Below are 72,089 nucleotides of genomic sequence, written 5' to 3' on the forward strand. Positions count from 1 at the left end.
AAGGCAACATGTTAAACATTTCACCACAGGGCATACACAATACAATGAAAACAAAAAAACAGCCACAGAATATTATGCACAACGTTCAATGAAGCATGTAGCATAAACAATGAAATGAAAACAAAACAACCACAGAATGTTTTGAGTTGTGTTTTGTGCGACCAACCGTGCGCCGTACTGGAGCAGGAGGAGGAGAACTGTAATCCAACAGCAACAGCCGAGGAGGCGACGAGGGGAAACGGAGAACGGGCCGAATCCGAGGTACAGAAACTGTTCAATCCGTGGAAGAGACGCAGGGCAGAGGCTGGAGGCCTCGCAATTCGACAGGCTATGTAGCACAGTAGAGCAACGAGATTAGCGTGCCATCTGAACTAGCATGCCAACACGAGGACGCCGGCAACAACAACAGTGCTCGCCGTCGCAGAAGCCAGAGATAGATGAGAGACGAGACCGCCGCACAAGCCAACCTGGAGGCGCCGTTTATATCCACACGTCCACCGCAGTCCCTCCTCACAAAGCCCGAGAAGAGGCAGGCCGCAGAGCCACGGATCAGCAGGGCAGGCGAGCCCTCCGAGCAGCAGCAGCAGAGCAGACCCGGCGCAGAATCACCGTTGATAGCGAGATCACGGCCGCCGAGTAGCCGCGAGGAGAAACGCTATAATTGTACTAGCGTTTTTGCCACAGCCAGCGGTGGTATAAACACTATGTCTAGTGAGCAGCACAAGCTACGATGAGCTAGAGTTGCCACCCAGGGTGATCCCAGCACTCAAGGCCAACCAGACAGGAACGGAGCAGACAGTCCAGGGGACACCCTGGCCTCACAGACACAGCCCCTCAGTTGAGGTGTAGTAGCGTCGTACACCGGGTCAAAGCCGGCAGACACCAGGCGGATTGTGGAACAGGCTTCTCAGAGGTAGACAATCCACTATTTCCTAAACTTCAGCTAAAATAAATCCCAGGATATCACGATAACACCGAACTATGTTTAAAATGTCACTAAAAAGAAGCAACAATAAAATTCGCGAGGCATAGATGACTTAAAAACATAGAAACATAAAACCTAGTAGAGCATGTAACATTCGTGCCGCCATCTTGGATCCTCAAGATAAATATGGTGAAGGAACAACAAATGTTCCCCCCAGAATAGGCATGGTATTTACCACCATCACCCAAAATGACACCTACACTTCACACAAAATTCAGAACTAAATAATAGCTCTCATGAGTAACAATGTGGCCAGTGAAATAGTGGAAGAAATAGGGAATAGCTGGTACACGTCTATTGTTTTCTAAACGTGAATAATGAGGTGCATGAGAGGCTGTTGGTAATGGCCACCACAAAGCACCGTGATGCGTTAAGTGTGATAAACCTGGTCCTTTCGGAGCTGAATAAAGCAGGCCTGGGCACAGGTAAGATCCTCAGTCAATGCTATGATGGTGGAAGCGTAATGTCTGGGAAAAGAGAGGACGTGCAGTCCCCTCCCCTGTGAGGCAATGTGTGCCCTTGACCCAGCCAGTGACCAGACTGACCACTTTTTGGATGTTATATACAGAAGGTAAAACCACTGTTGGAGCTCACCAACACAGCTTTGGTGGGGTCTCAATTTAATGCAGCTTGAGTTTTTAAAATCTAAAATGGCCTCCTCTGCCTCTACCAAAGACAAATTGACCCCCAGCGGTGTCATCCTACAGCGCTATTCTGAGCCTCTCGCCGCCATGCCAAGCGTGCTTACTGCACTGAAACATGGGATGACGTTTGGAGCATCCTCAGCCACCTGTGAGAACACGCTCTCAATGTTAACCAACGTCTTCAGTCAGCACAGAAGAAGCATGCTTCACCCAGGAGATGCCAACTTGATCGAATTGGCGTTTGAAGGGGATCTTACAAAACGATTTCGGAACGTTGATTGGAAGGATCGCTTACTCAGGAAGTTCAACAATGATACGAAGAGGCTGCAGCTCTACTGACTGGGTCAGTCGGAATTTAGCTGGCTTGTTTTTGTCTCCGCCGGGCCGAAAGGCATGGCCTAGACTATGTTTTGTTTCTGCTGGTTTTGTTGGGAGAGAGAGACAGACCTGCGTGACCCACAAGAGACTGAAGTATTTACTGTGTGGACACACCGTGGACGTGGAAGAGCGCTAGCCCTCAGATTTAATTTAATTTAAATTTTTATCCCACTATTTTGTAACCCCGTTTTTTACACACAGTGCCAATTGTCTATGTAATCCTGGGCGTTACCTTCCCTCTGCCAACCTAGGGAGGCCAGGGCCGAGCTCATGCCTCCTTCAATGCATGAGAGCCAACTGACCTTCTTATCACCTGACAGGGGAGAGTTTCCCTGGTTGGACGTAGCGCGTGTAAGGAAAACGTTATTCCAACCAGTTCTTTTCCCATCCATCAGGCGCCCCGGCTGGCCAGGGAGAGGCGGTATAGTGACCAGGATTACTGCATGTTTTTGTGAGGGTATCTACCCTAGGAGACACGGGGAGAACATGCAAACTCCACACAGAGAGGCCGTTTCGCCAACCCCACCTAGGGTATGGGCACTGATGACACGGAGGAGAGAACACGCCCCCAGCGCCCACAGCGTCCCCTGCGGGAATCGAACCCAGGACCTTCTAGCTGTGAGGCGACAGCGCTACCGACTGCTCCACCGTGCTAGCTGAGGGCTAGCGCTCTCACTAAGCGCTAGCCCTTAGTGAGAGTGCAGAACATAGAGAGAGAATCCGAGGGTGATAAGGTTTCTCCTGAGTCTTTTATTTGTAGACCAGGAACATCAAAAATGGTAACTGCAAAGGGTCCAGGAAATAGCAGCACCCAGCATCTCACATAAGTACACACATGTACAGGGGAGACTCAAAAAGCACTCCAAGTTTCAAAGCTCATCCTACTCCTAATCCTACCACTCAAACAGAGAGCGTCTCCTTCCCAAACCCCAATGGTTCTAATCAGCCCCCCGCCCACAGGAGTGGCCCAATTCACTCACAACTTGCTACAAAAATCGCTCATGAAAAACTATATAATCTCCTACATTCCATTTTCCACCTTCACATCTGTCTCCTTCTCTAATAATCAAAAAGTGCTATATATTTCATCTCGCACTTTACTTCCGGATGGTTCGTTTTGCACCTTCTTTGCCACATCCGTCACGGGACAGAAACAAGCCCTGCCGTGCTCTATGGAAAACAGCCCAAAAGCGCGCCCAAATGAGCCCAAAATCGCTTACACACAAAGCAGACCTGGCACCCCATTTCAACGTCACAGCAACATGCAGCCAATCAGCGTCGACGGCAACGCAGCCTACACCAATCATGTGTGAGAGATCTACAAGCTATGGGGCAGAGACGGGTGCAATACGTTAGTCCGACAGCGCATTCCTCCGACAGCGCAGTGCTCCGACATTAAACAGTAAACCCGAACCAAACCCGCACCCTAACCCTAACCGCACGCGGATGCCACATAGTCGGAGAAAAGGTCTGTCGGATTAACGCATGCCTCCCGGCAGAGACGCCGTGTGCCATGCACCGTATCTTAGCAACAACGAAAGCGCTCACTCTCATTGGTCGTGTCACGCTAAGAGCAGTTCCCAGACAATGGCATCTCAGAGAGCTTGCTGTAGTGTTTATATATCTATGGCTGTAGCCATCAGAGTCAGTCGCAGCGACGACGGACAGGGCGCTGTGATAGTTGGCATGTAGCTAACGCTAACGTGGTTGTCATGCCTGCAGCGGCTGTGCAATCACTTTGTCAACAATGCACGTTCGTGCGGTAACTGTTATTATTGCTGCTCCGTTAGTCCATTGTAGATGGTGTATGTTGTGTGTGTCTTCTGGTGTAGCTCCACAGCAACTCCAGTAACTAACGTAATGGCAGGACCGCCCCGTGCAACGCACGTTTAGGCTGCATTATGGTCATGTAGTAATTTCAGATCATTTCGGTCCGATTAGGGCAGTGGCTACCCCCCCCCCCCCCCCTCAAAAAAAATCCTATTGAACTGGGGACCCCCCCAATTTTGTTTGACTCCGTTCCACAAGTCAATATTGTGAAAATAGCAGATCTACAAGCTCACAACGCCTCACGTTGAGAGGTGTTGTAAGCTTGTAGATCGGCTATTTTCAACATGTTTGCCTCTTTCTTAAATTATTTGGCAATGTGGCCAATGTTTTATAGTATAGTTTGTTGACTACTTTTGTTGCAGTAATGGTCTTTTCCTTTACTTTAGCTTTTTTATTGTCTCCGCCAGGCCGAAAGGGATGGCGCAAGAGTATGTTTTACCCCCTGTCCGTCCGACGGTCTGTGGATAGCTAATCTCCCGCATCGTTGGCTTGATCGCAGCGCAACTGTGCACACACACTCCCTGGATGCCAATTCAGAACCTCTGCCCCATTTCTTTCACATGGCCCTGTTATAGTGCCACCAGGAGGCCGCTTTTTGCAAAACACATTTTCTCATAGTACTGCTACATATTTTGTCCTAACATCACGCAAATCGATATACAGTATCTCTATAGTCATTAAAAAAAAACACGGTCTTTCAGATTTTTCATTTTCCATCCTGATTGACTAAAAATGGCTTCCAAAGTTTCCAGGACTGCTCCGTTTTGACCAAAATGCCTCAAATTATGAACACAGCATGCACTTTCCGTGCAACTTTGCACCCACATTCCCACTATGCCGAGCAAGAAATTCCACTTGAGATTTTTCTAATCAGCCTCATGGTGGCGCTATAACAGTCCGATTTGTGTTTTTACCTATACCTGCACCAATCTGTGTAAAACTTTGTATGTGCACTCTCTAGAGGTCAAGGAAAAACCTTTCCCCTGCATTTCTCACATCTACCTTTCATAGCTCCACCAGGAGGCCGCCTTATGTACAACATATTTCTTTACATTACTCCTTCCGATTTTATCTACATTTCACGCAAATCGGTACACATGATCTCTATAGTCATGTGATCAAGACGGATCTGTTTAATCTTTCATATTCCATCCCGATTGGCTAAGATTCACATCTAAAGTTTGCACAAAATGCCGCAAATCATGAATGCAGCGTCCGATTGTGGTCAACTTTGCACGCACATTCACACTATGTTGAGGAACAAGTGCTACCATTTTAACATTGGCCTGTGGGGGGTCCCCACCGACTCTACCTGGCCCTTAGGTGGGCCCCACCTAGGCAATTCTATGTGGGGCCGAGGTGGGTCTTAACTGCGATGCCCATGCGGGCTATAAGTCGCTTCTACCTGGCCCTTAGGTGGGCCCCAACTAGCCACGTTTATGTGGGACCAAGGCGGGTCCTAACTGGGTTTGCCCATGCAGGCTTTAACTGGGTTCTACCTGGGCCCTAGGTGTACCCTAACCAACCAGAGTGCAGTGCCCATCGCTCCAAATGTTGTGACGTCAGGGCTCTCAATACTGCACATTGGTGGAGGAGGAGGGCCCGCAGGGCGCCCGCACACATCGCTGAACCAATGGTAGCCCACGGATGTTTCCTCTGGAGATTTAAAATCTGCCCCTCTATGCCACATATCATCCGCGCTACAGGGTCTTCACTGACCGAGCCACGGCCCCACTGGCCCTCATGACGCTATGCCACTTATATGCGCTGCCAAGTGGCCGCGGGCGCTACGTGGGCGTGGCGGCGGGCTAGACGCGAGGCCCTGCGTAGCAGGGCCGAGCTTCTAGTTTCAACCAATCAAGAGCTGATCCGTCGTGGCCCGAGCGGACAGCGTGTCCTGTTCCATTTAGAACACACATTTGCGTGGGAATAACTCTGACAATAACATCTGCTTTCAGGACCAAACCATGTTTCACAATGAAGTTTCGATGTGAGATTATTACTTTGCACAGTATACACTGTTATCAATTATTGATTATATACATGATCTATAGGGATCAATATGTACCAATATGGACTAAAATATACATTAATGAGAATACAGGGTCAGTAAAGCTGACCCCTCACCCACTCTACCGCTCGCCCCAAGTCACAAGTAATAGCACACCTGGAGCTATTTAAAGACTCATTCCGTCATGCCATTGACCACTACAGTAATAAGAGAAAAAACTGACCACACGAGTTGAAGTGCATGACTTGTGACACAGCACAAAATAGAATTGGACATAGGACATCCCAGCAAAGCCTAGACAACAACTAAAGGCAACAAAACTACTTTTAGAAGAGAACTGGCAAGATGAGACAGGGTTTCCCTGCTTGACCATTGATTGTGACATAGACTTGGAGAGGTCAAAACTCTCAAATGGGTAACCCGTTCTGCTAATAACGTTAATGAATGTACTTGGATTACACTGTGACGACATTCATCTCATGTATAAAGACACCCTGAATCCTGTAAAATCCTTAGCAGACCTGCAGCGGTACTCGCTTGCGTTATTGGCTTATGCATGGCTGACTATTGGAATAAACTGACATAACACATCATTGTTCTGTCGTAACTTGATAAATAAGTTAACAACACTTTAGAATGATACTAAAAATCATTCATCTGTAAACAATAGTTAATCCAATGAGGCTTTCAATGACACCGAAATCAGTTCACAGTGAATACTTTTTCCTCACATGGCTTTTACTTTAGTTATCAAGACTTTGTTCATTTTAACTACAACATACGTTTTTACCAAAAGATAATACCATCTTTAAAAGTAACTTTGTGTTGTAACCCAATGATTTAAATAAGCTTGTATCTTGTGGGAAGTTTACACAACTACAGTCAAACCTGTTTTGCAGCTGTCTTAGAGAGGGGGTTGTGGAGTCAATGTCTGACACTCTGTTCCCCATCATGGGGCCAAGCTTCAAACAGACTGAATACAATAGGACAGGGGTCTTCAACGTTTTCAGGCCAAGGACCCCCTAGCTGAGAGAGAGATGAAGCAGGGACGCCCTCTATATTGTATAAAATTGTGTTTCAAATAAACTTTTGCTGCTCTTTTTTCCCTCTACACCTATAACTCTTTGCCAAAAATAGCCGATCTACAAGCTCACTCGCGAAATGGATACTAGGGTTCAATTGGTTAATGTAAAAACAAATAATCATATCACACAAAGATTTGGCGGACCCCCTGTAATAACTCTGAGGACCCCCTAGGGGTCCCGGACCCCTGTTGAAGACCCCTGCAATAGACTTCTTTGGTTAATCAAATCAAGGTGTTTTATCTGTGCTTTCCCATACCCCCACTATGTAGCTGTTGCCAACCTTCCAGGCCAAAAGGCCCCGCTCTTCCTGTGGGCTCACATAAGGAGAGATAGCAGAGATTAGCAGGCCTGTAATGTTTTATATCTTAGTTTTCATATATGACTGTCTGGGAGATACTTCAAGACAAAAAGAAAAATCTTTTTGTTTTGCCTGGCTTCAGCCAAATGAACCCAGATACAGGATGTTATAATGTTGAATGATTTATGTTGGTTTAGAACATATTGTGTCCTGCAGTTCAGACACTCAGGTTTTTTGATTGAATGTTTACTTTAAAGGAGGAGTTCACCCACAAATGACTTATTATCAATTGCACACCCTATGAAGCCTTGAATCCATGGATTATTTTTTGTTTTTGTCGCATTCCTAAGCTAATAATTTGATTCCCGTCTCCTACCGGCTAATGTATCCGGTAGGAGACACGAAGTAGATTATTTGTGTCTCCTACTGGAAATACACACGGTCATCAAATTATTGTCTTAGGAATGCCACAAAAACAAAAATAAATCCATGAAATCAAGGCTTCATGGGGTGTGTAATTGATAGAAAATAAGTGATTGTTTGGGTGAACTCCTCCTTTAAGTTTGCAGATTGTACACTTTAAGCTCCTATTTCATGGAATACCTTACAACTCAAGCTAAAAAGTATTAACACCCTAATTTCCTACGGACAATTTAATAACTCACTCTTAAATCTACCTACCTCAATGTGTGATTGTTTTTAAATTACACATTTACTATTAGATCTTCTCTTGTTGTTTCTGTGTTTTTTATATGTTGTATTGTTGAATGGTAGAATGTACTGTTGATTTCTCTTGTGTGTGTGATCTTAATCTTGTTCTGTAATCTCGACAGCATTGCATATGAGGGTGAACCTCAATGCTCATTTCGAGAATAAATAAAGGTTTCAATTCAATCAAAAATAAACGCTGCGCAGAGTGGGTGCAGTTCAGACACTCAGGTTTATGATTTATTGATTGAATTATTTATTAAGAGTTTGCATATTGCACACTTAAGTTAAATAAATGCTATTTAACGGCAGTAAGTGTTATTTTATATCAGCTATTGCCAATTGTTGTTAAATCAATTAACATAATATGGCATAACAGGATAATAACCTACTGTTCACTTTTACTATATACATTTTTTTGCACCCTCGTAATTTTCAACGACACCCTTAGTCATTTCATCCTGGAGTCAGTCAGTCAGACAGACAGACAGACAGACAGACAGACAGACAGACACACACAGCTCGTGTTGAATAGAATGTGTTTACCAACCTGCAGTGTAAGGATGGATGTCCATATCAAAGTCAACGTCCAGCAGTTTGTTTTGTGTCTCCAGCAGAGTTTCTAGTGTCTCTATCTCTCTCTGGAAGAGGTTGCACATGAACTCTGCAGCCGCACTGAGGCGCTCCAACACAAACACTCTGACATTAAGCTTCACACTACAAACATCAACACCACGCTGTTTTTCCAAAACACACGATATCTCCTCTCCCACCACTGACGTCATGTGTTCATGTATCTTCAGCCGTACAGACTCCATTTGACTCATTTTACCTCCTTTATCTTTATGAGACATGTCCACCAAGCTCTCTATAAGTCTATTCCTACGTTGAGGATCCCAAACAAATGAAACAATAACGATAGCCGCGCTCCTGAAAATAAACAACACGCATTTACTTCCGGGTCAACGTTTTACAAGCACGAACAGCAAAGGATCCAGACACTGTTGCCTTTCGCCACCTGGTGGAGGAGGTGTGTAACTGAGTAAAGGACAGATGGATGGACGGAGGGACTGCCTTCCACTTTCTTTTGAATAACATTAATGTTATACAAAAATTAAATGTACATATAGACGCAAAGTGTGGTTATTATAGGCTGTTCTTAATTAAAATGTTGATATTATCAAAAACAAGTACCAAACATATGTACGTGTCTACATATTTTGACAGCTTCAGTTACTAGTTATTATTGTGGAAATGTAACATTTCCTCTGTGAGAGAATGAATGAGTTTATACTAATATGCATTTTAGGGGATTGTTTCAATACAAAAGATGATATATCTGTCATTTCATCTATCATCTACCTATTTCAGGGGTCTTTAACATTTTCAGCCCAAGGACCCCCTAGCTATTTTTGGCGTGGTCTTTTTGTGGGGGTCGTATGTATATCTATCTATTGTATAAAATGTATAAAAACCCTTTGAAAATAGCCGATCTACAAGCTCACTTTGAAAGCTGACATAAAAGGGTAATTTTGTAGCTGCGCAGTGTAGAGAGTCAGGTATGACATTGGAGTTGTGTTAAGAGAGAGAGAGTCAGGTATGACATTGGAGTTGTGTTAAGAGAGAGAGAGTCAGGTATGACATTGGAGTTGTGTTAAGAGAGAGAGAGTCAGGTATGACATTGGAGTTGTGTTAAGAGAGAGAGAGTCAGGTATGACATTGGAGTTGTGTTAAGAGAGAGAGAGTCAGGTATGACATTGGAGTTGTGTTAAGAGAGAGAGAGTCAGGTATGACATTGGAGTTGTGGCAAGCAGTTAGGCAGATAGCTGCCTTATCCCCCCACCAAAAAAACAAAAAAAACAAAAAACAAATAGCAGATCTACAAGCTAGCTGATGAAGCAGGGACCCCCTCTATATTTTATAAAATTGTGTTTCAGATGCAACTTTTTTTGTTTACGTGGTCTGCTCTTTTTTCCCTCCTCACCGATAGCTCTTTTCCAAAAATAGCCGATCTACAAGCTCACAACGCCTTGTGCTGGCAGGAGTTGTGAGCTTGTAGATCGGCTATTTTTGGTGTGAGTGAGTGTGCTCCGACGGCCTGGGTCGATCGGTCGGTCGGTCTGTTATATATTTCTATATTATGTTATAATTATATTAAAATCCCAAAAATCCGTCCGTCCGCCCGTCCCCATTATATTAAAATCCCTAAATCAATCTACTGTATCTATCTATCTATCTATCTATCTATCTATCTATCTATCTATCCATCTATCTATCTATCCATCCATCTATCCATCTATCCATCTATCTATCTATCTATCTATACAGGTTAGTCAGCTGTTAATTCTTGCGCCATCTTCAAACGGACAAAATCCAGAGGTACAGGAAAGAAAAAAGGAAGCAGGCGGGGACTTTGGGAGCTGATCAACAAACACAACAGATCTTCAAGCTGCAATGCTCATGGGAGAGACGCGTTGTTAGCTTGTAGATCTGTTATGTTACGTCCATAAATTAAGCATTGGGACGTATGATTGGTCAAGAAACCTGGTAGGTGGGGCTGAAAATATCTGATCTATAAACTCACAACTCATTGCATCCACACGTGTTGTGAGCTTGTAGTTCTAGATAAATTCATGACTGATACATCGGAAAATATAAACTTGACAGATCATAGAAACATTAAAATTATAAGAATTCAAGTAAAATGGACAGAGATCTGGCCTAATGACATCTCAACTGCTCTGTCTCAATGCGCAAAATATGCCACAGGTCAGTGGCGGTCTGTGGCGGTCCGTGCCACGCCACGCCTAACTCTGAGAACCCCCTGTGGATCCCCAGGGCCCTCAAGAGTTAGTTGTAGTAACTCTTGAGGGCCCCCTAGGGGTCCCGAATCCCCTGTTTAAATGCCCTTGTACACTAACACTGTGTGCTCCCCATACAGCGATAAGACTTGGTTTTAATGTTTAATAATGTTTTTAATTAATAACGTTTTGTAAATAACTGGACCTGTATGTGTGCCTCACGTGTGTGTGTGGGTGATGGCTTACATAAGATGAATCTGAGGGCGGAACACACACACGTTGCATGATGAACTATGATAAAAACTGGAGAATGTAAGGAGTGCTGCATACATCCTTAGATATGTGCAGAAACCGGTTTATTAGTTTCACGGTACAGCAAAGTATAACATGGCACGAAGATGCGTGCAATGGCCACGTGATTAACGATGTGCCGTATAGCACATTAAGTTACATTTCTTTGATAAGGCTTTCAGAGGTCTCTCTCTCTCTCTCTCTCTCTCTCTCTCTCTCTCTCTCACACACACAATGGACTCCAGGGATTACAATATACTATATGCAGTGATGTTGCTAGATTTTAAATGTAAATGTAAGGGTTATACTTATAGCTACTGTACATGCATGTTCAAATTATCTGAACATTAAACAAAATGTGGCAATTTTTAAACTATTTGTCAAAGAAAGTGTGTGTGAGTACATTATATCCTAATACACTGGTTCTCAACTTTTTCAGGCTGCATAATCATATTTGAACTGGGGGGCCCCCAAAGTAATCATATTTGAACTGGGGAGCCACCAAAATAATCATATTTGAACCCCCCCCCCCCCCCCCCCCCCCCCCCCCCCACCTGACAAGCACTTAAGGGGGTTGTGGCATTACGTTTAGTTTGACTTGGTTCCGCAGATAAATATTGTGAGGCGTTGTGAGCTTGTAGATCTGCTATTTTCTTATATGATTTTAAATAAGAGCCTATTTAATGAATCATGCAGTGGCTATACACAAATGCGTGCTGCTTCGATACCAGAGTGTGTTGCGTGTAAACCACAGTACAGATTTGCATGGCATTGTAAACAGCTGTGCCTCTTACACACTTTGAGTTTCTAACTTGCGGTCACAGTCAGTGTGTGGTACTTTTAGATGGATCTTACTGTAACAGACAGATCCATCCACCATTCCAGCCAGGACATAGCAGATGGATCACAGACAATATATTATAACCATTATCACAGAAACATGACGGAGCCAGCTAGCCAGTAAACATTAGCCAAAGTCGGTGTTGCCAGATCTAGCAAAAGAAAGAAGCAGGAAGTCCATACAAAGAAGCCCAAAATAAGAAAATAGGGCAGGTCAGTCAAACTTTATTGTCTAATGTTGAGAGCAGTGATTTTAAAACAATGTCATGCCATGGACCCCCAATATGTACAAGCTACTTCACAGATAAAAAGAAGCCCAAAGTCGCTTATAATTAACAGATTTGGCAACACTGGACTGTGCTCAGAGCAGCCAGTGCAGCCACAAACACAATTAACACACTACTAATTCAGTATTGTAGAATCCAGAAGAATTCTGACTCTACTGAAATAGGCCATTAACCAAGAAAACTGAACATTATAAATGTTATTTTTAACATATTTTTTTTTTTTTACCACAAACATGTTTTAACGTGAAATGTTAGTAATAACTAGTGCGTCCCAAGGACCCCACGACGGCCACTTGAATGCGTCCTTTCTCAATAATGTGCGTCAGCGACGCAGGACGCAGGCCTATGAGCATCTCTGATACTTTTGAGCATCAATAATAAAAGACGACAGCAATAAAAACAGCAAAGGGATCAAAGCTTGTTTCCATTGTAGTCCACTCCAAAACAATTCATAAGATAAGATAAAACACTTTAGAACAAATACAATAACATACTTTTGCCATCATGGCCACTGCCATCACATGCATCACGAATCGACTGTGGGGCAAACATTCAGAGAAAATAGCAGATCTACAAGATCACAGCATTTTACTTTGTGAGCGTGTAGATCGGCTATGTTCGGTGAAGAGATTTGGTGTAATGGAAAAGGGTAACGGACGTACGTAGCCCTATAGGCTACCATCTGTTCTCTCTCTCTGTGTGTGTGTGTGTGTGTGTGTGTGTGTGTGTGTGTGTGTGTGTGTGTGTGTGTGTGTGTGTGCGTGCGTGCGTGCGTGCGTGCGTGCGTGCGTGCGTGCGTGCACGCGCGTGTGCGTGCGTGCGTTGCATGTCTATCCAAGCCAGCAGAACAACATGAATGAATCAACCTACGATGATGAAATACATGAATTACTTTTCTTTCCTCCTACAGTATTGTGTTACAGTACAGTCTTCATATTCACTATGCACGTCTCAACATTTAACAATTCTTCAACAATACGATGACAGATTGACAGCTATACTGCTAAATGAGTTTGATTTCTTTAGTTTACTTCCTCATGTCTTCACTGTTCACATGCCACCAATGAACACAGGGTGTGACTTATTTATCTGTGCCAGTTTCCTTCTACGTGTGGCCGGGTGGGTAGCGTGGGGTGCGGACGAGTAGTGGGGGTGTGGCTCTGGCATCGGCGTGTATTTCAGCCTGGCATCTAAACAGTCTGGAACAAACACTTCCCAGTGGGGAGCGGGCAACGGTTCCCCTGTTACACCACGAGAGAGAGTGTGGCATGTAGATACTCGGTTGGCAACGTGTCCTGGTGAGTAACTTAACTGTAGTGTAAAGCGGAGCTTGCTTGTATTATCATGTCGCTAGGTTTGTGTGCACTGTTTAGTCGGTTACAGCGTGAATTGGTCTTCCCTAGGGAAGGCGGTGTGTTTACGCCTTCGCTTCTTTTGTTTATGGTTTACACAAACATACATACACACACAGACTGTTTATTGTAAGTAGTAATCCAGACGACCTGTTATGATTTCCCTCAGGTTGGGGAAATAGGCGTACGGTTGTGGCCCGTGTGTGTGGCCTGTGTGTGTGGCCTGTGTGTGTGTGTGTGGCGTTTGCTACGCCGGGTGTGTTTCATTCATTCATTTAAAATATAAGTCTAGCTCTCTCTCGTTCGTTTTTTATATCATTATATGACTGTATGTGATTGTTGCTAAATGGAACTATAAATGTCTGTCTTTTGTAGTGTGCAACAGTCAGCATTTCGTGTGGGAACTCACGTCTGTGTCCAAAGATTAGGGACAAACAGTCTGGTGTCTGCGGTGAGTCTTTGGCTCATATATAGGCTATGCACTTTGGAAATATAATAATGAATTGCTGCTATTATGCGTTGATATTCATTATGTTCCATTTCCATGTCATAACAGGTGGTGATCATCAGGTGGTCTCTGCTTTAGCCCACAGAGCTACTTCATGATAAGGGTTCAGTTGGTTAGGGTGAGCATTCATATGAAGCTCAGTCTGTCTCTGTTTTTAATTAGCTAAATTGTGATAACTGTATTTGTAATAAAGACAATCTATTTCTATACCGCAATATTCATTAAAGATTATATATTTTAAATATAATTCTTTGGTCTGTCTATTATGTACCTTTAGGCCTCTTGGTTACATTATGTCCCACCAGTTAACAGCAGTTATAATGTATTATTTCATACTGGACCTGGTGAGACGAAGGAGGAGCCCGGCCAGGAGACAACCCACAGAGCCTACTGTCCCTCCACGTGCCAGAGCCTCCCCGAGTCCCGGCAGAGTAGTTCCAGAGAAGCGGACTGAGTCGCTCTGTCTTTCCCTATAGGACAGACGGTGGGTAGCTACTGGGACGTAAGTCGGGGCTTGATGAACCTCGGCTGGGTCCCCTGGGCGAGGGTGTATGTTGTTGCGAGACCCGAAACACCCTGTGACCCCAGGCTACAACACTGATGATACGTCCCAGGTGCATCCATGTGATGTTTTCTTTATAGGTACAGTTAACAGCAGTTCTAATGTATTATTGTATACAGTTAACAGCAGTTCTAATGTATTATTGTATACAGTTAACAGCAGTTCTAATGTATTATTGTATACAGTTAACAGCAGTTCTAATGTATTATTGTATACAGTTAACAGCAGTTATAATGTATTATTGTATACAGTTAACAGCAGTTCTAATGTATTATTGTATACAGTTAATAGCAGTTATAATATATTATGTATTTACACATGTGCCTGTGTCCAACCTGGTTCCTCGTCGGTTGCCCTCGCCGGCGCCCGTCCAGATGTCCTGTCGGCTGTCTCTGCTGACAGTCTGCCGGGACCCTTGTCCGTTTCCCCTGCTGACGCCCCCGTTGAACTTTCTGAACTGCCACTGGTTGTCACTGCTGAACCAAACCCAGCACTCCAGCCGTTGGCCGATACCCAAGTCGTTGGGCCTTGGGTCTGCACTCCAGCGGTTGGACCCCGGGCCGGCACTCCAGTTGCCGAGTGATGGGCTTGCGCTCCAGTCGCCGGACCCCGGGATCCAAGTGTCCCTTCAGCCACCAGACCCCTGTTCTGTCCTCCCAGTGTCCCTTCAGCCACCAGACCCTTGTTCTGTCCTCCCAGTGCCCCTTCAGCCACCAGACCAGTGCTCTCCTCTCCCTATGCCCCTGTCTCAGTGTCCTCTGCCCCTGTCTCAGTGTCCTCTGCCCCGTCCCTGTGTCCTGACACCCTGGTGCAAATCTCTCCAACTCACTTTTATGAAGCTGCCTTTATTCCCCAAATGTTTAATCCTATATTGTGTCCTTTTGAAGTAGCTGCGTCATGTTTTTTGCTCTATTTCTTGTTATCTGATGTGTTTTGATTATCTGTGAAGCACGTTTTTATTTTACTATTATTATTATTATTATTATTATTACTCTCCGCCAGGAGAGTATTGTTATCACTGCGTTTTCACTTTCTAAACATGACACACCGATTGGTCAAGCCTCACGTGACACGTGAAATACTGTGATCTGATTGGCTAGTGACGCCACCGGGCCTATATATACATGGCATCACTCTGACAGTGTCTCTGCCACTGTCAGAGTGAGGTAAGACGGGAACCATGAAATGGGTGCATGGCTGATACATAATTGGCAGATAGGACAGATAGGACATTTATATAGACAGGAGGGATATGACATAGGACACTTATACAGACAGGAGGGATAGGACACTCACACAGACAGAACGGAAGAGGACACTTACCCAGACAGGTTGGATAGGACACTTACATATACAAGAGGGATAGCGACCTATAAATACATGTGTCACTGTGATAAGCCAGATTCCAATACCGAAAATCCGGCCACTAGCTCACTCCCAGACCTTCGAACCGGAAGTAGTCAAGTAGTCGCGGTCCAATTGTTCCTATCTGTCTTATTGGACAGATAGGACAGATAGGACACTTATATAGACAGGAGGGATATGACACTTACATAGACAGGACGGATAGGACAGGAGGGATAGGACACTTACACAGAATGAACGGAAGAGGACACTTACCTAGACAGGATGGATAGGACACTTACATATACAAGAGGGATAGCGACCTTCGCGACCTTCGAACCAACACAAGTCTTCTGGCGGAGAGTTGTGCTCCGAGGAGCACCTTTTCTAGTTATTATTATTATTATGTGAAGTTCCTTGTCCCACTTTTGGGTGCTGAGCCACTGGTTGAGAAACGTGAGTTTTTAATCAGACAGCAAGCTGTCATTGCTGACATTCCTCATCTATCAGTGTGTGATTTGCCTGTGCATCAATCAGAATAGTTCAGTCATTGCGGTGTCCTTTTAAAGGCATCCTAGTAAAGGCAACGGCAGCCATGGAATTCCTGCCCTGGGTGGGTGTATTAAACTGTAAAAGCAAGTTGAATCCAGCTCCAAAGAAACAAATTGAGTTGTCATCCAAAGCTTAATTTATGACTCATTTGAAGTATGTATGCACATTTGCACATGCATGCATCAAAATAATACAGGTACACGTTGCCAGATGTTACCTAGAACTGGATAAATGATTGACGTCATGTGATCAGTGAGATACGTTAGTGTACTTTTGGCTCCGCCCCTTCAGCCAAAAGTACACCTTGCGTATGACACTGATCACATGATCTCAATCATTGCGGTATTCCCCTTTAAGCCATATATACTTCATTCAGAGAGAACAGTGGAGGCCTGAGGGAGAAAACATATCTTCATTATTATAATTGTACTGGAACACAATGCTGATGCTGGCTGCATGCCCAAGAAAACTAACCTCTGTATTCAAGATGTCATCTTAGGTTGATTTATTAATGCTGCTGTAGAAAACCCTGCTCGTCCTGTTGGCCTACACACACACACACACACACACACACACACACACACACACACACACACACACACACACACACACACACACACACACACACACACACACACACACACACACACACAGTGATTAGCAGGGATACATTGGCCAGTCGGTCTTGACCAGTGATTGTTAACACAGTTCAACTGGACCCACATTTATGTTGGTGTTAAACAAGAAGTCTGGGCAAAAATAGCCGATCTACAAGACTCACGTCACAAATAAATCATATCTAAGTGTTTAATGTAAGAGAGAGAGAGAGAGAGAGAGAGAGAGAGAGAGAGAGAGAGAGAGACTCTGAAAGTGTGTAAAAAACATGTAACTTAACGTTCTGTACGTTGTTAATCACGTCCTTAAATTATCTGGAATGCATCCTTCTAACAATACAGGTCGAGTTATTTGCATATTGAAACGGATTTGAAATGTCAAACATATCAAGCCTCTGACGTTTTTACATACAGTATAGTTCATCACGTGTGTGTGTTCCGCCCTCAGATTCATCTTATGGAGGCCATCACCCCTGCCCGCACACACGTGTTAAAGTCTATTTAAGTTCATGTAAATATATATTAAGTTCTAAATAAAAACGGGTTTCACTCCCACTTTATGGTATAAGAATACAATATCCATTCCAAGTGGTATTAGCCTTTGGTCATAAGGATAAACTGTAAACAAACTTCTTATTCTCTTCATTACACGAGAGAGTCGGCTATTTACTTTATAAACGTACACACATACAGGCAGACAGACATATATACAGACAGACAGGCAGGCAGGCAGGCAGGCAGGCAGGCAGGCAGACAGACAGACAGACAGACAGACAGACAGACAGACAGACAGACATATATACAGACAGACAGACAGACAGGCAGGCAGACAGACAGACAGAGACGCACAAGCACACGCACACGCACACACTTAGGTCAACTCTCTTTTCCCCTTACACCAAACCTCTACTACTTAGGTCTACTCTTTTTTCCCCTTACACCAACCCTCTTGGCCAAAAATAGCCGATCTACAAGCTCACAACACATCACGCTGAAACGCGTTGTGAGCTTGTAGATCGGCTATTTTGGGTGAATGTTTCCCCCAGAATAGAGATACTAGGGTTCAAGTGGTTGATAATAAAAATCCTATCAAACAAACATTTGCCTTCCCCCTGTAGTAACTCTGAGGACCCCCTAGGGGTCCGTTACTACCTAACCCTGTAGTAACTCTGAGGACCCCCTAGGGGTCCCCAGTGTTACTACCTAACCCTGTAGTAACTCTGAGGACCCCCTAGGGGTCCGTTACTACCTAACCCTGTAGTAACTCTGAGGACCCCCTAGGGGTCCGTTACTACCTAACCCTGTAGGAACTCTGAGGACCCCCTAGGGGTCCGTTACTATACCTAACCCTGTAGTAACTCTGAGGATACCCTAGGGGTCCGTTACTATACCTAACCCTGTAGTAACTCTGAGGACCCCTTAGGGGTCCGTTACTATACCTAACCCTGTAGTAACTCTGAGGACCCCCTAGGGGTCCCCAGTGTTACTACCTAACCCTGTAGTAACTCTGAGGACCCCCTAGGGGTCCGTTACTATACCTAACCCTGTAGTAACTCTGAGGACCCCCTAGGGGTCCGTTACTATACCTAACCCTGTGGTAACACTGAGGACCCCCTAGGGGTCCCCAGTGTTACTACCTAACCCTGTAGTAACTCTGAGGACCCCCTAGGGGTCCCCAGTGTTACTACCTAACCCTGTAGTAACTCTGAGGATCCCCTAGGGGTCTGTTACTACCTAACCCTGTAGTAACTCTGAGGACCCCCTAGGGGTCCCAAATCCCGCGTTGAAAGTCCTTACATTTAACCATTAAATGTCCTTCTCTAATCCTTACCACTGTGTGCTCCCCACACCAATAAGACTTTAAGGCTTTAATAATGTTTTTAATTCATAATGTTTGGATAATAACTGGACACCTGTCCAAAACTGTTACTGTTCAGGATTCAAATTGTATAAAGTACAACATGTGTGTCTTCACACCACATCGCCTGCTTGTAGATCTGCTACATCTCCTGCTTGTAGATCTGCTACATCTCCTGCTTGTAGATCTGCTACATCTCCTGCTTGTAGATCTGCTACTTTTGATGCTTTTATGTGACGCTGTAATATGATCAAGTAGTATGTAGTATGATTATGTAGGGCATATATGGGCAACTGGCGGCCCGGGGGCCACATGCGCCCCCCGCCTTCACTTGATGCGGCCCGGGGGCCACATGCGGCCCCCGCCTTCACTTGATGCGGCCCACAGGTTAATATCAGAATAGTGATATATTATTGATACATGACCTGCTTTAATGACTTCAGTCTGTATTAGTAGCTTAATGACTAGTATTAAAATTATTTTGTCTGTTTTATGTCCAATGTATTTGTATTGAAGTTCATAATGTTAACATAAGTACATGCATTATATTGTCTGAATCAACTTTGTTTGCGTTCATTTTTGTGCTAAAAGAGTGACTTTGAGAGCAGTTTTACCGTACAATGTAAGTCAATGAGGAGGATATTTTGAATTATCAATTTCTAATCAATGGAGCAATTATTTTTTATTTCTTGTCCACCTTTGGAGTTACATCATGGCAAGGTAACTACACAACCCAAACCTCTACTAAAGTGGTCTTGCCCTTTAACATAGAGGCCCTCTGAATCATTAAACAGACAGTATATTTAATGTGGCCCTCTGGAGTCAGTGTGTTAATATAGAGGCCCTCTGCATCATTAAACAGACAGTATATTTAATGTGGCCCTCTGGAGTCAGTGTGTTAATATAGAGGCCCTCTGCATCATTAAACAGACAGTATATTTAATGTGGCCCTCTGGAGTGAGTGTGGAAATATAATGGCCCTCTGCATCATTAAACAGACAGTATATTTAATGTGGCCCTCTGGAGTGAGTGTGGAAATATAATGGCCCTCTCCATCATCAAAGTTGCATCACCCCTGATGTAGGGCATTACTTTACGAAAATTACAAAAACGTTACAATATGGAGATTTCTGCCTGACAGTGACTGACCATCTTTTGTGTGTGTGTGTGTGTGTGTGTGTGTGTGTGTGTGTTGCATGTCAGGGTTAGGTAACATACATTGGTATTTACATACATTGGTTAATTAGATCAGTGTCCACATTCCAATGACTCCGTGAAGGTAAGACTCATGGAATGTACGTCTGCATAACAGCGCCTCAGGCTACAGGTAGGTGTATATAAGATGCTGCATGCACAGCTTGATACAGTACATCGTTCCAGGATGAAGACTGCTGGTGTTTTTCTGATCTTCCTCTTCTGTCTGTGTTCAGCTGAGCCTGACCTTGAGCTCCAGCTGAGCCTCAACCATGATGAGAACCAAGGAACAGCGTTGGACCTGAGCCTCAACCATGATGAGAACCAAGGAACAGCGTTGGACCTGAGCCTCAGCACGGGTAAGGATGATGGAGATGCTGATTAAAGGGCAAGACCACTTTGGTAGAGGTTTGGGTTGTGTAGTTACCTTGCCATGACGTAACTCCAAAGGTAGACAAGAAATCAAAAAATATTGCTCCATTGATTAGAAATTGATAATTCAAAATATGCTCCTCATTGACTTACATCGTACGCTGAAACAGCTCTCAAAGTCAGTCTATTAGCAACGTAAACAAACACAAACTAAGCTGATTCAGACAGTATAGAACATCAACAAACCCATTACTGTTTATTTTTTATATAAAAATGTCAACATCCTGTTGATTTTACTATTTGAAGATCCGGATCCAGATCTGAGGATCCAGTCCGGGTTTTCTTCCTAATAAGAATAGCCAAATCACTGTACAGTGTAAGGCAATGAGGAGCATATTTTGAATTATCAATTTCTAATCAATGGAGCAATTATTTTTGATGTCTTGTCCACCTTTGGAGTTACATCATGGCAAGGTAACTACACAACCCAAACCTCTACCGAAGTGGTCTTGCCCTTTAAACCTCTTATCCAGCCTATATAGCGCCGCAAATGGCTGCTGTGGTGTTGGGGAGTGTTGTTTCTGTTGTAAACTGTGCTCCGCTGTACCAAATCTAATTCCTAACATGTTCACATGTCATGGCAATAAAGTCTTCTGATTCTGATTCTTATATACTTCATACTGTATTATATTAGTATATATTGTGAAAATAGCTCACGACCAAGACAAAACTACGAGCTGAACAACCAAGGTTGTTATAGTTTTTAATTATCAATATCCTTTTTTTGGTACTTTATTACTTTATTATGTCAGATTGAAAACAAGTTACATTGGGAGTGTTAACTACAATATTTGCATTTTGAATTTTAAACTAAAATAGAATTAAACGATTCATGAAGGGGTTCTTGTTTAATTTATATCATGATTTACTTAATCACAATAAAAACTTTTAGCATGCCAGTTTTGATCATACATCACTCACCGCGTTTTTGAAAAATACACTATAATTAAATATTCTAAACACTAATTTGTTTATTATTAGTATCACTGGCTGACCCATCTGAATAATAAGTGTGAAGATTGATTTTGGTGCATTATTACTTGTTGTATAATGTTAGATTGAACAAAACAGTTACGCTGGGAGTGTTAACTAATGTGAAAAATGTAATTTCCCTTTTCTGTGCAGCAAACTTCTTAAAGTTTTGTAAAAAGTCAATCACAAAATAGTCTAATTTTAGCCCCTCCCCCATAAATACAAAGAGGTCTTGTACATTAATGTGATTCTCCATGTTAAATAAAGGTTAGAAAACATGTTAAATAAAGGTTAGAAAACATGTTAAATAAAGGTTTTCATGTTAAATAAAGGTTACAGACATGTTAAATAAAGGAGACATGTTAAATAAAAGTTACAAACTAAATGGGGGACATTTTGTGATTGACTTTATTTTTACACAACTGAATAAAGTTTGCTGCAGAGAAAAGGGAAATTACAGACAAAATATGTTTTCTCTTTCATTTAAAGGGGAAGGGGGGGTCAAAAAATGGCAGGCTATGGTATAAATCTTGTAGTTAACACTCCCAACGTAACAAAAACACACTGTCAAAATACGGTGGATATGGATGAGATATATAAATACGTATAAAATATATAAATGTGTATTAAATGTATAAATGCATATGAGATATATAAAACAGTAGATATGGATGAAACTCATGAGTTTGGTCTCTCTGCTTGTTTGACACTATGTGATTGTGTGTATTTTTCAGAAACGGACAACACATCTAATTCCAGTAAGAATGAGGTGGAAGCACCAGGAGGAAGTTCTGTGAATGCAGGTAAGACAGAGACATTGGAAAATGACTTACTGTTGCTCAAATAATACATAATTAATTGTATGTATGTATGTATGTATGTATGTATGTATGTATGTATGTATGTATGTATGTATGTATGTATTAGGGCTGACCTTCGAATTATCATTTTGTAATCGCATTTTTGGCCAAAAAACGATCAAACTTCGAATAATCGACGGCCGGGCGGGGGGGGTAGTCGGGTCGCTAATCTGCCATGAGCGCGAGGCTGCGCTGGCCTGCGCTGTTGCCCTATCTCTGCAGTCTGCAGACAGCAAAATGAATACATTCTACATGCATTTCTAGGTTGGATTGGATATGCATATGCTACTTTTCTTAGTTGGATTTAACCCAAACAAGTGGCTCAATATTAGCCAATAGCCACATATTCTTGCTAGTCAAAATGATCTCCAAACTACAAAGCATCCATCCATAGTGATCTATCATAAAGATCAGCTGTAGAATGCGGCTCCACGACCCACTGAATGTAACCCGACACCAGAGTGTTGGCCTCATCTATACTAGTTGTGTGTCGGTGTCGTGCGCAATGAATAGCAGATCTACAAGCTCACAACGCGTCACGAATAGGACGCGTTGTGAGCTTGTAGATCTGCTATTTATGGCATGCAACACCAAGTATGTTGTGCTCCGTTCCCCCTCTAATTAATGTATCACTTAAAGTAGCACGGATTTACCACTGTGAAGTTATGGAAGGTGGAGGGTTTCCAAAAGATGAAATCCCAGGAATAATGTTAGACACTGGAGTTTTAAATCGAAAGTGGATTACGCCACGTAGGATCGAATTATTTGTTGACATGGAAGGACCAGCAGTAATAGCCCCTTTCGGGACCCTGTTGTGTTTACCTTTGTTGTATTTGGTTTTGGGAAGGAGGTATCCAGGGTCCCTTGACGCTCTAATCACTCTCTCTCGTACTCGCGGCTACCACTGTCTGGTCTCGGGCAAATAGCTCGTCGCTTAGAAGTTGCAGAGATTTCTCAAATTACCCAGAAATGCAGTAGTAATGCGCAGAAAGCTGCATTGATCCGCACGGATCGGCGTTGCCGTTTAACATGTTTAATAAATTAGTAAAACTTAAACTGCTCTCTCATACTCTTCTCCACTGCCCATGTCCCGCCTCACTGCGTTGTGACTGTCATGCAAGCATGTAGGAGCTTGGCTAATCAGAGGCAGTAACGTAGGACGCGCAGCTTGTCAGTCACAACCCCCCCCAGTTCACCCTGGTATGTCACCAGTAAAGCCCGTATTTCTCCAAACATGTACAAATGCAAAATATAAGGTGCTTACCCGCTTGCCTCAAATGTTAACTAGGTGTCCGGAGTATTTGTGCAATATATTAGTCCAGGGGTCTTCAACAGGGGGTCCGGGACCCCTAGGGGCCCTCAGAGTTAATACAGGGGGTCCGCCAAATCTTTGTGTGATATGATTTTAACCACTTGAACCCTAGCATCCCTTTTTCTGAGGAGCACTTTAGCCAAAAATAGCCGATCTACAAGCTCACAACGCCTCGCGCTGCGAGCCGTTGTGAGCTTGTAGATCTGCTATTTTTTGGCAAAGAGGTATAGGTGTAGAGGGAAAAAAGAGCACACCAAGTAAACCAAAAAAAAGTTTAATTCCGAAACACAATTTTATACAATATATAAGAGGGGGTCCCTGCTTCATCTCTGTCTCAGCTAGGGGGTCCTTGGACTGAAAACGTTGAAGACCCCTGTATTAGTCCATATTTTTCAATTAAGAAGTGTTTAAGTTGGAAGTTTCCAATGGGCGGTACTGACGGGGCGCATCCGGTGAAAGCCGGAATTACACTCAATGTAAACAGGAATTAAACGTGGGGGGGAAATGACGTTCGTCCACAGACGGGATTAAAACACTTCTTTATTGAAAAATATGGACTAATACATTGCACAAATACTCCAGACACCGTTAACATTTGAGGCAAGCGGGTAAGCACCTTATATTTTGCATTTGTACATGTTTGGAGAAAAAAGAATCAAATTTAAAACACGTCCGATTACTCAATTTTCGAACGAAGCTTTAAATATTCAAGTTATTTGGGTCAGCCCTAGTGTGTGTGTGTGTGTGTGTGTGTGTGTGTGTGTGTGTGTGTGTGTGTGTGTGTGTGTGTGTGTGTGTGTGTGTGTGTGTGTGTGTGTGTGTGTGTGTGTATGTATGTATGTATGTGGTTCTGTCACCATTGCCAAAAAGGTAACTGGGAACTAACCGGAGCTTTGGGCAAACCCCGCCCCCAGAGATCCGCTGGAATCCAAACCCAGACCCAAAGAGCGAGAGAGTTATGACACGCTTTGATCTCCCCGCAGAGCGGGCTGCTATGGGCTGTAGTTCCAAACATTGGAACTTCCTCATGGAGATAGACAGAGCATTTCTGCATTCCATTCTTAAAATGGGAGTCATCAACAGCAACAGTTTGGCCGTCTGCATCTATTTATAAACTCTTTGAATAGTGTGAGCAGAGAAGCAATTATTAACCTATTTAACAGACTATCGTATTTTAAAGGGATAGTTCACCCCCTAAATGATTTTTTCCTATGGATTGGTCACCCTGTGGAGACTTGAAGTGTTTTGTTTTGTTTTTTTGTCTCATTCCTAAGCCAATAATTTGATGACCAGCGGACCGGTAGGCAGCGGTTCCGGTAGGAGACACAAAGAAGACTTTTTGTGTCTCCTACCGGAACTGCTACCGGTCATCAAATTATTGTCTTAGGAATGAGACAAAAACAAAAAAACATCCATGAATTCAAGTCTCCATGGGGTGACTAATACATAGGGGAAAAAACATTTTGGGGGTGAACTATCCCTTTAACAGCAGCAGTTGACAAACAGGTGTCCATTAGATATACATTGTATTGTGTAAACAGCCAGCCAGACGGTCGGGGGAGGGGTTTGCCCAAAGCTCCGGTTGGTTCCTTTTTCAGCCACTCCCCCAGATTCTCAGCCACGACCCCTAGATATATTTTATTTTATTTTGATGTGTAGTGTGGCCATTCAGCCACAGGGTGGCGCTTTCATAGTGAGCAGGGGAGTTTCTCTCTCCTCTGAGAGGTTCTGTTCTGCGTTGTGAGCCGCTGTCTTTGTTGCCAGGTCTGCTTATTATAAGCGATTTTGGGCAGATAACAGATCTGCAAGCTCACAACGTCTCGCGTTGCGACGCGTCGTGAGCTTGTAGATCTGCTATTTTCAAATAGCCGACATAGGTTTTAAAGTGCTCATGTGGCCTATTAGTTGTTTCTTTTGGGCTTGTTTTCATAGACCTGCTTGCTTGTTTCTCTCACAAAACCTGGCAACAATGACTGTCTGGGCTCAGTTAACTTTACAGGTTGCAGATCCGGTTTAGACCAGAAATGCAAACAGCCTTTGTACGTGCGTATTTGTGTCCGCAAATTACCGGATACAGTAGGCGGGCTCTACACAGGATTGGCTCACTGAGCAGTTAGACACACACATACACACACACACACACACACACAGCTTCATCATAGACAGAGCCCTTTTCAGAGGGACACTTGTAGCTTGTAGATCTGCTATTTTCAAACGATTTGTATACATTTGGAATGGGACATTCTGCATAATGAGTACTTTAACTTTTGGTACTTTAAGTATATTTTGATGCAAACACTTTTATACTTTTACTAAAGTAAATTCTGAATACCAGACGTTTACTTGTAACAGAGTATTTCTACATTGTGGTATTGATATTGAACACCCAAAAGTATTTTTAAACACAATTTAAAGTATAATTACTGCTATAGTAGGCTTCTACAGTATATTGTTTCAATTCAATTCACAAAAATTACTTTAGCCAGCCAGTCAATAGTTGCTCGGCCCTGCCACCTAGTGTCCACCTACTGTATTACACAGTGGGGGACGCCCCCAAAGGCAATACTTTTTAATCATCAGAACTATAGAGCAGACTTCTACTTTGTGTTCCTTTCTCTTCTCTTTAATAATCAGAACTATAGTGCAGACTTCTACTTTGTGTTCCTTTCTCTTCTCTTTAATAATCAGAACTATAGTGCAGACTTCTACTTTGTGTTCCTTTCTCTTCTCTTTGTCGCTTGTCATCTATCTAAACAAGTCGATACGTTTGTGTTGCAGTGTTGCCATATTTTGTGAGAAATATGCAACCAGCTCTAGGAAAACAAGCAACTACACTACATCACAAGAGCACTTTAAACCTATGCAAGGGCTATTTGAGGGCGATGCGACGCATTGTGAGCTTGTAGATCTGCTATTTTCAAAAACTCTTTCAATAAAATGTGGAATATTTTGAATATTATTGGAAATGGAAGCTAGGCTAAGAGGAGAGGTGACAATTAGGGAGCAGCAGTATGGGTTTATGCCAAGGATTGATTGATTGATTGATTGATTGATTGAATATTTTATATTAGACAGAAATGCAAAACAGCATGAGTACAGTCAAACACTTGGTCTAAAGGAATAATGGTTCGCCCTGAGAGTGATGATGGAGAAGTATAGAGAAGGACAGAAGGAGTTTATCGGAGGTTATCCACATAATACTTACTCATTATTAATAATCACTTATAACTTATTAGAAACCACTCTTATTGATGCATTTTAAATGAAACTATTTAGTATTTATGATTGACTGAATGTTAATGCTGATGCTCTTCTGTTTTCAGCCCTCCTTGCTAAACTGACGGCCATGGAAAAGAGACTGACTGCGAGTGAGGAACTGAACCGACAGAATGCAGGTATTATAACCTTTATGTTCTATAATGAACAGACAGAATGCAGGTATTATAACCTTTATGTTCTATAATGAACAGACAGAATGCAGGTATTATAACCTTTATGTTCTATAATGAACAGACAGAATGCAGGTATTATAACCTTTATGTTCTATAATGAACCGACAGAATGCAGGTATTATAACCTTTATGTTCTATAATGAACAGACAGAATGCAGGTATTATAACCTTTATGTTCTATAATGAACAGACAGAATGCAGGTATTATAACCTTTATGTTCTATAATGAACAGACAGAATGCAGGTATTATAACCTTTATGTTCTATAATGAACAGACAGAATGCAGGTATTATAACCTTTATGTTCTATAATGAACAGACAGAATGCAGGTATTATAACCTTTATGTTCTATAATGAACAGACAGAATGCAGGTATTATAACCTTTATTGTTATATAATGAACAGAATGCAGGTACACATTATATTCATTATAATGAATACTGTACAGTGGTAATACTACATATTATATTCATTAGAAGGACAATATCAGTCACCAGAAGCAGAGACGTGTGTTTTCAATGAGTCTAACATGGTTGTAATGGAGTTTGAAGACACGATGGGTTCATATAGAAAGGGGGGCGTGTCTTAAAACATGAATATGAAATATGTTAATATTGAATCAAGGAACATTAAAACTGTCTGAGGTGAAACACAAAGCCAGAGTAGACGTTAAAATGACCCCAGAAGTGTTTAAACACTTGCATTACTGAGCTTTCTTGCCTACTTATACATACTGGCTGGATCAAAATGACCCTTCAGTGTGAAAAATAATGAATGCCTAAAATCTCTCATAATCTGGGCTCAAACTTAAACAAAATAGTTTAACATTTGATGTATTACCTCGTGATTTCTTTGCTTACTGTAAGTCCCTCTGAAATAAGATGCTAAATGCCTAGATTGTAAATTGTATTTATGCATTTAAAATGCTACACTGTATAACAAAATAAAAACGTTGTTTACTGCCATATTTTATATACTGGTGTTTTAATCAAACTGCATTAGTATTAATGAGTGATTTAATGTTAATATTGTGATTATTTCAGCTCAGCTGTCCAGTGTCGAAACAAGGGTGAATGTAAGTGACGGTCAAATGGAGCAACTGAACAGAACCAATGCAGGTATTATAACTTCACATTTAGTTAACATTGTATGTACTATAATGCAGGGTTTCTCAAAGTGGGTGCTGTGATACAATACTTTAATATCTGGAATGATCAAAATCACTTCAGTTTAACCACTTTAACCATAACCCTCTATACTTGATTTGCTTGGTGCGCTCTTTATCCGTCTACACCAAATCTCTTCACCACAAATAGCAGATCTACAAACTCACAACACGTCACAAAGTGACGCGTTGTGAGCTTGTAGATCGGCAATAGACCTTTCGCTCAGCCCCGCCCCTCTCCCATAAGCCCCGCCTCCTTCGGACACTTTCACAGCTGGCTCACTCACTTCAATGTTAATTTCATGGATCTTACACATTAAATTTGGGAACCAGAGCTTCGAAATCTCTTCCAAATCCGTCAACAAGGCCTACCGTATGCACTGGCAAAATATGTGCATGACTATTTAAAAAAACTGTGTTTTATCATACATGAAAAACAATAGGATATCAACATCAACTCAACTACCAGACAGGAGTTTTACAGCAGGGTAAAAACAAGAGTCAAGACTACAAACAGTAGCCTACCAATTAATACATATAGCCTACCTACAAAGGGAATTTAACACTTGCAATATTTATTTGAATACATGCGGGGGGAGGGGAAAAATCTCGCCTGCCCTAAATGTAATTCCTGGGGACGCTACTGTTATATAATATGAATGTTGATTAGGGGTGTGCCGATATATCGTCCCGCGATATATCGCGATACGTTTTCGCGACGATATGTATCGTTTTGGAAAAAAGAAATATCGTTTTGGAAAAAAAAAATCAGGCATGCAAACGGCCCCGAAGTGAAAAGAGTGACATGTTTTTTTTTCGGGTCAGGTGTCATACTATTTGGATTCAAAACGGCTATTGTAGCTGAAAAGCTACAAGTTTGCATGTCTGAATAATGCAAAAACAGAATTATTTGTTTGCATTTTCTTTTTTTCTCCTCCATATATTTTCATAATAAAAAAAGCGGTCAACAGAAATCTCTCCCTCACCCATATTTGATGCATAGAATTCATAAGCGAAGATTTTAAAATTCATATTTTATGTCATATCAGATTAACTGTAATTACTACTGGTATTTTAATGAAACTGCATGAGTATTAATGAATGATTTAATGTTAATATTTTGATGATTTCAGCCAACCTTGCTAAGCTGTCCAGCGTTGAAATGAGGGTCAATGTAAGTGAAGGTCAAATGGAGCAACTGAACAGACGCCAAGCAGGTATTATAACTTCACATTTAGCAAGCATTTTATGTACTATAATGCAGGTTTTCTCAAAGTAGGTGCTGTGGCACCTCAGGGTGCCCTGACACAAGGCCAGGGGTACCGCAGAATACTTTAATATTTGGAATGATCAAAATCACTTCAGTTTAACCACTTTAACCATAACCCACTATACTTGATTTGCTTGGTGCGCTCTTTATCCATCTACACCAAATCTCTTCACCACAAATAGCAGATCTACAAACTCACAACACGTCACAAAGTGACGCGTTGTGAGCTTGTAGATCGGCAATAGACCTTTCACTCAGCCCCGTCCCTCTCCCATAAGCCCCGCCTCCTTCGGACACTTTCACAGCTGGCTCACTCACTTCAATGTTAATTTCATGGATCTTACACATTAAATTTGGGAACCAGAGCTTCGAAATCTCTTCCAAATCCGTCAACAAGGCCTGCCGTATGCACTGGCAAAATATGTGCATGACTATTTTAAAAAACTGTGTTTTATCATACATGAAAAACAATAGGATATCAACATCAACTCAACTACCAGACAGGAGTTTTACAGCAGGGTAAAAACAAGAGTCAAGACTACAAACAGTAGCCTACCAATTAATACATATAGCCTACCTACAAAGGGAATTTAACACTTGCAATATTTATTTGAATACATGCGGGGGGAGGGGAAAAATCTCGCCTGCCCTAAATGTAATTCCTGGGGACGCTACTGTTATATAATATGAATGTTGATTAGGGGTGTGCCGATATATCGTCCCGCGATATATCGCGACACGTTTTCGCGACGATATGTATCGTTTTGGAAAAAAAAAATATCGTTTTTGAAAAAAAAAAATCAGGCATGCAAACGGCCCCGAAGTGAAAAGAGTGACAACATGTTTTTTTTTCGGGTCAGGTGTCATACTATTTGGATTCAAAACGGCTATTGTAGCTGAAAAGCTACAAGTTTGCATGTCTGAATAATGCAAAAACAGAATTATTTGTTTGCATTTTCTTTTTTTCTCCTCCATCTATTTTCATAATAAAAAAAGCGGTCAACAGAAATCTCTCCCTCACCCATATTTGATGCATAGAATTCATAAGCGAAGATTTTTAAATTCATATTTTATGTCATATCAGATTAACTGTAATGGGTTACAGTTAATCTGGTGTTTTAATCAACCTGCATGAGTATTAATGAATGATTTAATGTTAATATGTTGATGATTTCAGCCAACCTTGCTAAGCTGTCCAGCGTTGAAATGAGGGTCAATGTAAGTGAAGGTCAAATGGAGCAACTGAACAGACGCCAAGCAGGTATTATAACTTCACATTTAGCAAGCATTTTATGTACTATAATTGGCAAACCTCAAATAAAATATATATGTGCCCAACATTTGTCAACACATATATATAAAAAATAAAAAATAAATGTCAAACGATGTATTGCTTGTAGCCTATGCATAATATAGACATGATGTAGATTCCACCGCTTTTTATTTATTTTCTAGGCTATCGGTTCCATTTAGAGCTGAGCCAAAGTGTCACGTAATAATGAAAATAGGCTATAATTCCTTAATGAAACTGCGGAGGGACTGACGCACTAGTGTCCGTGCCGCGGTATGAATTTGTAGGCTAATAGCCTATTGTAGGCTACTCTACTGTATATTGATCACATGAACGCCACACACAACAGCCTAATAAATGTTACCATCTGATAGTGATGAAAGCTGTGTCCAGAAGATCCATTCCCCATTCAGACGTAGGACAGTGATATATTAATCAAAAATTAACTAATTTAATCAATAAGTAATCAATAAGCTCTGGTCCATAATCGTTCCACTTGTATGCCCTGGATTGATTTTCAACATCATCTTTTTACCTGGTAAACCTGAGCATGTTATATCCTTTCCAGGTTATTAGTCTATTATTTGCTGGCGGGGTTAAACCTTGTAAACATTACTCATTACGTTCAGCTGATCCATCGTGCAATAGTGGGACTCGCTTCCAGACAGATCAGAATGATGTTCAAGTTCTCTGTCAGTGTCAAGGCATTGCGGCCGGGCCGACAGCTGTAAGTTTGGACGAGAAGTTAAACTCCGGTGTTGCCAGATTTTGTGAGAGAAATAAGCAACCAAGTCTATGAAAATAAGCCCAAAAGAAGCAACTGGCACTTAGGCCATTTATTATAAGCACTTTAATTAAACCGTTGTGAGCTTGTAGATCTGCTATATTTAAAAAAGAATCTTGTAATAAAATGTGGAATATGTGGAATATTTTTTAAGCATTCTAACAACACAAATCTGCCTCCATGCAGCTGGCACAAAACATTTTCAGATGGGGCTTATAGGATAAATTAGCCTACATATTAACTTGGGGGTCCAAGACATAAAATATTTGAGAACCACCGGTTAAAATAATTGAACAATTGTGAAGCAAGCCCACATAAACAACTACACTTTAGAAACAAGTCCAAACCGCACCCCACTACCAATATTTACAAGCAACTTTACAGAAACATAAGCGCAAATTCGCTTATAATAAGCGGACATGGCAACACTGTGCCGTAAAGTGACGTTAAAGTTGGATGCTGTTGGATGCAGACTTCGAGATTAATCAGCTCCTACACCTGGTCATACGCACGTCTCTGTCATATACAAACCCCTTTATGAATTGCACGTCCGTTTGTGAGTACCAAAAATACGACCTCCTTTACGAACTTTATTTCTCTCAAGTTGTCCTTGTGACATACTGTATCCATAGGCGGGCAATGAAGGCTTGGGTAGGCTAAGGCTTCCCAAATGTTATTCTGGGGATTGTGCAAATTATATATCGTCGGTGTCCAGCCAGGACCAGCTAACTCCATTTTCAGTTTTTTTTTTTTTTTTCATAAATCAAGGCTATTGAACACCCTTTAGGTCTGTGTAAAAATATCAAAACATTTGAACCAATGAAAAGTATTAAAAAGCGCCTCTGACGAAAACTCCCAACTCCATTGGATCCTCAAACTGTCCGTCAAAAACAAACAACTCCCCCCTCTCCTCTACAGCGCTGCTTTTCAACAGCATGAGTAGAGCGCGTTGCGCAGTGAACGAGGAGGAGGACCACGTAAACAAGCTCCCCGTAGTCTGTTAAAACTATGCAGTGTACCTGTTTATCAAACTTAGCACTGACGCTAATGTTATGAAAACAAGTAATTATATTTCTAAAATCTATTAAGTGTTTAATGAGGAGAGCAATGTGACAAGAAGAAAGGCGTTCATAGCATTTCTGTCGCGCTATTCTACCTCTTTGCAGAAGTTATTGTAATATTTAAAGTCCTGTTTATTATTGTAGGCCTATATAATAAGTGGCATGAAGCATCAGGGCATCAATTCACACGTTGTTGTGATGCATTGTGAGCTTGGAGATCCATTGTTAGCTTTTGAGAATTTGTACACTTTTGAAACCTCTCCCTCAGCAGCGAGTGGAGTACTGTTGTTTGGACACCTAACTCCACTTCAGCTTGATTTCTGCTCGTCTGAAACTGCTAACTCCACTTGCGCTGGGTAAAGTGTTGATTTACCCGCGATTTGGTTAAAGTGTTGATAATATAATGACACATGCAAGTATCTGACAATATATAAAGTCACTATACCAACTTTGATGAGGCAGTATTGCTTTGTTTTAAAAATATAAGGTTTTCTTCATTTCCTGAAAAACGTATATTTTGTTTTTGCGTTTCCTGAACAATGAGCGTTTTGGAGTTAGCAGTTTCTGGCTGGACAGCAGAGATATAATACATGTGCGCAGCATTATACAGACCAATTATTGGTCAATTGGTAAATATAGCCTTCCCAATTGTCAGGCTCACCCGTCGCCTATGATCTTAGGGGGAAATAATTATATTTTTGATATAAATGACATAAATTTAAGGTGCCATAAAGTAACAATGTCATTCATGTCACAATGTCATTCATGTCTTATGACATGAATATGAAATATGTAAATATTGAATCAAGCGACATAAAACATGTGTGGGGTGAAACACAAAGCCAGAGTAGACTTTAAAATGACCCCAGAGGTATTTTAACACTCGCTTGACTGAGCTTTCTTGCATATCTACTGGCTGGGTCAAAATGACCCTTCAGTGCGCAAAAGAATGAATGTCTAAAATATGTCATAATCTGGGCTCAAACTTAAACAAAATGGTTTAACATTTGATGTATTACCTCGTGTTTTCCTTGCTTACTGTAAGTTGCTCTGAATTAAGAGCATCTGCTAAAAGCCTAAATTGTAATTTATGTATTTAAAATGCTATAACGAAATAAAAACTTGGGTTGCAACCAGATTTTATATCTATAAGTATATGACCTCTAGGCCAAATTCAGGTTCAACAGAAATCTCTCCCTCACCCATATTTGATTCATAAGCGAATATTCTAAAATTCATATTTTTATGTCATATCAGATTAACTGTAATTACTGGTGGTGTTTTAATGAAACTGCATGAGTATTACTGAGTGATTTAATGTTAATATTGTGATGATTTCAGCCAACCTTGCTAAGCTGTCCAGCGTAGATATGAGGGTCAATGTAAGTGAAGGTCAAATGGAGCAACTGAACAAAAGCAATGCAGGTATTATAACTTCACATTTAGCAAACATTGTACGTACTATAATGGAGGGTTTCTCAAAGTGTGTGCTTTGACGCCTCAGGGTGCTGTAACACAAGTCCAGGGGTGCCGCAAAATACTTTGATAATATTTGAACTTATCAAAATCACTTCAGTTTAACCATAACCCTCTATACTTGAGATGCTTAGTGCGCTCTTCCATCTACACCAAAAATGACAGATCTACAAGCTCAAAACACGTCACAAAGTGACTTGATGTGAGCATGTAGATCTGCTATTGTTGGTGAACGTTATAGCACAAGAGTAGAGATGCTGGGGTTCAAGTGGATATTTTCAATCTGTCCTAATTGGAAACTGACATTCTCTCAAGTTGTCCTTGTGACATACTGTATTTTAGGTGAAAAGAATTACATTTTTACTTCCCGTAATATGACATAAATTTAAGGTGCCATAAAGTAACAATGTCATTCATGACTTATGACATGAATATGAAATATGTAAATATTGAATCAAGCAACGTAAAAACTGTCTGGGGTGAAACTCAAAAGCCAAAGTAGACTTTAAAATGACCCCAGAAGTGTTTTAACACTTGCTTGACTGAGCTTTCTTGCCGATTAACACATAGGGGCTGGGTCAAAATGACCCTTAAGTGTGAAAAATTATTAACGCCTAAAATCACTCATAATCTGGGCTCAAACTTAAACAAAATGGTTTAACATTTGATGTATTACCTTGTGCTTTCCTTGCTTACTGTAAGTTGCTCTGAATTAAGAGCATCTGCTAAAAGCCTAAATTGTATTTATGTATTTAAAATGCTATAACAAAATGAAAACTTGGGTTACAGCCATATTTTATATCCATAAGTATATGACCTCTAGGATAAATTAGGTTCAACAGAAATCTCTCCCTCACCCATATTTGATTCATAAGCGAATATTTTAAAATTCATATTTTTATGTCAAATTACATTAACTGTAATTACTACTGGTGTTTTAATGAAACTGCATGAGTATTAATGAGGGATTTAATGTTAATATTGTGATGATTTCAGCCAACCTTGCTAAGCTGTCCAGCGTGGAAATGAAGGTGAACAGACACAATGCAGGTATTATAACTTCACATTTAGCAAACATTGTATGTACTATAATACAAGGTTTCTCAAAGTGGGTGCTGTGACACTCTAGGGTGCTGTAACACAAGGCCAGGGTACCGCAGAATACTTTGATAATATTTGGAAATGATCAAAATCACTTCAGTTTAACCAGTTTAACCATAACCCTCTATACTTGATTTGCTTGATGCGCTCTTTTTCCATCTACACCAAAGCTCTTCAACAAAAATAGCAGATCTACAAGTTCCTAACATGTCAAAAGTCACGCAATGTGAGCTTATAGATCGGCGATCTATTGGTGAATGTTACCATGAGATTAGAGATGCTGAGGTTTAAGTGAATATTTTCAATCCGTCCTAATGGAAACTGACATTCTCTGAAGTTGTCCTTGTGACATACTGTATCTTAGGAGGAAATAATTACATTTTTACGTCTCATAATGTGACATAAATTTAAGTTACCATAAAGTAACAATGTCATTCATGTCTTATGACATGAATATGAAATATGTAAATGTTGAATCAAGCAACATAAAAACTGTCTGGAGTGAAACACAAAAGCCAGAGTAGACTTTGACCCAGAAGTGTTTTAACATTTACTTGATTGAGCTTTCTTGCCTACTAACACCTACTGTTTGGGTCAAAATTACCCTTCAGTGTGAACACGAATGTATGCCTAAAATCTCTCTTCATCTGGGCTCAAACCAGCAGATTTTATTAAAATAAGTTCATGGTCTCCAGGCTAAATTCAGGTTCAACAGAAATCTCTCCCTCAGCCATATTTGATTCATAGTAATATCAAATATGTTTTATGATAAATCAGATTAACTGTAAACAGTGCTGGTGTTTTAATCAAACTGCTTGTATATTAATGAGTGATTTAATGTAATGTATTGTGATGATTTCAGCCAACCTTGCTCAGCTGTCCAGCGTAGACATGAGGTTGAATCTAACTGAGAGTCGAGTGGAGGAAGTGAACAGACACAATGAAGGTATTGTACTTTCATTGTTAGAAAACTCATGTTGAAAACTCTGACAATACATACTGATTAGTGTGGCTGTTGATTCTGATTGTCTCTAGGCAACCCCAGTATTGTTCTTACACACAATGTCACAAACATAACATAAGTCAAATTAGCAAATACTCAAACTACTGAAATTCAAAGTTATTAAATCAAACTGCATGAGTATTAATGAGTGATTTAATGTTGTAATTATTTCAGCTCAGCTGACCATCGTTGAGATGAGGCTGAATGTAAGTGACCATCGAGTGGAGAACGTGAGCAGACTCATAACAGGTATTATTACTATTAGCACTTTTAGCAAACATGTCATGTTATCCCTAGTTAAAAGTTCCAAAGAGCAATGATGTGCAAAGTTAGAAGGCAGCCTGCTGTCATACAGATGAAGTGTTAACTGGTCTAAACTGGTTAGAAGGCAGCCTGCTGTCATACAGATGAAGTGGTAACTGGTCTAAACTGGTTAGAAGGCAGCCTGCTGTCATACATATGAAGTGTTAACTGGTTTAAACTGGTTAGAAGGCAGCCTGCTGTCATACAGATGAAGTGGTAACTGGTCTAAACTGGTTAGAAGGCAGCCTGCTGTCATACAGATGAAGTGTTAACTGGTCTAAACTGGTTAGAAGGCAGCCTGCTGTCATACAGATGAAGTGGTAACTGGTCTAAACTGGTTAAAAGGCAGCCTGCTGTCATACAGATGAAGTGTTAACTGGTCTAAACTGGTTAGAAGGCAGCCTGCTGTCATACAGATTAAGTGTTAACTGGTCTAAACTGGTTAGAAGGCAGCCTGCTGTCATACAGATGAAGTGGTAACTGGTCTAAACTGGTTAGAAGGCAGCCTGCTGTCATACAGATGAAGTGTTAACTGGTCTAAACTGGTTAGAAGGCAGCCTGCTGTCATACAGATGAAGTGGTAACTGGTCTAAACTGGTTAAAAGGCAGCCTGCTGTCATACAGATTAAGTGTTAACTGGTCTAAACTGGTTAGAAGGCAGCCTGCTGTCATACAGATTAAGTGTTAACTGGTCTAAACTGGTTAGAAGGCAGCCTGCTGTCATACAGATGAAGTGGTAACTGGTCTAAACTGGTTAAAAGGCAGCCTGCTGTCATAAAGATGAAGTGTTAACTGGTCTAAACTGGTTAGAAGGCAGCCTGCTGTCATACAGATGAAGTGGTAACTGGTCTAAACTGGTTAGAAGGCAGCCTGCTGTCATACAGATGAAGTGGTAACTGGTTCTTGAATGCGCTCGACCGTAAGCCGCGCTTTCACGACCCTTCCGGTCGGGTGCGGTGTTTATTTTATTATTATTGTTATCCATGCGTTATCAGCTCTTACATCTGTTATTTTATAAGTATAATGACTTTCCAATCCAAAACTAAAGTGAAGCGTGGAGTGTAACTCTGCATTAGTTTCCATACACTACGACTAGACCAGTGGTTCTCAATCTTTTTCATGTCAAGGACCCTCAAAATGATATGTATTTGGCAAAATATATTTTGTCCCAGGGACCTCCAGAAGCAAAGATTTGAGTTACAAATGTTTGCTTACAAAATTGTATATATATATATATATATATATATATATATATATATATATATATATATATATATATATATATATATATATATATATATATAAATCTCGATTTTTCAAAAATAGCAGATTTACAAGCTCATAGCGCGGCACTCTGTGCTGGGGACTCCCTGGTACCCCCCTGAAGGACCCCTGGGGGTCCCCGGACCCCACTTTGAAGACCAATGGACTAGACAATACCACTAGATAGCAAATATTCTATGTTGTTGATATTACTTTGCCTTGTTTAATTATTATTATTAATAGTATAACATGTGGCTGAATTTGACCGAAAACAAGTAATTTATTTTTTGGGGGGCATTTTAGTTTAGTATTAGTTCATGAAAACAGAGAATCATGGCTACACATTTAAATATTCGTTGTGCAGTTTGACTCACCAGTTTTAGAGTCAATAAATGTGTTCTACAATTCTTGGAGCTGAGAAAACAGCCTTCTCTAGAAATGTAGTGGAGTCAAAAGTACAATATTTGTCTTTGCATTGTTGTGGAGTGAAAGTTATAAACACTCTTAGGAGTCCTAAAATCTGAATTACTTGAGCAAAAGTAGAAATACTAATCAAACCAAAATATCAGATCTACAAGCTGCTATTAGCTGCTATAAGCTGCTCTAGTTGATCTACATGACACAAAAATTATGAGAATATTAATCCGATACGTCAGTATCGGATTAGACTCAAAGAACGAGGCCAATCGATGGTCTTGAAGGGCGGATCCAAACCCAGCCGCCCGGATTCGTGCGTCGCTTCCTATTGCTTCACCAATCTATGAGTAAGAGTATAAGATATGCTTTCATAGTAATATAAATAATATGATCATCAACAGTATAAGATATGCTTTTATAATCATATAATAATGCGATAATGCTCCTGTGTTGACAGACCAACCAAAGGTGGCCTTCTCTGCTTATTATCTGGGTACTGGACCTATTGGATATACTAATGAAACAACTCTGGTTTATCAGAGAGTTCACTCTAACATCGGCAACGCCTACAGTACATCTACAGGTAGGTGATGATTAAGTTAATTATGTTAATTAACTTGACATTAAAAGTAGGGTGAGTGATATTTTTGGTGAAAACAAAGTGTTTTGTTAAAAGGTTAAATAGCTCTATATTGTGATAGTAATCAGTTTGTTCAGTAACAGTGTTAAATAGCTCTATATTGTGATAGTAATCATTGTTTGTTCAGTAACAGTGTTAAATAGCTCTATATTGTGATAGTATTTTGTTAAAAGGTTAAAACACTATATTCTGATAGTAATCATTGCTATAGAGTGTTTGTTCAGTAACAGGAGTTTCCCCGTCTCTCCAGCTCTTTAATAAACAGAAAATACATTTTTCGGTAAAAAAAATAAATCTCAGCCAATTAGGAGAAAGTACCCATTTTTAAGCTTAATTTGTATAGTGTTCCAGTTCCAATTGTGTCTGCTCATTTCTTAGTGTCACCACTTCCAATTGTACTTGTTTAATCTGTATCCTGATTGAGTTCTCTGTCCTGGTTGGATAAAATTTGAAATGAAACTGAAACTGAAACGAAAATTCATTTTCTGTTTAATAAAGAGCTGGAGAGACAAGGAGAACAAACACTCTATAGCAATGAGTACTATCAGAATATAGAGCTATTTAACACTTATTTTAACCAATGCAAATCACTTACCCTACCTTTAAGTGATTAAAGGGATAATTCACTATCAAACATGTTTGGGGTCATTTTAACATCTACTTGGGCTTTTGTGAAAACCACAGATAGTTTTAAGTTGCTTGATTAAAAAAAAAATCTGGGAAAATTAAAGAATAAAATAATAATGAAAAACTAAAATAAAACCAAGGACTGGTGTATTCAATGAGTCAAACAGGTTTAAAATGGGGTTTGAAGTTACAATGGGTTTGTACTGTAGGAAGGGGGCGTGTCTGGTAAATTACGTTAAAATGAACCCAAACATGTTTGAAAGTGAAATATCCAGTTAATTATGTTAATGAGCTTTACACAATCAATTATCTCTCACCAACTAATGATACAACTTACATCTCTGTGAAAACATCAGTAACAGCATGTGAAGGGTTAACTCTGCTGTGTCATTACAGGCTAAAATGTTCAAACACTTCAAAAATATCACATTTACAACATTTACAACATGTTGCTTTATGGCTCGTGAGCTTGTAGATCAGCTTTATTAGAACAGTTTTTCCTTTAAAAAAATATAGAGCTTAAAGGAATAGTTCACCCAAAAATGACTATCAATTACACCATGAAGCCTTGAATACAGTTTGTAGTTTTTGTCTCATTCCTGAGACAATAATTTGATGAGCGGTTTGGTGTATCCGGTAGGAGACTCAAAGAGACTCTTTGTGTCTCCTACCCAAATTATCAAATTATGACCAGGTAGACGTTAAAATGACTCCAAACATGTTTAAGTGAATTATCCCTTTATGTAAAGCTCATTAACATGAGCAATTGGTAGAAAATAAGTACTTTTTTTGGGTGAACTACTCCTTTAAGTAGTTAACAGTGTTAACATGATCCGTGTGTGTGTGTGTGTGTGTGTGTGTGTGTGTGTGTGTGTGTGTGTGTGTGTGTGTGTGTGTGTGTGTGTGTGTGTGTGTGTGTGTGTGTGTGTGTGTGTCTGTGTGTGTGTGTGTCCGTGCGTGCGTGTGTGCGTGCGTGCGTGCGTGTGCGTGTGCACGTGTGCGTGTGCGTTCCAGGTCAGTTCTCCGCACCTGTGAAAGGAGTTTATCAGTTCAGATTCACTGCAGCCGGCAGTGATGCATCAAAGTTTGTGGAGGTCCTCATGTATAAAAATAATCAGCTGGTCATTGCTAACCAAGGATACAAACTTGATACTCAAGGAAGAGGGTTTGAATACGTGTCTAATGGAATGATCCTAGAGCTGGAGCAGGGAGACACAGTGTACATGACGATGCCTGGTGATAGAAGGTACTACAGGCTCTATGATAACTCAGACAATCACAACACATTCAGTGGTTTTCTGCTCTATTCTCTGTAACTCTGCTACTGACACTGCTGGAAACTCACTGAGTACATTTACTCAAATACTCTACTTGAGTACAATTTAGAGATACTTTTACTTGACTTCATTATGTCCCCTTCTCAATACTTCATGTCAGTGTTTCTCAAAGTGGGGTCCCCAGCTAAACGTGTTAATATAGGAAGACAAAGTAAATACATAAAGCATTTAAACCAGTATTTTATATGATGATCTACAAGCTCACACTGGTGTGTTGTGAGCCTGTAGATCTGCTGTTTAAAAATACATACATTGGAAAGTCTTGAAACATGAGGAATAATTTAGAAAATACCAAATACCAAATCTACTCTCATGGAGGTCCCAGATGGGGGTCTGCAGATAAACACATATTGATTTGGGGTCCATTACATCTCAGAGGCAATACTTTTTACTCCATTACAATTATTTGATTACTTTAAGGTGTAGATTTAGATTACTAAAACAAAACATATATTTTAAGCACAATGTTATACTTCAACTCTTCCAAAATAGCAGATCTACAAGCTCACAACGTCCTGCAATGCATCACATTATGAGCTTGTAGATCTGCTATTTTTCTAAGACAAATATAAAAAGGTTAAATAGGCCCTTCTGCATAAAGAGTACTGTAAGTATGTTTTAATGACAATACTTTTGTACTTTTACAGACCGTTTACTTGTAATAGAGTATTTCTACATTACTTCTAAGTCATTCTGGATAAGAGTGTAAATGTCTCAATTGTAACTTGTACTTGTAAATGGTATTTGTACTTTTACTTCAGTAAAACCTGTGAGTACTTCTTCCACCACTGTCCTGATAGCTTTACATTAAAGAGCTTCTGTAATGTTCATGTTCATGTTGTCAATAAAGACACATTCATTACATTAAAGAGCTTCTGTAATGTTCATGTTCATGTTGTCAATAAAGACACATTCATTACATTAAAGAGCTTCTGTAATGTTCATGTTCATGTTGTCAATAAAGACACATTCATTACATTAAAGAGCTTCTGTAATGTTCATGTTCATGTTGTCAATAAAGACACATTCTAAAGCACTGTTGTTTGTCTGTTGTATGTTTTTATTGTAATGATTATTTTTCATTGTATTATTATGTATTTTATTGTATTGTATTATTTATATACTGATGTCATACAGAAAACTTGTATCTTCATATATTTCTTCTTTATATATATTTAAGTAAATCTCTGTTGTCGGGCAGAAATCAACTCAAACCCCCCAAAAACATGTTTTTAAAACAACACAATCCTGTCTCAAAGTTGGTGACTTTATACATTGTCAGATACAAGGCTCACTTAGGAAGGCAATCAACAGAGTCAGGTAGTTTTTACCTTTAGCAGAAACCTGTAAGACACCTTGTTGTTTGTTTTGCAGCGTTTTTTCCTTTCATGTATAATAGCTTGTTCTACATTTTAAAACAGACTAAAGCAACATTTTAGGTATATTTATATATATTTATGTTTATAACTTAAATGGATGTTATTCCAAAAGGCACTTTTTAATAGTTTTTAGCACTTTATAAATCAACTGAAATGAAGGTATTTATTTATCCCATGAACTATTTTAAATTTAGGGTCATTTCAAGCCTGGGTTACTTTATGTCCCAAGATTATTAATCTCTTTGATAAAGTATTGATTTTTAAAAATATTTATAATAGATCAAATTGATTCATTGTTGCACCCCTAATCCTGATAGCTACTGGCAGTGGCAGTGGTGTAAAGTAACGAAGTACTGTATATTCACTCAAGTACTGCACTTCAGTACAAGTTTGAGGTACGTTTACTTTACCGGAGTATTTCCAATTTTCTGTACTTTTACTTCTACTCCACTACATCTCAGAGGCAAATATTGTACTTTTACTCCACTACAATTATTTGAAAACTTTAGTTACTAATTACTTTGTAAATTTGAATTATTATCACAAAACACTCAAGCCCTATTTAAACTTTGGCTACTTGAAAATAGCAGATCTACAGTCTATAATCCTTTGAAAATAGCAGATCTACAAGCTCACAACGGGTCGTGAAGCCAAGTATAGACTACAGGATGATGTCATGTACATGAATATTCTTCTTTCAGTGATCATATAAACTGCTCTCTCATAATTAGAATAATTAGAATGACTACGTTGCTATGGCGTGCACATACCTGCTACTATGGTCCATTGATCGTACCACCAGCAGCTCTCAGCTCACAGCCGTTGCCAAACACCTACATAAACACATGGAATCTCCCATTACTCAATATCAAGGGGTTTCCTGTTTACCAGTGTTGCCATGTCTGCATATAATCAGCGACTTTGGGCTTGATTCTTGTAGTTGCTTCATATTATCTAAACATCACAAAACAATGTAGGTTTAGTCATAAACCACCATGCTGGGTGAATGCAATAAAGTATTATGTACATGAGCCTCTATGTTGCTATCAAACACAATGAACATAGAAGTTAACTCCTACCTCAAACTCTTTCTAAAGTGCATGTATGTGGTTTGTGGTTCCCACCAGTCCTGCTGCACAGCACCACCACAAACTCTGGAAGTGCAGTAACAGTAATAAGTACATATAAAACCCATGAAACAAACAAATAAAACAGAACCCGCATTGTAACATACCTTTGTAGTAAAGTTTGGATGCACGGTTAAAAGACAGTCTCTTATGAACCAACAACACATTCTCACTCCCAACTAGTCACTTAATGAAGAACCGTCAGTAGCCCCTAAACGTCCGATTATGAAGGTCCTGGTTCCCCTAAAAGTCCGATTTTGCAGTCCTGGTTATTTCTCCCTAACGCCCTAAAAAGTCCAAGCGGGACTATTTCGTTTGCGCATGCGCAAATGAACGTTCAACATAGTGTGGTGGATTGCTCCATTTACAACGCTAACGTCCAGGTCATAAACGATCAGATTTCAAATATGAAGTGCTTAACTAAAGGCCACGGATGTTATAATTGTGTACGTTCCAGCTTGAGTACCCATATCTTCCGTATTGTTCAATAAAAAGCCTTTTAATCCGATCGACGGCCATTTTCTCCGTCTTTTCATCAGCTTTCAACTATGCGATCCTATCGGTTGGGAGGTGTATTGCACATTATAACTCTATGCGAAAATGGCCGACGATCGGATTAAAATGCTTTTTATCCAACAATACGGAAGATATGGGTACTCATGCTGAAACGTCGGCATGTATAACATCCTGGGTATTTAGGTAAGCACTTCATATTTGAAATCTGAACGTTTGTGTAGACGTTACAGTTGTAAATTGAGCAATTCATCACACCAGGTTGAAGAATGTCCATGACCGTCATCTTTCAGGCCTACCGCTGATAACCATTAGCACATTGGTTCTCAAAGTGGGGTCCGGGGACCCCCAGGGGTACTTGAGGGGGTTCCAGGGGGTCCCCAGCTAAATGATGGACAGGGACCAAATGGACCCTTATGGGTCTGTAACTCTGAGAGTGTACAAATGTAACCAAATGGACCCTAACAGGTCCATTTGGTTCCATTTGTACACTCTCAGAGTTAAATTAACATTGATTTTACAATATGAATGTGGGTCCCAGAGACCTACATGCCATTAAATGGGGGTCCGTAGCCTAATGCATGTCAAACTGGGGGTCCTTGAAATTAAAATGGTTGAAATCACTGCTAGAGAGCCGTAAAAATCTTCTCTTATGGGGGTCCCTGGCTTATCTTTTCAAATGGGGGTCCGCGGTCTAATAAGTGTCTATTTGGGGGTCCTTGGCACGAAAAAGTTTGAGAACCATTGCATTAGCACATGAAGTCAATTCATTGTTTAATTTCAAATAAGTTTAATTTCACTTATACCACTTCATTCTGTTGATGTTTCTATTTTACTGCTACAGCAATTCATCACAAGGCTTTTTCTTTACTATTTAGCATAAATATAGTCCTGGTTATTTCTCCCTAACGCCCTAAAAAGTCCAAACGGGACTATGTGGTTTGCGCATGTGCAAAGGAACGTTCAACATGGTGTGGTGGGTGTGGTGGGGATTGCTCCATTTACAACGCTAACGTCCAGGTCATAAACGATCAAATTTCAAATATGAAGTGCTTAACTAAAGGCCATGGATGTTAAAATGGTGTACGTTCCAGCTTGAGTACCCATATCTTCAGTATTGTTCAATAAAAAGCCTTTTAATCCGATCGACGGCCATTTTCTCCGCCTTTTCATCAGCTTTCAACTATGCGATCCTATCGGTTGGGAGGTGTATTGCACATTATAACTCTATACGAAAATGGCAGCCAATCGGATTAAAATGCTTTTTATTGAACAACACGGAATATACGGGTATTTTTGAGGGATCGTACATAATTTTAACGTCCGTGGCCATGGGTTAAGCACTTTATAGTTGAAATCTAGACGTTTATGTAGATGTACGGGCCGTAAATGGAAAAAGTGCAAACATCAGGTTGAAGTGTCATGATATGAAACTTATCTATCTATCTATCTATCTACATTGGACTGACACAACGAGAGCTAAGAGACGTGGTTTAAATGCAACATAACACACATCACCACCCAAACAAACCTGGATATATTCTGTGCATTTTCATATTTTGTTGATCATTTTTCGATAAGTGTTTGTTGAGAACGAGAGATTTGTTTAACTTTTCCAACCCCGTGACGTCACGTCAGATTACTTCCGCATTCCGCGTGTTCGTACTCATGTCTCTGTCAGTGTCAATAAAGATCTGACAAAACAAATGTTTTATGATCTATCTAAACGTTCAAATGTTTTAAAAAGGTGCTGACCCTATGGCCACGGATGTTACAATTATGTGCGGGCCCTTAAAAGTACCCGCATCTTCCGTATTGTTTAATAAAAAGCATTTTAATCTGATTGGTGGCCATTTTATCAGAGAGTTGTAATGTTGCGTGAGTGCAGTACACCTTTCAACCCATAGGGTCAGGTGAAAACATATGGAGAAAATGGCCAGCAATTGGATTAAAAGGCTTTTTATTGAACATTACAAAAGATAGAGGTACTTTGAGAACCCATACATGATTTTAACATCTGTGGCCATGAGTTAATAATTTTATATTTAAAGTGTGAAGATTTATGTTGATGTACAGGCTGTAAATGCAGAAGTGCAAACACCAGGTTAAAGTTTCGCCATGACTGCCATAATGTATTATGGTTTCCAAGTGCTATACACCGGGGGTATGCAAAATGGCCAGTCCGCCCCTGGCATGAAGGCCACAGTGGCCGTGGGGCAGGGCAGGCGGGGGGGGGGCATGAAGGCCACAGTGGCCGTGGGGCAGGGCAGGCGGGGGGGCATGAAGGCCACAGTGGCCGTGGGGCAGGGCAGGCGGGGGGGCATGAAGGCCACAGTGGGGCAGGTAATTTTTCGAGGGGCACACGGCCAAAGAGAGGGGCAACAACGGCCATGGCCCTCGTGGCCGCCGTGAAGTTCCTGCCCTGATTCCGATGGAGGCCCTGTGTGCACAGCTTTGCTGTGATTGGACCAACGGTTCCAGATATGAACTGCTCGGACACAGACAAACACACACACACGCTCGCGCGCGCGTGTGCGCACACGCACACGCACACACACACACACACACACACACACACACACACACACACACACACACACACACACACGGTGCAGAATAGTCTCAGCCACGCCTTCGGCCGGGTGGAGACCATAGACGCCTTAACAGACGACGTCACACTGATATGAAACAGTATGCGCGCGCAGGTCGGCAGCAAAAGAACCCCACCTCTCATAAGATGCAATGTAAAAGTGGTCACAGTCTCACGTGTAAAAATGCATCCCATCAAACTTTCAGATGCTGTTTTTCTCCCAGTGTGGAGGAAGAATGCTTAGGATTTTTACTGTGATCTCTCGCTCTTGAAATATATAATCCTTGGTTTCTGTTGTGTGTAAACAATAATAACTATTCAAAGCAGTTGTCCTCAAAACTCCACCTCCAGTGACTGTCATAAGAACGGAGGGAGCGCTCTATGATCATGGCACCAGAACCTGCTTGGCTCGCGCAGCTGCAGCCCGTCAAGACTAATTAATGCTCCGTCCCGCGAAGGTGTCGCGCGCAGAGAACGGCCGAGAATAGCAGATCTCCAAGCTCACAGCGGTCGCATCCGCGACGCGATTGTGAGCTTGTATGTCAGCTGTTCTCTGTGCGCAATACCGTTGCACGATGAAGTATATGTGTCGCTAGGGCGCACCCCACTAGCCTACACACAGAGGTGGTTGAATGAACTGAAACAAGCTCACCCTAAAACAGCAGGTTTGGGGATCTGTTGGGAATTGATGACATGAAACAGTCACCTGTGCGTCCAGTCTCAATGTTTGTAAACAAATAATTGGTCTATTACAGCCAGCAGCAGCCAACTAGACTGTGAAGGGGGGAGAGAGAGAGAGAGAGAGAGAGAGAGAGAGAGAGAGAGGAGGAGAAGGAGGAGAGAGGGAGACACAAGGATTTAACAGTAGTAACTTTAGTCTATTTTTGAACCATCCATGCCTCACAAAAGGCTAAATATCAACACAAGGCTTTCAAAATCAAACACATCTGCTCAAACAAAATGTGCTCAGGAGCACAGGTCTCCGCCAGTACTGTTCCTGATTAATCCTGTCTTACCTATTTATATTACATATTGTCACGTGTCACTTGACCAATGTTAGCTTGGCTGAGACGGACACACACACGGACGGAGACGAAAACATACTCTACGAGACAATTAGAATGATTATCAGCTGGGGATGTGTTGGAAGCTGTCTGTCTGTCTGTCTGTCTGTCTGTCTGTCTGTCTGTCTGTCTGTCTGTCTGTCTGTCTGTCTGCCTGCCTGTCTGCCTGCCTGCCTGCCTGCCTGCCTGCCTGCCTGCCTGCCTGTCTGTCTGTCTGTCTGTCTGTCTGTCTGTCTGTCTGTCTGCCTGCCTGCCTGCCTGCCTGCCTGCCTGCCTGCCTGTCTGTCTGTCTGTCTGTCTGTCTGTCTGTCTGCCTGCCTGCCTGCCTGCCTGTCTCCCTGTCTGCCTGCCTGCCTGTCTGGTACAACACAACACCACACTAACTGACAGCTTTCCTTTTCTCTCAGATGAAGTCAGTTTTGCAGGGTTGCAGGTCCCAGCTAGCCTTACCTCACACTCCCGGGTCACAGCTCCTCGCTGTAAGCTTGCAGCTAGCAGGTGATTCTGTGTTATTAGAAAGAAAGTGACGGCCCGAGCTACATCGGGCGCGTCAACGTGCTTCTGTAAGTGGAATTTACTGTCGCACGTATGTGATTGAAAAGCTCCAAATGATGCCAATCATACCAGATAGCGTATGAGCTTGTTCTGTATTGACACATTATAGTGATAATATCTATATCTACTGTATACTCTAGAATGTTCTCTCTAGCCAGCAGGACATTTAGAAGGCTTAGCCTCCCCTAGCCGCCCCTGTCTCCAACACTTTGGAAAGTATTGTAACTAATACATCCTGTATTCCTTTAGCTGCATAAAATAAAAAAAACAGTTTTAATGTATTGTTTTACACAGTGAACAGCAGTTATCATTCAAACTGTTTTTAACCATATAAAATTATATATTATAACTGTTGTTATCTGTTAAGACAATATATTATAACTGTTTTTAACAGTATAACACAATACATTATAACTGTTTTTAACAGTATAAAACAATACATTATAACTGTTTTTAACAGTATAAAACAATACATTATAGCTGTTTTTAACAGTATAAAACAATATATTATAACAGTTTTTAACCGTTTAAAATAATACATTATAAATGCTGCTAAGTGTATAAATACATAATACATTATAAGTGTTGTTAAGTGGTGTTAAATAGGAGGAAACTGGCACAGATAAATAAGTCACACAGCGTGTTCTTTGTTGGCATGTGAACAGTGAAGGAATGAGGACCTCCTCCAACCTAAAAGTTATCTCACCTCTGATCAAAGTCAGGTGCTTCACATTAAACTATTGTGACACAGCATATCTTTTTTGTCTCTCAAGTTTGGGGGAAAGTTTGGGGGAAAGTCAACTTCCTTGTTCCAGTGTTCCATTGGCATTTTATCCTTGACGTTTCCGTGAGAAGCATTTGCGATGTAATTATCATGTCTAATACATCAAACAAATCAAGTGTAGCTTGTAGGGTGTCTTACATGTGCATGCCTTGGAATTTCTCATCACCCGCACCTGTGTGTGTGTGTGTGTGTGTGTGTGTGTGTGTGTGTGTGTGTGTGTGTGTGTGTGTGTGTGTGTGTGTGTGTGTGTGTGTGTGTGTGTGTGTGTGTTTTCTTTGTCCTTTCTTCACCATTAATTTCCTTCTGAGAACCTGCAGGTGTAACTTATTTATCTGTGCCAATTTCCTTCTATCTCCCACCAGATAACGGGGGGTTACATCCGATGTAACCCGGGTTCTCTGAGTGGAGAGACTGGCTCTCCACTACATATTATTCAATATGTACGGGAACTGACCCCAGGGGCAGTGCTCGTGGATACTCTTTAAGACACATCACTCATGGTGGCCCTGCCCTGATCTGTGATCAGTGGGGTATTTAAGCCCCACCCAGGCAGAGCCACTTCGATTAACTTTGATTGACACGAATTTCGGAGCGGCTCAAGCGTGGAGAGCCAGTCTCTCCACTCAGAGAACCCGGGTTACATCGGATGTAACCCCCCGTTCTCTATCGTGGTCGAGACTGGCTCTCCACTACATATTATTCAATATGTACGGGAACACTCTAAGACACACCGCGAGGAAATAAGCAGACCCAGCTGCCCCCGCGGCAGCCCGAAGCAGTTTAAGCCCGAAGTATCAGAGCCCAAGGCGTGCTCCAAAATCCTGTCATCCAACGAAGTATGTAATACTCGTGGCCTAGGCGCAAGACGCTACCTAGGCCCAGCTGGCCCCGCCAGACGCTAAGGCCAGTCAAAAAAGAAGGCTCGTGGCCCAGGCGCAAGACGCTACCTAGGCCCAGCCGGCCCCGCCAGACGCTAAGGCCGGTCAAAAAAGGCTCGTGGCCTAGGCGCAAGACGCTACCTAGGCCCAGCTGGCGTCCGGCCAGTCAACTGATTAGCCACCTAGCCCGCAAGGCGCAGGGCTAGCTTCCTATGCACGACAACACTCCGAGCCCGGGCCCGTCCTGCGGGAGCCGGGGTCTCGGAGGCACGGTGAGTATGACCTGCTCTACTGCCTGGAGCCCAGCACTCGCTCCGTGAATGGGGTGCTGGCTGCCACGTTCATGCAGTAGAACCTGGTGAATGTGGATGGCGCCGACCAGGAGGCCGCCGTACAAATTTCGGACAACGGGGCACCTCGCCACAGGGCCCATGAGGTAGCAAGGCCTCGTGTCGAGTGTGCCCGTACTCCTGACGGGACTGGCTTGCCTGCCTGTCTGTACGCCTCTTGGATTGTCTCCACCACCCAGTGAGAGAGCCTAGCCTTCGAGAGTGGTTCCCCAAGGCGGTTATGCCTATAACCGACAAAGAGCTGGTCCGTTGTCCTGTGGGCCTGTGTCCGCTGACAGTAGGTCCTCAAGGCCCTGACAGGGCACAATAAAGACTGCCCGCTCGGCCCTGCCTCGCCGCTTCCCTGCGGAGGGTTGAAGGGGAGCAGCTCAAAGGACTGACCGGCTCGGGACTCAGACCAGACCTTAGGGTGGAATGCAGGGTTGGGCCGCAGCACCACCCCCGCATCGTCCGGCAAGAAGCGGCAGCACTCCTCGTGCACCGACAGGGCATGCAGCTCTCCTATTCTTTTCGCGGTCACCATCGCCAATAAGAAAGCTGTCTTGAGGGAGAGCCACTGCAGCCCTACTGTTTCCAGTGGCTCGAATGGCCCGTGCCGCAAGGCAGACAGTACCACTTCCAAATCCCAAGGGGGGGCTGCCGGCCTACCCTGCGAGGGATGGGCCCTACGAGCCCCCCTAAGAAACTGATCAATAAGGTTGCAACAATCCACTGTCAGTTTCCGTGGTCCAACACGGCTTGCCTTTATGGCTGCCACCATTCCCCTCACCGTCGTAGGAGACCTGCCTGCCTCCAACATTCCCTGGAGAAACTGGAGGATGTCCTGGGCCCCACAAGAGAGGGGATCCAACCCTCTCGCATCGCACCAAGAGCGGAACGTTGCCCATCGATAGGCATACGCTGTCCTTGTCGATGGAGCCCGGGCTGCCAGCAAGGTAGCCACTACTGACGGGGGCAACCCCATGGCTAGAAACTCGGCCCTCTCCGGGGCCAAGCCCAGAGCCTGAGTCCCTGGGGAAAGGGATGAAAGAGAGTCCCGTGGGCTTGAGACAGCACCGGGAGCTCCCACGGCTGACCTCGGAGAAGGGGTGCAATCGCCGAGAAACAGAACATCTGGGGCCAGTTGGGGGCCACCAGGATGAGGCTCCCCTCCTCGACCTGAACTCTCCGAAGGAGTGGGTGTAGGAGGACAAGGCGGTCTCTCGATACCCGCTGGAAGCGTAGAAGCGCCTGGTATATCGCCCGCCGTTCCGGGAGGTTGATGTGCTGCGTCAACTGCTGTGCCTGCCGGTCCCTCTGCGGGCAAAGGCCCCGACCCAGGAGGCGACGCTGCACTGGCCGCATATTCAGGAGCTGCAGCCGGTACCCCTGGGTCATGGTGGAGACCACCCAGGGGTCCGCCCCAATCGTCCCCCAGAACAACCTCTGTTCCAGGGAACGGCAAGTGGGGGCTGAGCCCCCCCCACTGTCAGGACCGAGACGGAGGCTTGCGGGGCCTACGGCCCCGGCCCCGGCCCCGTCCCGAGCGCTGGCCGCGCCCGGCCCCACCCCGCCGAGAGGCGTCCAGCTGGACCCTTAGGTCATCTGGAGCTGCATAAACTGGCTGGGGTGGTGAAGACCGAGGTGCCGCGGAGCCACGGAGGACCCTTGACACCTCCTGGGCACACCGGCGGGCCTCCTGAGCCTGCTGGAGCATTGTTGTCGCAGTTGGCCCGAACATGGCCGATGGCACCACTGGCAACCTAAGCAGACAGTTCCGATCTTCCGTCTGTAGCTGCGACTGGGACAGCCAGAGGTGGCGCCTCGCCACCCAAAGCGAGGCCAGGGCCTTGCCCGACGCCACCGCCTGCTCCTTCGCCAGCTTCGCCAAGATTGAAGACACTTGCTTTAGCTCGGCAGCCAGGCCGGGGGCTCCACTGTCCAGCTGGCCGACCAGACGGCGCTGGTACAGGGCCAGGATAGCCCCTGTGTTAACAAGCTGGCCCTGGACTGCCAGGACTCCGTGTATCCTGGTAAGCATGGAGTCCATAGCCCTTGTGTTCTTGCTTGGGCAGCTGGGCTTCCCCAGAACCGATGTGGAGGGGGTGACCAATGCCCCTAAGGCCTGATCCATGGGAGGAGGCGGGCCACAGCCCATCCTCTCCCGACCCTCCACACACGCCAGCCGTCTAGCCAGACCCGACCAACGCGGGAGGCTAGTCGGTGACTCCAACTGCTGGAGTACCAGGTCCTCCACATCAGAGAGTAACGGTGTGGTGGGGTGACGCGGCTGGTCCTCCGCTTCGTCGTCGAACCGGGAGGTCCTCCGCGTCTGCTCTGCCGGCAGCTCTAAGTCCAGCGCCCGAGCAGCCCGAGCGATGAGCTCGTGAACCGAGGTGGGGAGCTGCTCTAGCTCCTCCTCCGCCTGTGCTCCATCGCCACCCTCCTGGCCGGGGGGGAGGTCCTCCTCCTCAGAGTCGAACCCCAGGACGTCGACGTCCTCATCCTCTGACGCCCCCTCTGGAAACGCCTCCTCCTGTCCTACCGCCAAGGTGGCAGCGGGGCGCTGTGTAGGGGGCGGGGCTGTTATAGTGGCCACAGGAGGTGGCATAGGCAACTGGTCGCCCCCAACTGCACCCTTACGCCGTTTGGCCGGATGCAGCTGCCCTAAGGCAGTGTTCATGGGTAGGAGAGAAAACGACCGAGCCCTGGCCTCCCTCACTCTAGCCGGCAGGATAAAGCAATTCATGCACGCAGAGGGGTCCATACTGCCCGTGCGTGCGTGCTCCATCCCCAAGCAAAGCATACATCTATCATGGCCGTCCTCCAATGGCATCTTTATCCCACAGCCCAGACAGTTGTGGGGCGCTGGGCTGGCCATGTTTGCTATGTTATTTAGCTATGTATGCAAATATATACCTAAATTATATATATAAAAAGGTATAAATTCGTAGACGTATGTATTTGTATATCTATACACTATACCCAATACTCGAATATTGTATACTCATATACTTAATATTCGTCCGTCTATATATTGTATATTAAATGCCCTTAATCTCTATAAGGATATGAGCAGAGCCAAGTGTCTCTTTATCCTCTTTATCTCACTTAATTATTTATTTTTAAATGTCAATTGATTCGCAACGGTGCCTTGCAACTGTTTGTCAGAGAGTGCAGTGGGCTGCCAGGAAAACTCCTGACCTAGCGCCACACTGCCCTCTTGTGACCTGTGGGGCACAGTGCAGCCCTCCTGTAGGGAGCGCCGGCCCCTCCCCCCCCCGCTGACGCCCTGCGTCAACGCGGAAGTAGGTACACGCTGCACGCTGCAAACCTTGTTTGTTTGTTTTAGATTACTTGGCTCCGCCGATGGCTTCCTCGGCCGCGGCGGCGATGATAACCGGTAGTAGATGGCCCGGAGGTCCGCCGACTGGGTCAGCCTCGCTCGGGTTCTACCTCGGTACCGCGCTGCGGCGGCAACAAGCCACGGCACTGGCGCTGCCGGCGACCCAAGCGTTCGGCCGACGGACGGCTTCACAACTTGATCACTCGAGCAGAACAGCAGCTGCCCTGGTCCGCCCTCCGACCAGGTCAGATTCGGAACCAGAATGCAGCCGCGGCACTGGCGCTGCCGGCGACCCAAGCGTTCGGCCGACGGACGGCTTCGCAACTTGATCACTCGAGCAGAACAGCAGCTGCCCTGGTCCGCCCTCCGACCAGGTCAGATTCGGAACCAGAATGCAGCCGCGGCACTGGCGCTGCCGGCGACCCAAGCGTTCGGCCGACGGACGGCTTCACAACTTGATCACTCGAGCAGAACAGCAGCTGCCCTGGTCCGCCCTCCGACTAGGTCAGATTCGGAACCAGGGTGCACGCCACACCAGGAATAATATGGAAAACCTTATGTGTTGGTGTAAATACGGCAGCGACGCGTCCCGAGAGGAGCCTCGCAAGACCTGCTCTCTACCTCAGTAAGTGGACCACGCCGCCAAACACCCGTTCTGTATCTTTTACTGTATGTCTTTTAAGCTGAGCCCACAAGCGTCTGCACTCGTGGAAATCAAAGAGTCGAAGTGGCTCTGCCTGGGTGGGGCTTAAATACCCCACTGATCACAGATCAGGGCAGGGCCACCATGAGTGATGTGTCTTAAAGAGTATCCACGAGCACTGCCCCTGGGGTCAGTTCCCGTACATATTGAATAATATGTAGTGGAGAGCCAGTCTCGACCACGATAGAGAACAGCAGTTATGATCAGTGATGGACTGTAGAGTAAATGTACTTGATATACCTTTGATGACCCAAAGGTCCATTCAGGTCAGCCTATTGGTCACTCCCACCATATATTTATACATTTATACATGTTATACATTTATACATTTATACATGTTATACATTTATACATGTTATACATTTATACATTTATACATTTATACATTTATACATGTTATACATTTATACATTTATACATTTATACATGTTATACATTTATACATTTATACATGTTATACATTTATACATTTATACATTTATACATGTTATATATTTATACATTTGAAAACTTGTGCAATGGGACATTCTGCATAATGAGTACTTTATACTTTTGGTACTTTAAGTACATTTTGATGCCAATACTTTTGTACTTTTACTCAAGTAAATTTAGATTTCCGGATTTAATTGCTGTTAACTGTATAAAATAATACATTATAACTGTTGTTAACTGTATTTATACTTAATACATTATAAGTGTTGTTTAGTGGTGGTAAATAGGAGGAAACTGGCACAGATAAATAAGTCACACACTGTGTTCTTTGGAGGAATGTGAACAGTGAAGGAATGAAGAAGTAAAACACTGATAGTTGTGTAACATTATACTGATGGAGGAAAGATTTTCATCAAGCTGTCATCGTAGGTTGATTCATTAATGATGTTAACCCTGCTTGTCTGTTGGCCTAGACACACACACACACACACACACACACACACACACACACACACACACACACACACACACACACACACACACACACACACACACTTTAACTATTTTTTCCCCTTACACCAAACTTCTTTGCCAAAAAATAGCCGATCTACAAGCTCACAATACATCACGCTGAAACACGTTGTGAGCTTGTAGATCGGCTATTTTGGGTGAATGTTTCCCCCAAAATAGAGATACTAGGGTTCAATGGTTAATGTAAAAAAGTTCCTTGCTGGCCCCCCTGTAGGGGGTCCCCAGAGTTACTACCTAACCCTTTAGAAACTCTGGGGACCCCTAACACCAGCTCTCCATGTTGGCATGGGACACATTTGACTCCAGTCTGTGGTTTCATTTAGGGTTAGGCCTTAACCTTACTGAGACAGTGCAGGAGCATCAAGTTTAACTGAGGGCATCGGCGGCCATTGAATTCCTTCATGCATGCACACACAAAAACTGCATTGCACCTCCGTCAACACATTTCTAATTACATCCGTGTTCACACGTCACGTCTGTCCACATGCCAATGACTACGTGGAGGTAAGACTCACGGAATGTATACGTCTGCCAAAAAAAAAAAGAAAGAAGCATCTCAGATTACCAGGTAGGTGTGTATATAAGATGCTGCATGCAGAGTATTGATAGAGCATTTCAGGATGAAGACTGCTGGTGTTTTGCTGATCTTCCTCTTCTGTCTGTGTTCAGCTGAGCCTGACGTTCAGTTCCAGCTGAGCCTCAAACATGATGAGAACCAAGGAACAGCGTTGGACGTGAGCCTCAACCATGATGAGAACCACGGTAAGGATGATGGAGATGCTGATTAAAGGGCAAGACCACTTTGGTAGAGGTTTGGGTTGTGTAGTTACCTTGCAAAAAAGAGATGAGGCTCGCAACTCACTTTTGTGCTCCAGGGTTTATTCAAACATGACAGCTCATGATACGACGTTTCGACCCTTTCGGTCTTTTTCAAGTATACTTGAAAAAGACCGAAAGGGTCGAAACGTCGTATCATGAGCTGTCATGTTTGAATAAACCCTGGAGCACAAAAGTGAGTTGCGAGCCTCATCTCTTTTTTGCATTGTTACTGTTTCTACAGTTAAAGCTCAGCACCAAAAGTACGGAGGATGTGCGTTATTTGTTTTTTTTGTGTAGTTACCTTGCCATGATGTAACTCCAAAGTTAGACAGGAAATCAAAGATTATTGCTCTATTGATTAGAAATTGAAAATTCTAAATATGCTCCTCATTGACCTACATCGTACGCTGAAACAGCTCTCAAAGTCAGTCTATTAGCATGTAAACGAACACAAACAAAGTTGATTCAGACAGTATAGAACATCACCTAACCCAAAACCGTTTATTTTGTATATGAAAATGTCAACTTCCTGTTGATTTTACTATTTGAAGATCCGGATCCAGATCTGCGGATAAGAATAAGAATATGAATAGCAAAATCAACAGGAAGTTGAATTGTTTTATCAAAAAACAAATAGTACTAGGTTTGGTGATGTTCTATTGTCTTAATCAACTTTGTTTGTGTTCGTTTTTGTGCTAAGAGTGACTTTGAGAGACGTTTCACTGTACAATGTAAGTCAATGAGGAGCATATTTTGAATTAGCAATTTCTAATCAATGGAGCAATTATTATTATTATTCATTATTATAAATAGATTTCTTGTCCACCTTTGGAGTTACATCATGGCAAGGTAACTACACAACCCAAACCTCTACCGAAGTGGTCTTGCCCTTTAAACCTCTTATCCAGCCTATATACTTCATACTGTATTATATTAGTATATATTGTGAAAATAGCTCACGACCAAGACAAAACTACAAGCTCACAACCAAGGTTGTTATAGTTTTTAATTATCAATATTCTTTTTTTGGTACATTATTACTTTATTATAATGTCAGATTGAAAACAAGTTACATTGGGAGTGTTAACTACAATATTTGCATTTTGAATTTTAAACTAAAATAGAATTAAAGATCAATATTTTCCCTATTTTTTCATGAAGGGGTTCTTGTTTAATTTATATCATGATTTACTTAATCACAATAAAAACTTTACCCTTTATATGCCATTTTTGGTCATACATCACTCACCGCGTTTAAAAAAAATACACTATAATTAAATATTCTAAACACTAATTTGTTTATTATTAGTATCACTGGCTGACCCATCTGAATAATAAGTGTGAAGATTGATTTTGGTGCATTATTACTTTTTGTATAATGTTAGATCGAACAAAACAGTTACGTTGGGAGTGTTAACTAATGTGAAAAATGTAATTTCCCTTTTCTGTGCAGCAAACTTCTTAAAGTTTTGTAAAAAGTCAATCACGAAATAGTCTAATTTTAGCCCCTCCCCCTTACATACAAAGAGCTCTCGTACATTAATGTGATTCTCCATGTTAAATAAAGGTTACAAACATGTTAAATAAAGGTTACAAACATGTTAAATAAGGGTTACAAAGATATTAAATAAAGGTTACAAACTAAATGGGGGACATTTTGTGATTGATTTTATTTTTACGAAACTGAATGAAGGTTGTTGCAGAGAAAAGGGAAATTACAGACAAAATATGTTTTCTCTTTCATTTAAAGGGGAGGGGGGGGGGTCAGTCTATGGTAGCCTATACATCTTGTAGTTAACACTCCCAACGTAACAAAAACATCTCACAGTCAAAATACGGTGGATATGGATGAAATATATAAATACGTATCAGATATATAAATACATATAAAATATATAAATGCATATAATATGTATAAAACAGTAGATATGGATGAAACTCATGAGTTTGTTCTCTCTGCTTGTTTGACACAATGTGATTGTGTGTATTTTTCAGAAACGGACAACACATCTAATTCCAGTAAGAATGAGGTGGAAGCACCAGGACGAAGTTCTGTGAATACAGGTAAGACAGAGACATTGGAGAATGACTTACTGTTGCTCAAATAATACATAATTAATTGCATGGATGGATGTATGGATGTATGGATGTATGGATGTATGGATGTATGGATGGATGCATGGATGCATGGATGGATGGATGTATGTATGGATGGATGGATGGATGGATGGATGGATGGATGGATGGATGTACAATGGTTTCGTCACCATTGCCAAAAAGGTAACTGGGAACTAACCAGAGCTTTAGAGCCGCTGGAATCCAAACCCAGACCCATAGAGAGAGAGAGTTATGACACGCTTTGAGCTCCCCGCAGAGCGGGCTGCTATGGGCTGTAGTTCCAAACATTGGAACTTCCTCATCGAGATAGACAGAGCATTTCTGCATTCCATTCTTACAATGGGAGTCAACGCTAGTGTCGTCACTCTCATTGGATCACGCTGTCCAAACCGCGCCCCTAGACCTCTCTCTCTCTCTCTCTCTCTCTCTCTCTCTCTCTCTCTATCTCTATCTCTCTCTCTCCATTCTTTTATAATCTAATACTATACTAAAGCCAGCAGAGAAGCACTTATTCATATTAATCTATAACAGATTATCATATTTTAACAGCAACAGTTTGGCCGTCTGCATCTATTTATAAACTCTTTGAATAGTGTGAGCAGATAAGCAATTATTAACCTATTTAACAGACTATCGTATTTTAAAGGGATAGTTCACCCCCTAAATGATTTTTTCGTATGGATTAGTCACCCCATGGAGACTTGAATTCATGTTTTGTTTTGTTTTTTGTGTCATTCCTAAGACAATAATTTGATGACCGGTAGGAGACACAAAGAAGACTCTTGGTGTCTCCTACCGAATCTGCTACCGGTCATCAACTTATTGTCTTTAGGAATGAGACAAAAACAAAAAAAATATCCATGAATTCAAGTTTCCTTGGGGTGACTAATACATAGGAAAAAAAAACCTTGGGCTTGTTTTTCTGTAAAGTTGCTTATTGGTAGCTGCGGGTTGTGGTATTTTGGGCTTGTTTCTAAAGTGTTTAGTTGCTTATTTTGGGGTTGTTTGAACCAGGGATTCTCATGTAAAATACCCCCAAATTAATATGCATTTGTCTGCGCACCCCCATCGGAAAATATGTTATGACAGGGAGTCAGGACTCGCATTCAACATTTGTGTTGTTAAAAGGTTTAAAAAATATTCCACATTTTCTTTGAAATAGCAGATCTTTTAAAAATAGCAGATCTGCAAGCTCACAACACCTTGTGTTGTGACACGTTGTGAGCTTGTAGATTTGTTATTTTCAATTAGCCAACATAAAGGTTTTAAAGTGCTCATGTGGCCTATTAGTTGCTTCTTTTGGGCTTGTTTTCATAGACCTGGTTGCTTGTTTCTCTCGCTAAACCTGGCAATGCTGGCTTTGTCAAAGTTAGACTTTGCAGGTTGCAGATCCGGTCTAGACCGGATATGGCCACGGCCTTTGTACGTGCCTATTTGTTTCCGTAAACTACCGGATACAGTAGGCGGGCTCTACACAGGATTGGCTCTCTGAGCAGTAAATAGACCCCCCCCCCCCCTCACAAACAACCAAACCACACACTCTGGCAGAGACAATTTATATTAAACATTAAACACTAAACATTGTTGTGGTTAGTCCAGGCTGACACATTAGGATAGTTAGTTTACTTACTAGTTATAGTCAGTGTTGCATTGTTGAATTGGAACATGGTTGCACTCTATTTTAATGACGTGACGCGCAGGTGTCTTAACACCTACACTATAGGTCACACAATGGACATTGATATGCATCTATAGGCTCATTACTATGTTCATTTGCCTGGTGTGAGTCGGGGGATCCTTTGTAAACTTTGTTGAGGTGTGAATTTAACGTCGTTTTAAATCTATGCGTGTGCCTGCGCCGTGCTCCTGGTCAAATAGGTTCTTGCACGCCGTGCAAGGCCGTCCATGAGTAATGCAACCCTGGTTATAGTTATGTTTAATTTAATTTCAAGCAAAAGTGATTTGCTAAATTTGATGTTTATATTGAAGTTAATATTACGGGCAGCTAACAGGTCGGTAATCTGTGGGTCCTCACAACACTGCCGGTAGCGTGTTGTTGAGAGGGGGATGTTCTAGTGCTGACCTGTTAATCGGTAAGCCTGTTTGTTTCTGTATTGTATCCTCGCTTTTACTGTTGTAGTATGTTATATGGTCTACAATGAGAAATGTTTTTATATCGTCAGGTCTGTGACACTTTTGATGCTCTTGTCGTGCCTGTTCATTGTTTGGGGTGTGGCCTGTTCAGTTACATGTAGGCATTTAAACTGGAGAAATGTGAGTATTATGTCTGTGTAAGGTTGATATATGTTCAGTAGTTTATATGTTTCTGTGTAACATTGTGTTTAACTTACATGTATGATGTCATTGCTCTATCAGATACAGTTGGAGACAGGGCTGTGTGTGTGTGTGTGTGTGTGTGTGTGTGTGTGTGTGTGTGTGTGTGTGTGTGTGTGTGTGTGTGTGTGTGTGTGTGTGTGTGTGTGTGTGTGTGTGACCTGTTGAGAGGGAGGTTTGCCTGTGTGAAACCACTGAACAGCGTGTATAAACTTAAGAGCTATATGGTAAGGTAATTATTTTATTGGTTTGCCTATTGTAATTTACCTGTGACACTGTATTAGTGCATTATGTTGTGTTGGTATTGTATGCTATCGTGCCATGTGTATATTATGAACTGACAAATGTGCTTTGTCGTTGATTGTAGGTCCATGTGGAACAAGCAGCACCTTAAGGACCCTGTTCCTTTCCCTTCTTTAATTGCTTTATTTTTTATTTGTTTTGTACCAGTCTTCCTAAGCTATTGAGTCACTCATGCAAGTACCATTTTGTAAATATTTTATTATAGAAAGGTTTACAAATGGTTCTTGCATTTATTTGCTTGGTACAAAACAAATCAAAATAAAGCAATTAAAGAAGGGAAAGGAACAGGGTCCAAAAGGTGCTGCTTGTTCCACATGGACCTACAATCAACGACAAAGCACATTTGTCAGTTCATAATATACACATGGCACGATAGCATACAATACCAACACAACATAATGCACTAATACTATCTACAAAATGTCACAGGTAAATTACAATAGGCAAACCAATAAAAGGATTACCTTACCATATAGCTCTTAAGTTTATACACGCTGTTCAGTGGTTTCACACAGGCAAACCTCCCTCTCAACAGGTGACACACACGCACGCGCACACACGCACGCACGCACGCACGCACGCACGCACGCACGCACGGACGCACACACACACACACACACACACACACACACACACACACACACACACACACACACACACACACACACACACACACACACACACACACACACACACACACACACAGCCCTGTCTCCAACTGTATCTGATAGAGCAATGACATCATACATGTAAGTTAAACACAATGTTACACAGAAACATATAAACTACTGAACATATACCAACCTTACACAGACATAATACTCACATTTCTCCAGTTTAAATGCCTACATGTAACTGAAGAGGCCACACCCCAAACAATGGACAGGCACGACAAGAGCACCAAAAGTGTCACAGACCTGACGATATAAAAACATTTCTCATTGTAGACCATATAACATACTACAACAGTAAAAGCGAGGATACAATACAGAAACAAACAGGCTTACAGATTAACAGGTCAGCACTAGAAAATCTCCCTCTCAACAACACGCTACCGGCAGTGTTGTGAGGACCCACAGATTACCGACCCGTTAGTTGCCTGTTCAGAACCCTCTTAAATATATGTGTCTCACTCAGGACGTCACCCTGTACTCTACTACCCTCTAGGGGCTACATTAACATTTATCCATGAATACATTTTTCAGACATTTAACTTACACTCTCAATACTTGGTAAACAAGATATTTGGCTCTGTACTTGGTCTGCTCTTTGATACACCAAACCTGTTTGCTGAAAAAAGTTTAGCTTGTAGATCTGCAATTTTCAGCCAAAGTTCCTCCCAGCATAGGGATGCTAGGGTTCAAGTGGTTAATGCATAAAAAAACAATAGAATAAGTTCCTATCACACAAATAGGAACATAGGTACAATGTACGTACAAACAGAGCAATTACTGTACCTTTAACGTTTTACAGTTGTTCCCAATTTTGTAAAAGCTTATCCCAAGCTAACCTTTCCTTTTGTGGATATTTAGGTGGATATTTATTAATAGCTGTTTCTGACAGAAAATGCACACTTATTATGTTTTCATAAATTAGATTTCCCTCAGTTGCTATTAGGGTGACCAGATCCAAACAGGGCCAATGAGGGACAGATGAAACCGTTCCGCGCGTTTTTTTTTTGTTGCGGTTCTGGGCGGATTGGGTTCGTTTTTTTCCAGTTTTTGGTTACTTTATTTCGGTTTTAGGGTTAGGTTAAGGTTATGTTATTTAATTCTTATTTTTGCCTGATTTTACCGATTTATTATCAAAAAAATTAAACACAATTAAAACATTTTTTTTGCAAAAAGTTGGAGGTATGAAATCTTCTCTGTAATAGGAGTATGATAATAATAACTAATAGAAGTACTATGCAAATAAAAACCTAACAACAGAAATGCATTTGAAATTATCTGTATTTACTGGACAATACAACCTACTAGGAGGCTTTGTTGTGAAGACATTAATTACATCCAATAAGGAGCTCACAATGATGCCAAGTTCTCACTATACACCCCTTTGTTTCAGAGGATAGACAGACACTATTAACAAATATAATGCAGCTGAGCTGAGAAACTTTGGTCAACTTCATCATGTACTTGCATAATACGTGGTCTTCACCTAGTCTACTTTGGATCTGATGGATAGGGTTCTGTGCAGACTGCAGTCAATTTAGAAACACTTGGTTGGACCCTACCTGCTCGTAGTGTCACTGTTGCAGGTCCATTGCTCCTAACATGATCAGAATGGCAGCTGCTAAATCCTCTGATCTCTGATGACCGTAACATTCTCCTCCTCTTCAATACCTTCGGTTTTGGTCAAACTACCCCCCAACTTGGAAGCACCAGGAGGTTGTTTATTTATAATTATTCACAACGTGGTTGTTAGTTTGAGTCGTGGCGGGGGTCAATCACTTTTTTTTTCTTTTTCGTCGGTAGCTTTCACTGTTTTAAAATACTTGCTTAAATATGCACACTTTGCAGCTTTTGCACAGATAGCTCTTGTGTCCTCTTATATGTTGTTGAGCTCCTGATTATTTTCTTTCCGGCTTGTATTCCACCAGCAACACATGATTTAATTCACTGCTTGTTCACAAGAACGCCTCGTCCAAAAAAAACACTTGCCCCAAAACACACTCGCCCCGGGTATATCTGACGGCCTCGGTCGGCGAAAAACATAGTGGCGAGTGTGTTTTGGGGCGAGTGTTTTAATTGGGCTGCGTTTCTCCTCTCGAGTCTCGGCAGACACACACACACACACACACACACACACACACACACACACACACACACACACACACACACACACACACACACACACACACACACACAGTACTTTTACTTTTGGTACTTTAAGTATATTTTGATGCCAACACTTTTATACTTTTACTAAAGTAAGTAAATTCTGCATACCAGAATTTTACTTGTAACAGAGTATTTCTACATTGTGGTATTGATACTTTTACTCAAGTAAAACATTTGAGTATTGTCTGTGATGCACTTTACATTATAAATAAAAGCCATTATATATATATATATCTTCTACAGTATATTGTTTCAATTCAATTCCCCAACAATTACTTTAGCCAGTCAGTCAATAGTTGCTCGGCCCTGCCACCTACTGTCCACCTACTGTTTTTACACATCAGAACTATAGAGCAGACTTCTACTTTGTGTTCCTTTCTCTTCTCTTTAATAATCAGAACTATAGTGCAGACTTCTACTTTGTGTTCCTTTCTCTTCTCTTTAATAATCAGAACTATAGTGCAGACTTCTACTTTGTGTTCCTTTCTCTTCTCTTGGTCGCTTGTCATCTATCTAAACAAGTCAATACGTTTGTGTTGCAGTGTTGCCATATTTTGTGAGAAATATGCAACCAGCTCTAGGAAAACAAGCAACTACACTACATCACAAGAGCACTTTAAAGCTATGCAAGGGCTATTTGAGGGCGATGCGACGCATTGTGAGCTTGTAGATCTGCTATTTTCAAAAACTCTTTCAATAAAATGTGGAATATTTTGAACATTATTGGAAGCTTAGCTAGGCTAAGAGGAGAGGTGACAATTAGGGAGCAGCAGTATGGGTTTATGCCAAGGATTGATTGATTGATTGATTGAATATTTTATATTAGACAAAAATGCAAAACAGCATGAGTACAGTCAAACACTTGGTCTAAAGGGATAATGGTTCGCCCTGAGAGTGATGATGGAGAAGTATAGAGAAGGACAGAAGGAGTTTATCGGAGGTTATCCACATAATACTTATTCATTATTAATAATCACTTATAACCCATTAATAACCACTCTTATTGAGGCATTATTGAGGCATTTTAAATGAAACTATTTAGTATTTATGATTGACTGAATGTTAATGCTGATGCTCTTCTGTTTTCAGCCCTCCTTGCTAAACTGACGGCCATGGAAAAGAGACTGACTGCGAGTGAGGAACTGAACCGACAGAATGCAGGTATTATAACCTTTATGTTCTATAATGAACAGACAGAATGCAGGTATTATAACCTTTATGTTCTATAATGAACAGACAGAATGCAGGTATTATAACCTTTATGTTCTAAAATGAACAGACAGAATGCAGGTATTATAACCTTTATGTTCTATAATGAACAGACAGAATGCAGGTATTATAACCTTTATGTTCTAAAATGAACAGACAGAATGCAGGTATTATAACCTTTGTGTTCTATAATGAACAGACATAATGCAGGTATTATAACCTTTATGTTCTATAATGAACCGATGATGATCAGTCACCAGAAGCAGAGACGTGTGTTTTCAATGAGTCTAACATGGTTATAATGGAGTTTGAAGACACAATGGGTTCATATAGAAAAGGGGGCGTGTCTTATAACATGAATGAAATATGTAAATGTTAAATAAAGCAACATAAAAACTGTCTGGGGTGAAACACAAAGCCAGAGTAGACGTTAAAATGACCCCAGAAGTGTTTAAACACTTGCATTACTGAGCTTTCTTGCCTACTTATACATACTGGCTGGGTCAAAATGACCGTTCAGTGTGAAAATGAACGAACATATAATGTATAAGATCTATGAAATTAACATTGATATGAGTGAGTCAGCTGTGAAAGTGTCTGAAGGGGCGGGGCTTAGGGGAGAGGGGCGGGCCTTAACAAAAGGTCTATTGTTGATGAACGTTACCACAAGATTAGAGATGCTGGGGTTCAAGTGGATATTTTCAATCTGTCCTAATGGAAACTGACATTCTCTCAAGTTGTACGTCACAAGGACAACATAAAGTAACAATGTCATTCATGTCTTATGATATGAATATGAAATATGTATAAGTAAATGTTGAATCAAGCAACATACAAAATGTCTGGGGTGAAACAGAAAAGCCAGAGTAGACTTTAAAATGACCCAGAAGTGTTTTAACACTTGCTTGACTGAGTTTTTTTTGCCTACTTACACAAAATGGCTGGGTCAAAATGACCCTTCAGTGTGAAAAATATTTAAAGCCTAAAATCTCTCATAATCTGGGCTAAAACTTAAACAAAATAGTTTAATATTTGATGTATTACCTTGTGTTTTCCTTGCTTACTGTAAGTTGCTCTGACTGAAGAGCATCTGCTAAAAGCCTAAATTGTAAATTGTATTTATGTATTTAAAATGCTATAAAAAAAAATAAGTATATGACCTCTAGGATAAATTCAGATTCAACAGAAATCTCTACCTCATCAATATGTGATTCATAGAATTCAAAAGTTTTAAAATTCATACTTTTATGTCAAATTACATTAACTGTAAACTACTGATGTTTTAATCAACCTGTATGAGTATTAATGAGTGATTTAATGTTAATATTGTGATGATTTCAGCCAACCTTGCTAAGCTGTCCAGCGTGGAAATGAAGGTGAACAGACACAATGCAGGTATTATAACTTAACATTTAGGAAACATTGTATGTACTATAATACAAGGTTTCTCAAAGTGGGAGCTGTGATAATATTTGGAAATTATCAAAATCACTTCAGTTTAACCACTTTAACCATAACCCTCTATACTTGATTTGCTTGATGCGCTCTTTTTCCATCTACACCAAATCTCTTCAACAAAAATAGCAGATCTACAAGTTCCTAACACATCAAAAATCACGCGATGTGAGCTTATAGATCGTCTATGTTTGGTGAATGTTACCACGAGATTAGAGATGCTGGGGTTTAAGTGGATATTTTCAATCTGTCCTAATGGAAACTGACATTCTCTCAAGTTGTGACATACTGTATCTTAGGAGGAAATAATTACATTTGTACGTCCCGTAATGTGACATAAATTTAAGGTGTAATAAAGTAACAATGTCATTCATGTCTTATAACATGAATATGAAATATGTAAATGTTGAATCAAGCAACATAAAAACTGTTTGGAGTGAAACACAAAAGCCAGAGTAGACTTTAAAATGACCCAGAAGTGTTTTAACACTTGCTTGATTGAGCTTTCTTGCCTACTAACACCTACTGTTTGGGTCAAAATTGCCCTTCAGTGTGAACAAGAATTAATGCCTAAAATCTCTCTTCATCTGGGCTCAAACTTAAACAAAATAATTGTATTATGTTTTTTAAATGTCAGAACAAAATTAAAAAATCTCTCTTCATAGGCAGATTTTATTAAAATAAGTGCATGATCTCCAGACTAAGTTCAGGTTCAACAGAAATCTCTCCCTCACCCATATTTGATTCATAGAATTAAAATGTATTTTTGATGTCAAATAAGATTAACTGTAAACACTGCTGATGTTTTAATCAAACTGCTTGAGTGTTAATGAGTGATTTAATGTTAATATTGTGATGATTTCAGCCAACCTTGCTAAGCTGTCCAGTGTAGAAATGAAGTTGAATCTAACTGTGAGTCGAGTGGAGGAAGTGAACAGACACAATGAAGGTATTGTACTTTCATTCAACTCTGACAATACATACTGATTATTGTGGCTGGTGATTCTGATTGTCTCTAGGCAACCCCAGTATTGTTCTTACACACAATATCACAAACATAACATCCAGACTTGTGATTTGCACCGTTAACCGATACGCACCAACCATGGAACAAACATACAGATGAAGTGGTAACTGGTCTAAAAGGCTTAGAAGGCAGCCTGCTGTCATACAGATGAAGTGGTAACTGGTCTAAACTGGTTAGAAGGCAGCCTGCTGTCATACAGATGAAGTGTTAACTGGTCTAAACTGGTTAGAAGGCAGCCTGCTGTCATACAGATGAAGTGGTAACTGGTCTAAACTGGTTAGAAGGCCTGCTGTCATACAGATGAAGTGGTAACATCCGTGGCCATGGGGTAAACACTTTATATTTGAAATCTGAACATTTCTGTAGATGTACGGGCTGTAAATGGAAAAAGTCCAACAAACAGGTTTAAGTTTTGTCATAATATGTCATGTTTCAGGCCTAGTTATTGACCAACAGCTGGATTTATTGTGTACTTTGTTAAACGAGAGACAAGGCAGATACAGTCATTTTGGCGAGTCCAGTTTCCATTCCTTATTGTAGCAGCAAAACCCCATGCCTCGGAGCGTCTTTATTATGACATAATAGGTACACACACACACACACACACACACACACACACACACACACACACACACACACACTTATAACTATTAATGTTAAGTTACTACTTAAGCTCTATTTTTTTTAAGGATTTTTTTTAAAGTATGGGGAACTAAATCAAAATTGTAGAACTGTATTTGAAGGCCTTGAAATGTAGTTAAACCCAAAACTTTACTGCACTACTCCCACAGCTTTTGTGGCACAAACTAGGGCTTTCACCAACTAGTCGACTAGCTTAACCACTAGTCGACCTTGTTGGTATTGGTCGAATAGTTGCCACACACACACACACACACACACACACACACACACAATCAATTCAACATTGATGTTTTTTAAATGAAACTGCATGAGTATTAATGAGTGATTTAATGAATGTTAATATTGTGATTATTTCAGCTCAGCTGTCCAGCGTAGAAATGAGGGTGGAGCAACTGAACAGACACAATGCAGGTATTATAACTTCAAATTTAGCAATTATTTCATGCTCTATACAATGTGTGTGTGTGTGTGTGTGTGTGTGTGTGTGTGTGTGTGTGTGTGTGTGTGTGTGTGTGTGTGTGTGTGTGTGTGTGTGTGTGTGTGTGTGTGTGTGCGCGCGCGCGTGTAACACACACACACACACATTTGAAATATTAATTTATATCCACATAATAAGAAGTACAGGGTGTACAAAGGACATAAACACTGTCAGATGAAGGGAAAACAGTCAGTTACAAAGTGCATGTAAAGCAGAGCAATGTATACAAAACAAAAGATGGCATACTTGTCGAACACAGTGGAGAGGCCGGCCATTTGCAGGCCCCTCACAACCAACTTGTGCACGTGTCCTGGACTACCAAAGATAAAAAACAAAAGTTTACATACAGTATGTAGCCTAGCTGCAGAGATGGTGTGCTCTAGCTGATGATATTTTAGCACTTTGGTTAGGAAGGCTTCCTCTAAGCTGTAATCAAAAGTACAGCCGACCTCGATAATTAACACCTCCCTATGGTTTTCATTAACAACAATGACATCAGGGGTGTTAGCTGAAATGTTAGAGAACACAGAAGCATCATTACACAGGTTAAACAATCATGCTCGGCTTCACAGTAGAATGCTTATACAGCATGATGGAGGACCTGAAAATAGAAGTGATATCTTTAGATATCAAATCCATTATTCTGTCATGCCTACTTATGTAGAGTCCCCTGTATATATGGCATCCATTTAAGATGTGGGACATGGTTTCAGCTATTTGTTCATGAACATGATGTATACAGTGAGGAGCATGGTTGCCTGGAAACCAGATGGAGAGGTTAAGTTTAGAATGTAAAACCTGCAACCTCGCTTTCAGAGTAAAGACAACAATGCATTCGTCTAAAGCAACATTTTTGAGCACAGAATGCGAGACAGAATGGTCCGCAGCGGGGAGACATGCAGTCTTCCCTTGCAACCTCAGTTCAGTCCAATGCTGCCGCTGCCTTTGCTGTTGTACCAATAGACGGGTTTCCGAGCGACGTCATCACAGAGCAGAATGCGCAATCTGCGCATGCCTGGGGGAAAGGCGCGTTCGAAAATACAGCCCTGAGCGGCAGTGAGCGCACTGGCCAATACAAACTAATAGGCGAGTGTGCTCCGGTGCGTAATTTCCAAACGCACCCATAGGCTTACCCCCTCCTCTGCGCGGTCATATCCTCTCAATGTTTACAAACATGAAACCCGTCTATAGACCCTATTCACACGGCGGCCATATTGCCATATAAGTCAATGAAATGCCACTCCAGTTGCCACAGCAACGCAATGTTAAATTCCAAAATGGCCGCCATGTGAATATGGACTATAAGAGGCGACCTCGGGCATTAGTCAGTGGGAGTTGGTGTTCTGTTCCACACACAGTCATAGATGCTCTGACAGAGATACTGGGGTCAGATATAAAGTCCTCCGAGACAGCCATCGCCTCAGAGTTAGACCCTACCCACTTCAAGGTAACATCAGCCCAACAGCACAGATCGTTTAAGTCCGGCCAGTCTGACCACACACCAGAGCCGGGAGAGCGACTGTCTAGCTTCCACTAGGTTTCCTCCTGAAGCCTAGGAAGCTACGATCCGAGCCACATGTCAGGGCCGACCTTACGTCGTTTTAGGTCCAGGAATAGAGATGAACGTGCAAGCTCTCTCACATACTGGTCATCATTGTTCAGCATACAGTATTTAACAAGTGGGAGAGCTTCGTAGCAATATATGTCCATTCAAAATTGGGAACACCCAAACCACCCTCACGTTTACTGTGAAATATAATGTCACGTGTTGTGTGTGTGTGTTAAGACCAGTCCATTGTCTCACTAAGTGCACAGTTTTGTCATTCAAATCACATAGTGATTTTCGTGGAACATGTACATTGGAGAAAAGATGTTGTACCTTGGCCTATGCTATTATTTTTGACTGCCTCCAGTTTCATGATTAGAGGCAGAGGTGATGTGTGGATTAAGTCAAGTCTGCTGGAGTACTCAGCAATGATTACCTCGACCTGATCGCCCCACTCGCGCACACACACACACACACACACACACACACACACACACACACACACACACACACACTCAAATGAACGTCTTAGTCTAGGCTAAGAATAGACGTTGAAAAAACATTCACTGTTAGACCATAACCCGGTTTTAGACGGAGGTCTAATAGCCGATTATGGATCACTGGGACGCACACGCATGAGCGCTCATGTGCGTCTGAAAGAGCTCCGGTTGAACCCCACGGGCACGCCCATGCACATTCTTAAAAATTAATATTTTTATGTCAAATCAGACTAACTGTAATTACTACTGGTGTTTTAATCAAACTGCATGAGTATTAATGAGTGATTTAATGTTAATATTGTGATTATTTCAGCCAACCTTGCTCAGCTGTCCAGCATTGAAACGAGGGTCAATGTAAGTGAAGGTCAAGTGGAGCAACTGAACAGACACAATGCAGGTATTATAACTTCACATTTAGTTAACATCGTATGTACTATAATGCAGGGTTTCTCAAAGTGGGTGCTGTGACACCCTAAGGTGCCGTGACACGTGACAAATCCAGGGGTGCCGCAGAATACTTCAGTATCAATTCAGTTTAACCACTTTAACCGTAACCCTCTATACCTGATTTGCTTGGTGCGCTCTTTATCCATCTACACCAGGGGTGGCAAACTCATTTTGGGGTGAGGGCCGGATTGGTCAAATGGTGACTTGATGGGGGCCGGAACCAGTTGCAGGCGCACATGCGCGCTCTCACGCACTCAGACACTGCTACTAACTTTTTTTAAATAAATGTATTAAGAAGAATAGCTACTTTAATTATTGACATTAAAAACAAACAATGCAATTTGTAATAAGGGTAATAATAATAATAATAATAATAATAATAATAATAATAATAATAATAATAATAAACCATTTTAAGTATAATAATTCAATTTGAAGTGGGTGGTTAAATAATTAGATTCATAGAACAACAGTGGTGTAAAGTAACTAATTACATTTACTCAAGTACTGTACCCTAAGTACTTTACTAGAGTATTTCCAATTTCCAGTACTTTTACTTCTATTCCACTACATCTCAGTCACTGCTATGACATATAACAGTATATCACTTTAAAAATGTTTTATGAAGATTAGCTTCTTTAATTATTTACATTGAAATCAAACAATTCATTTGTAATACTACTTAATAATACTCCTGTTATTGTTATTATTATTATTATTATTATTATTATTATTACTCTCCGCCAGGAGAGTATTGTTATCACTGCGTTTTCACTTTCTAAACATGACACACCGATTGGTCAAGCCTCACGTGACACGTGAAATACTGTGATCTGATTGGCTAGTGACGCCACCGGGCCTATATATACATGGCATCACTCTGACAGTGTCTCCGCCACTGTCAGAGTGAGGTAAGACGGGAACCATGAAATGGCTGCATGGCTCATACATAATTGGCAGATAGGACAGATAGGACATTTATATAGACAGGAGGGATATGACATAGGACACTTATACAGACAGGAGGGATAGGACACTCACACAGACAGAACGGAAGAGGACACTTACCCAGACAGGTTGGATAGGACACTTACATATACAAGAGGGATAGCGACCTATAAATACATGTGTCACTGTGATAAGCCAGATTCCAATACCGAAAATCCGGTTCCAGACCTTCGAACCGGAAGTAGTCAAGTAGTCGCGGTCCAATTGTTCCTATCTGTCTTAT

General features: G+C 41.7%; 2 protein-coding genes and 1 long non-coding RNA gene across 5 annotated transcripts in view; all 3 read left to right on the top strand.

Annotated features, from left to right (window-relative positions):
* The first annotated feature begins 13,607 nt into the window (after positions 1 to 13,607).
* Positions 13,608 to 15,553, top strand: LOC311053608. Of its 2 annotated transcripts, XR_014601660.1 has the most exons (4): positions 13,940 to 13,961; positions 14,067 to 14,136; positions 14,296 to 14,660; positions 14,955 to 15,553. It is a non-coding gene; the product is annotated as an uncharacterized lncRNA (long non-coding RNA). The 2 variants fall into 2 exon arrangements; XR_014601659.1 differs by having other exon boundaries at positions 13,608 to 13,961; positions 14,067 to 14,660.
* A 4,593-nt stretch (positions 15,554 to 20,146) lies between these two features.
* Positions 20,147 to 41,020, top strand: LOC311053746 (uncharacterized protein). The gene is made up of 8 exons (XM_084069425.1): positions 20,147 to 20,275; positions 20,379 to 20,501; positions 22,281 to 22,349; positions 27,042 to 27,113; positions 36,182 to 36,265; positions 36,497 to 36,571; positions 38,763 to 38,888; positions 40,587 to 41,020. Exons 1-8 carry the CDS (start codon positions 20,242 to 20,244, stop codon positions 40,886 to 40,888), a joined length of 885 nt encoding a protein of 294 aa, XP_083925551.1. The 5' UTR covers positions 20,147 to 20,241; the 3' UTR covers positions 40,889 to 41,020.
* A 27,228-nt stretch (positions 41,021 to 68,248) lies between these two features.
* Positions 68,249 to 72,089, top strand: part of LOC311053209 (complement C1q-like protein 2) — a 23,728-nt gene continuing 19,887 nt past the window's right edge. For both annotated transcript variants that reach the window (XM_084068666.1, XM_084068665.1), the window contains exons 1-2: positions 68,249 to 68,298; positions 70,725 to 70,808. In XM_084068666.1, the coding sequence (XP_083924792.1) occupies positions 68,265 to 68,298; positions 70,725 to 70,808 (118 nt within the window). In that variant the 5' untranslated portion in view covers positions 68,249 to 68,264. The remainder of the gene's footprint in view (positions 68,299 to 70,724; positions 70,809 to 72,089) is intronic.

Source organism: Gymnoscopelus microlampas (genome assembly GCF_963454915.1).
Source record: "Gymnoscopelus microlampas genome assembly, chromosome: 10".
Taxonomy (NCBI): domain Eukaryota; kingdom Metazoa; phylum Chordata; class Actinopteri; order Myctophiformes; family Myctophidae; genus Gymnoscopelus; species Gymnoscopelus microlampas.

Bases quoted from the DNA above. Each gene is read 5' to 3' on its own strand.
- LOC311053746 (XM_084069425.1), top strand. From the start codon at position 20,242: ATGTACGTCTGCATAACAGCGCCTCAGGCTACAG. The intron at 22,350-27,041 runs GTAAGACAGAGA...TTCTGTTTTCAG, and splicing joins AGGAAGTTCTGTGAATGCAG to CCCTCCTTGCTAAACTGACG. The intron at 36,266-36,496 runs GTATTGTACTTT...TAATTATTTCAG, and splicing joins AGTGAACAGACACAATGAAG to CTCAGCTGACCATCGTTGAG.